Here is a 57,500-nt window from a genome sequence, read left to right on the forward strand (position 1 = left end):
TTATATATATATATATATATATATATATATATATATATATATATATATATATATATATATATATATATATATCCCTTCTTCCTCTACCACCATTACCACTACCTCGTTCCCATAGTGGTTCTCTACAGCACTTTTTTTTTTTTTTCCCTCGATTCCCCTCCGTTTTTACACGTCGTCCCAGTAACATCCATCTCGCTGAACAGGGTCTCTTCTTTTTAACCCTGGCTGACATCACTACCACCACCATTAGCGTTTCCTTGTCTATTTTTTTTTTTTTTTTTTGTCTCCTTCGCCAATGTCGTTTGATCTCCCGTCCTCCCCACATCCTTCACACTCATGAAGTGGTGTCCTACGTATTTCCTTATTACTAATCAATTTGTCGGAGTCCTTTCTGAAATATGTCCCATGTACTTACATTCTTTTACTTTTTTGTATTCCTTCCCGTTTTTTTTTTCACGCAGAGAGAGAGAGAGAGAGAGAGAGAGAGAGAGAGAGAGTTTCACAATAGTCTTTCCTTTATGTAAATGCTGGAAGTTCATGTGTTGTTATAGATATCATTTCCTTTCCAATCAAAAAATTCATGGATGTTATATAGAGGTTGAGCGAATAGCGTACCACGTGTTTCATATCCCACGCTGCCTGTAGTACAAACTGCAGACGACTGAAGGAATGGTGGGAACGTGGAATAGATGAGAAGGAAACATAGGATATAATAGACACCTAAGATATAACAAACATGTTAGTGTGGTGGGGAAAGGGTTAAATAAAGTTCCAGAGTGGGACGTGCAGCTGCACACGTGGTCTAGTGACTGGTGACGCACTCCACTATAGACGGAAAGATAGCCCACGCTACCCACTACCCACTTGTCCTCGTGCGTGTGCATGTGACGGAAAGTACGAGAAATGAATAACATGACTGCGGAGGGAAGGGTCAGGCAGGCTACGTGACTGGAATTAAACTTTTGTTATGAAAGAGAAGAACAGCATTTATGAACATTCTATGGCAGCAGCGCCCTGGAAACGAGATATAGCATATAGTAAACCAAGAAGACACTTGAGCAATGTATGATAGGAGCACTGACGTGTGGCTGCTATCACATTGTAGTATTTCTACTTAACCAGTCTTAATCTTTCATTTCCGTGTTTCTTCGGTTGCTTATTAGAAATACTGCCGTAGATCTTACATTACTACATTACTATTTTCTTGACAGTATTGAATACAAGACGGCAGTACACGCTTGCAATACACAAAAACAGTTATATTAAATCTAACTACCTAAAACCACTAACACTGCTGGAGTTGACAGGACACAGGCATCCGAAGTTTATCCTTATCAGCAGCCACTCGAAGCTATTGACATCTGTGCTGGTATTGGCTTTATGCTCGAACAGAGTTGTGTACTCTTATCATACACCTTGCTCTTGTTCCCAGGAGAGGGGTGATGGAAGCGGCGCGATCACTGCTCAATATGGCCACACACACACACACACACAGAAAGATAGGAATGTAAGTATTTTTTGTTCCTTCCACTCCCACTCCCCTAGAAGTCGTAAACAAATATCGTCAGTGGCTGTGAGCGTATGGATGGAATAAAATACGTTAGTTGTGCTCTACGCTCTTCATGCCATGTAAAAAAAAAAAAAAAAAAAATCCCAGAATAGCAAAGTCTTTGGGAGTTCATTACATAAGGATCAGGGTCAGATACGTCCGTTGAGAACCCACTGCCACTCGAATAATGCAATACCCACTAATTCTTTATCTCACAAAAGGCGTAGTGATGCCATATAACTGTGACTAACTTCTTTATCTATATGAATTTCACGGACGATACAAGTAAAATAATACGGACAGGAAAAACAGGAATGTGGAAACGTTACTAGATACAAAGGACAATGTAGTTGGGTTTCCATCGCTTCTTTTTTCTTCCTTCTATCATTCGTACTTTGAATTCCAAGTTCAAGCATACATTGCAGTTATCGTCCTTCGTTTTCTTTCAGTGGCAATGCTGTGAAAGTTTTAAGTTATCGTGCGTTACATTGGTGTGGCAACCGTGTTGTGGGAGATGGAGGGGAAGGGAGGGGCAGAGTTGTAAGTGACCACCTCTGTTGCCTTGACTCTTCACCCTCACGCTGGCCCCTGTGCTGCTGGACTCTTCCTTCCCCCCCTTCACTCCGGAACTTTCTCATCCACCTCTTGCCTCGCTTCTCCACTCATTCCTACCTCTACCCTTTCGCTTTTTTATTTCAACGGGAATTAATTGATTTTCAATATTTATTTATTATCAAGTATATAAATACTCCATTCTAATACTTGTATATTATTTTAAGAATGTTTCACAGTTTCACTTCCATACTATTCATGATGGCGTTTGAAGAAAGGTTAAGTATGTTACACTGCAGGCTTGTATAACATGATACGGGAAGAGAGAGAGAGAGAGAGAGAGAGAGAGAGAGAGAGAGAGAGAGAGAGAGAGAGAGAGAGAGAGAGAGAGAGAGAAGAATACGGTAACTGGTTGTCGAAAGTCCAGCACATGATCAAAACCGTGAATTAACTTTTTTTTTTTCAAGAACCTTGAAATCTATCGTTCGTTGAAATAAATCATTACTTACTGGATCAAGTGTGTTGCGAAAGTCACAGTACAACGACGCATAGCATGATAACAAGGCATATCTAAAAAAAAAAAAAAAAAAAAAAAAAAAAAAAAAACTTAGGCAACAGGTAGAGATGAATAATAATAAAAATAAAAATAAACAAAATTTTTGCGCCCGTGGTGTCTGTGCAAGCATAGTCGGATATACCGTCACATCAATAATTTCAAGTCTAGTCAAACATCAAAAGTGGAAAAGTGAAAAAAATGAAGTGTTGCATTATCGAGCTATATTGATGAACATAAGGTCGAGACACAAAATAACACTAATAAACAGCATGTCAACTCTACGGGTCTGGTAAGGAAAACATTAAACCTTTCTGCTGACAACTTGAACTAGGAAGTGCTGTGTGCAGGTCAGCCCTGGACAGGCGGGAATGTTTCACTTTAGTTCCTCACCTTTACATTACACTTCACATATGGCTAAAATGATGACTGATGACAAATCCTAAGGTGTGGAGGTACCTCTTGGAGCTTAGAAATGCACCTAGGTTTCCAAATGCTACTATAACAAAGCCAACCATCTTCAGTCGTTATTTGCATGCAACGAAAGTGCATTTGTTACACAATGAACGTTGCAGGTCTGGAGAGAGGGAGGGGAACACCGCACAGCAAACTACAGCGAATGTTACCCAAACCTTGGCCTGCAGACCTGACACTCTCATTCCTATTGACATACCAGAGAAAATTAACAAGATTCAAATTCAACTGGGATAGAAGAGAAAGGACGCACCATCTCCTTCAAGATTTTGTTTGCAGACTTAAATTTTATTTAAAAATCCAAAGAGCTGCAATAATGAAAATATTTACTCATCTTCTGATAGTACTCTTAAGTTGATAGCTACACAAACCTTCGTACATGCAGGAGGGGAGAGTTAAGAAAAATTGGCATTGTACTTTTCTTCTTCTCAGTTGAGAAGAGACATTAGGAGATTGAAAGCAAACTTTCACCAAGCGAAAGGTCCTTTCAGTGACAATGAGTTTACATCACATGATACTTGTGTCGCCAGCTACACATCAGGGACTATGGTCAAAGAAAGATGTGTTTAAAACCATCAGCAGTCACAATAAAATTACTAATGAATATGATGGCCAAGAATTGCATACCAAATTCCCTGTTTCTTTAATATACATACCATTTCACATTCTTCATATTACATCTTCCAAATAAAAATGGTTAACATTCAACCAAATTACACTTAAAAAGGTGGAGAACACATTAAAACACAAGTGACAACAAGAGGGAAGCTCCACACAAGGCGATGCTGTTGACATTGGTATGTGTTGAAGGCTGCCGTGCTCCCCAACATTAGTACAAAGAGGTGCAGGGAGGCAGCCTGCAAACACTGCCAATAAATACTCAAAACAGGAATTGAGGATAGGCAGAAATTATATAAACCACTACAAAAGTACAAAGTAGATGCATTACAGGAAGAACAGGAAGAACTCTTTCATAAATAAATATTACAGATTCATCAGCAAGTTACAATAACGATTAACCATATATGTATTATCAAAATCCTATAACCCTAGTACAATTTCCCATTATCCTTAAAAAAATATACAATCAAGTATAATACATACCATGTACCAAAGGAATATTCTGGCAAAACTATGGTAAGAATGTTAAATTATAGGCAAATATTAATCCTGGAACACTAAAATGTTCAGGACTCCACCGGGAATGGCATTATATGCGTTTGTGTGTGTGTGTGTGTGTGTGTGTGTGTGTGTGTGTGTGTGTGTGTGTGTGTGTGTGTGTGTGTGTGTGTGTGTGTGTATAATGCCAAGCTGCTGGCAACATAATAAATTTATCCTGAGATGCGATAGCACATGGAAGCTTTTGCATAATTCAAAGAAAACACACAACTCTATCAAGCTGAAAGCCACAATGAACATGTTAAACACATACAATAAATATGAGTAAAAAAGTCAATACATAATAAATAAATAGTAAAGTGCACCAGCTAATCTCTCAAGATGGATCCTTCTCAGAACAGAAGTAGGCTGTCTATTGCTGATCAAGATTATGCTCTCACACCACCATGCTTGAAGCTACTGTGTGTGTGTGTGTGTGTGTGTGTGTGTGTGTGTGTGTGTGTGTGTGTGTGTGTGTGTGTGTGTGTGTGTGTGTGTGTGTGTGTGTGTGTGTGTGTGTAATTCACCACAGTCTTCTGCTGGTCACCCAGCCAATCTTCCCCATTACGGAACGAGCTCAGAGCTCATAAACCGATCTTCGGGTAGGACTGAGACCACAACACACTCCACACACCGGGAAAGCGAGGCCACAACCCCTCGAGTTACATCCTGTACCTATTTACTGCTAGGTGAACAGGGGCTACACATTAAGAGGCTTGCCCATCTGCCTCGCCGCGCCGGGATCCGAACCCGGCCCTCTCAATTGTGAGTCGAGCGTGCTAACCACTACACTACGCTGTGTGTGTGTGTGTGTGTGTGTGTGTGTGTGTGTGTGTGTGTGTGTGTGTGTGTGTGTGTGTGTGTGTGTGTGTGTCACTGTTTGATCTGCTGCAGTCTCTGCCGAGACAGCCAGACGTTACCCTATGGAACAAGCTCAGAGCTCATTATTTCTGATCTTCGGATAGGCCTGAGACCAGGCACACACCACACACCAGGACAACAAGGTCACAACTCCTCGATTTACATCCCGTACCTACTCATTGCTAGGTGAACAGGGGCTACACGTGAAAGAAGACACACCCAAATATCTCCACCCGGCCGGGGAATCGAACCCCGATCCTCTGGCTTGTGAAGTGTGTGTGTGTGTGTGTGTGTGTGTGTGTGTGTGTGTGTGTGTGTGTGTGTGTGTGTGTGTGTGTGTGTGTGTGTACTTGTAGAGAAAATAGGAAACATGTATCCCCCTCTCTCTCTCTTTCTCTCTCTCATCCACACCCTAGTACACACACAATTCTTAACACCCTAGTAATACACACACACACCACACACACACACACACACACACACACACACACACACCATGAAAAGAGGCACTACTACCAAGGTCCTATACAGCAGCAAGTCTTATGAAATGTGTGAATAACTACATTCTATTTTCAAATCAAAACTTTCTATCTCTCAATGTATAAAGTGGAACAAATTTGAGGTCAACTCTTTAAGTTCAAAAATAATGGGACATTCCAACTGCATCCCAATTTGTACTCTTTTACTGACCTGCAGATGAAATAATTTTTCACAAATGATGAGAGAAGAATCCACCTGAGGGATCTGAACCCACTTTAAAAAGAGACACAATGACATCTGTAACCCAGCAGTGTTCCATCAGCTCACGTGCCTTAGTAGCGCGTACAAAATATATCTCTAACATACACTGAAGTGCACACACCTCAAGAGTGCTAGAATTGCTATATTTACTATATATTATTTATATATATACACACACATCTTTCACGCCGGCAAACTAGAATTAGCCAGGACATTTGACAGACATTGATGTAATCATGTGCCAGACTCCTGGGTCTCCTAAATCTCTGACATGCAACAAGCTCACATGATTTAAAAAAGAAATACATACATGTATATAACTAAAATTTTGAAGTAAAAATCCTGACCAGCAGATGACTAGCTCCTGAATCTGAAAACACACTGGACAGCTGACAGACAAAAAAATTTAAATAATGAAGATAGTTCAGTGAATGCAGCTGCAGACTTAGCCATTATTCCCCACAAGTGAAGCTGGCCACTCCCTCAATGACACCCACCTAACATGAGTTCACTTCTACAAATGGTATAAACAATGAGCAAATTCTTATTACACTAATAATAATAATAATATATATTTATTTATATATGTATTTATATGTGTATATCAGCCATATTTAAGTCTTCACTCTTGTACTCACTGCCCTAGTTTCCAGGGTTGATTATTAACACGGAGGGTTGCCAAAACTTAATTCCAGATAGGCTCTTGCCGACAACGAAATGTGCTGCTCCTCCATAATACGAAGAACTTAATAAATATGACTGATAATTGAGCGGAAGAGATACTGCTGCCTTAAATTACATTATGATTAGGGAGGGAGAATCAATCTGCCATCGGGTAACTCCCGTGACAAGCAAAACACACAAGAAACACTACCACCTATGTGCAAGAAGCTCATTGTCAGAGCAGAGACAGAGGCAAGCAAACGCAGGTCCAAAAGTACTCGATCTAACATGGTGCATCTTTTTTCATTTTTCTTTTTCTTGTTGTCATACAACCATAAAAATATTTCCAAAGTGTTTCTGCCGTGGCTCGCCTCTAGCACTTGAAAATGGAGAAATGTTGCCAAAAGATTTATTACATTGTACTCAAATACTTGTACCAGGTCTAACACTGCTGTCAGCTCATCAAGGATATTTCCGACATGCTGTTACGTATTTCAATGATCAGGCATCGTTCTCACAATTACAGAGCAGAATTCAGTACTCTATATGAAAACAAGTGTGACCATGTTACACACTCCTCTTTCTTAATAAAATTATAAAATACATTCTTAAATTTGGTGAAGTTGAAGGTCAGAGAATACACCAGCCTGGCCCCCCTGAGTCTGCTTGTCTCCTCCCTCACCACTACACTATCATATACACAAATTTCTTGTAGATTCTAACAGAGCTCATTCAAAAAATCCTAACATATCTGCTTCTATCAGTGACATTAAATATCACTATGTGAAATTCTTAATAGTATATATCACATAAAAAATACCTGAATGTTGGAAAACCATTCATGGTGTTCATTTATGCCACATTTATAAAATGTGTCTTTCAACAATGTGTATGCTACTGTATTTAGAAAAAATAATGTTTTCATATAATTTCTATTGAAAAGTTAAACAAGACAGCTAATCCAGTCCTAAACGTTAAATGCAGAAACCTTACAAATATTGACACTACTGGCCCAGTTTGAGCCAGCCAGCCAGGGGACAACAGGGACATGATCAATGGCAGCTTCCCTCACTCAGCGCTGGTGGACACGTCTCGCCTCAACCTTAAGTGTCCTCCTTAAGGCAACGAGGAGTGAAGCAGCTCACAACACTCCTGACAGCAAGAGTGTGCATGCTGACAGCACAGTGACAACGACCAAGACTGAGACCAACAGACACCTATCCAAGACAACCTGAGGCAACAGATGAACACTTTCTCCAACGTATCTTAAATTTAAAAACAAGAAGAATTTTACACTTCTGTCTATACTCTGGGATGTTCATCACAAGTAAAGCTAAAGTTCCTGCCATAGCAATATCAATATTTGCTGATCAAATTTTCATGCAGATATGTACTAGTTCTTGTATTTCTATCCTAATATATTCATCTATTAAGTAAAAAAATTATGTTTTAATTCACGCAGGCAATTGTAGAGATATTAATTGCTGGGAACATAGGCAATAAATATATAACCAAAACTATGAGCTTAAAACTAATATTCACCTGAAAACTTTCTTAGCATCACACTCATGCACTGATCCTACAGCTAGCCTTCTGAAGCAGCCACTTCCCTGACACTCAATAGCTGCACTACACAAGCTGCTACTCAGCTACACCTCTGCATACACAAATGATTGTCTCTAATAATCAAGAGTTCTCATCTATTTCATCTCAGGTCCCTGACTCTTCTCACAATACTGTTAGTCTATCCATCAATTTCAAGCATCTCATTATTATCATTATCTTTGCTCCTGCTTTTTTTTGAGTTTCCCTCTCTCTATAGTGCTTTTCTTTTTGCTCTCAACGTTTTGAAAAGAGCCAGTTAAAATACAATAATATAAATAAATAAATACTACACTTGTTTTTCCTCACTTCATGTTCCCAGGTTATTCATTATGATCTAAGGTGTTTTCATAAAAACAACCTGCAAGGAAGTGAACTATGAAGGTGTAATGAATGAGTTTCTGAGCATGTAATTCTTGAAAACAATGATGAGGAAAAGACACTAGAACTATGAGTGGTCCACAGAATAGATGCACTAAACATGAACTTAAACAATCCAATTAGCGTACTGAGATCAATATTCAAATCTACCTCAACTCTACCCACAAACCAAAGACACATCTCACCTAGTCTAAAGGGAATAAGTATTTTGGCAAATGATAGTCAAGAAAGCTAATATAAATGTAAGACTACTGCAACCTGAAATAAATATATCCATTGCGACCTGGTATTTTCTCCTGATTGGATAAGCCACAGACACTTTCTCAGTTAACCAAGAGAGCAGAAAAAGATAACCGTTCCCCAGCTGCCATGGAATTCAACTGACATCACTGCAAAAAATCCTGATAAATTGGCAAAACTTTACAAAACTAATGAGATCAGACAGAATTGTCCCCTGACTGGCAAGCATCACAGACCAAAATAAAAAGGAAATGAACCAGAGGAAAAAAGGAAACTAAAACACATACACACACAGAAGTATGCACACACACACATTCATGCAGGCACTCAAAAAAGAAAAAACAAAATAGAGAGAAAAGGAAGGAAACTATGTACAGACCTAGAGTGGGTCACCGGGTCACCACTGAGTAGAAAACATAACCTGCATCAAGCTCAGAACGGATCATGTGGAATCTACTACATACATATTCACCATCAACTAGAAGATCATAAAAAATTATCTCCCCGCTAGACTGTGACACAAGTGCGATTTGTAGTGACACAGTGTTACGCTTATTTTAATTATTATGAGACGCTACACTTGGACAAAGATAAGGTTTTCCACTGAGTGCTTTTTGTATATTCTTAAGGTGCTTACATATATTGATGCAATATATAGTCACCCATTTATGCTCAAAAATATCTTCTCAATCTCCCAAGTCATAAATACAATTCATTGAGCAGATTAAAAAGCCTGCCTCTCTTACTCTGCCTTCTTAACCCTGAAAATTAGCCTTTAAATACATTTAAACCAATGTGTCCCTTAACTCTTACTAAGATAATTTAGAAGTTACGGGGAAGATGCTCAAGTAAAAATAAAGAATAATAAATAAATAACAATAAGAAAAACACGTTCCACTGCTCACGTACAGATCACAAGCACTTTTAACATTCAGTGACAGGCTGCCACTGAAATGTGTTGCCTCTGCAGCTTGATGCTTTCTGGTTTGCACTGAGACATGTGAGGAAACATGCTTCCTCACCTTGTCTGGGTTGTCTGTTGTCTGGTGTGGAAAGAGCTTATAAATGCACTTAAGAATACAGACGTAAGTGCAGCAACCTTGTCGAGGGCGGTGGAACTCAGGCTGGTTCAGCTTTTTGAAACTACTCTTGTGTTTATTCCTCAGGAAATTTAGTGTTAGACTTGCCTCTTTTGAAACGTCAGATTGTGGATTTCACACACCGACATGCTAACTTATTTAAATTTCATTAAGTATTAATAAGTTAATTACCTGTCACAATTCCACTTATCTTGAGTTGCCATATTCTTATTCTGGGTGACTGCAATGTTAAGTGACCACTTCACTCAGCTCATCAAATGACACACACACGGGGAAGGTCTGTCCCTCTGTGGCTCATGCTGGCGACGCACCCCCTCGCCTCAGGGCACCATTCTCTCCACAAGACCCTAGACAAGGCTGTGGTCATACTGGTGTCGTCTGCTGCAGTGCATTTGTGATTCTGGTCCACAGCTCCTTCTTGCATGACTTAGATCTGTATCCACACCAAGAGAGATCATCAACTAAGGCTTGGCCATGCAGTCTTATACTTAAAACTAGTCTGGACATTATCTCTACACATGATCATGATCATGCCTTTGAGCTTCTGAATGGCAGCTTCCATGTTTACATGGAAAAGATTACGTTGGTTGGTGGCAGCTTGGCAGGCTGCACATCATACTTTCAGGCACCTCCCTGGTACCTCCTCCATGTCTTCCTTGTTCAATCTAATTTACTTTTTGTACCACTTTACAGTTCTTAACATGCTTCTCCAGTCTTTCCTAGCCTTTCCACATGGGCAAATCCATGCAATCTATGATTTTTCATGACATCAAACATGAAGTACTCTCTTCCATGCCTCCTACGCTGTAATTGTTCCCTTACAGAAGTATTGCACTGTTAAAAATAATATAACTAGTCTGGGGGTGTGAAGGAAGCTTGAAATGGATTATATGAATGAAGTGGTGAGACCAGTCTGACTAATCTGGTTCTAGCATTCCTGAACACTTCAATAATACATTAATTTTCAAGCTTGCCCCGTTTCACATTTGTTGGTTCCTCTTCAATCACCATGGAGGGACATGTACCACATACAAGCCAAGGCATCCGTCCCTCCCCTTGCCCTTTCAGTAATGACTACAAAGCTGACTAACTGTGCATGTACAGGAAGACATTATATGTAAAGCAACTCCAGCCTCTTCTAGCACCACACAACAAGTCTTACCTTCTGAGTGCCTGTAGCAGTTCGTTAAACTGAACCATTCCTCCAGGGGTCATCTGATACGCTGAGCGAGCAGCCAAGATGATAGAGATGAACTCATCATAATCCGTTGGTGTCACGTAGTACATCTTGAGGTGTGTGCACTGCAGGAACCTGTATTGAAAGTACACCACTACTTATTGTATCCTATTACTTACATGCCACCATCATATACTTAAGGGCAGTGCTCCCCATCTGAAGACTTACTCAGAGAGATCTTTATTACCTTAATCTTTACATTATGACTTATGCCAAAGAAATGCCTTCTTTCATGGTGGAAAAGAAGAAAAGAAAAGAAAATAGGTACACACATAGAGGCAACATTGACTGGTGCCCATCAAGCAGTGAAGGGAAGTGAAAATGTAAACTATGTTATCTATATCAAGTATCGGAGTCATTTTGAATATTTAGCAATTAAGAAAATACAGATTAAATTTTTGTAACCTTAGTGAATCTGATAATAAAAAGTATAAAGAAATGTTGGAAGTGCTCACATCTGCTGGCACTTCTGGACAAGGGGTTGGAGAATGGGTGAGCGCAGCTGCTGATGGAAGAGTGCCGGGGAGTGGCGGGCAAGGTATTGTGCTGCCTCTACAGCCAACTCCTGTAGGACAAATGGGGACACCACACTATTCACAGCACACATGCAGAACTGGTGCAGGTACTGCTGACCTGTAACCACAACAGAAGGAAAGGATGAGTTAACATTTGAAGCATTGTGTACTTATTTCTTACACAGCAAAAACAATACAAGCAAGCACTGGAAAATTGTGTGACAGTTGCTTCATTGTAAGATCTACCTTCTTTCAATTACTCTTATTTTCCAGGATTTTCTATTTGTCTTGACTATTTAAATAGTGATATTTAAAAATCCTATACACTAAGATGTGACAGAATGCCCGCAACAAGTAAGTGAATGAGTGTGCCTTGTCTTACTTGCCCTGCCATAAAGATAACTACAATGTATAGACAGACAAAAAGAAAGCATTCTCCAACACTCACCCAGCTTCTTAGCCACCCCAAGCAGCCACTTCACATCCTCGCCATACGAAGGATTCCGCGCATACTTGGCCTGGGGTCGGTCATCATGGACTTTCCTGGCCAGAGTCTCCAAGGCAAGCATGCCAACTCGATAGGAGCTGAGCAGGTAGTGCATGGAGCCTGTGTTGGTCACCTGCTGGCCCCCTACCAGGCCACTCACCTGCTGAAGAACACAACATTAAGCCCCACCCTGTACAGGACTTAAGGAGACTTGTGTGCTACTTGTTGCTTTGGTTTTGATCAAGATCTTTCCTCTCACATGATATCAACAACCTGAAGGAATTATGTTGATCAGAGGGTGGACAATTACTTATGACAAGCAAGCCCTGAAGGTCACACATTCAATTTTGATAGAAACGAACACTAATAATCAATATAATCATTTAAATATAGTTATGAGAATATAAATGAATATGCATGAGTGTTAGCATATAAAAAGAGATGGTGCTGTTAGGGCTGGCCACCATAACAATAGTTCTTTCTAGAAAAATAAATATAAAGAAAACCAAATGTGTATGTGGGTTACTTAACATATCTTCCAGCCTACATCTTGCCCACCCCTGATCTTGACAGTAAACCTTATGTCTGATCAACAACATAGAAACTGAGTAAGTGAGGTGATCTTTGCCTGTTGCTGGGGTTGTGAGGTGGGGCGGGAAGGCAGCTGGGGCTGGTGAGGTGAATGTTGTACTAAGTGGGGCCCCTGAGCCCTCACCCATGATAGGAGAGCCCCTGCCTGAGGGCCACTAATGAATCCAGCTGTGGAGACACCTCCATTTCCCACTGCTCCAGAGTATGGCAAGGAGAAGAAACCCTGTAAGGAAAGGATTCATCAAACTATTGCTGACACCACCATTCCTGCTGCAACATTATGCATATCTAACGACATAAACCAACAATGCTAGAATACAATCATGCACATCAGTAACATACAAACTGTAACCAGCAATAAAACACAGCACATGATAACAACTATGGTGGACAATTAGCTTATATTCTCCTGATCCTGGTTACCTGTGCTGGGGGAGTGTTGCCAGGCAGGAGGGCGGGCTGCTGGGACAGTGGGGGAGGCCCAACATTGAGAGGTGGAGGAGGCTGGTTACCATTTCCTGCCACTCCAGCATTTATTCCACCTGGTACTGCCCCTGCCAGACCTCCATTGCCAGCTAGTCCATTCTGAATCAACAGGTGAAGGTCTCAATTATGGATTAAGATTCTAATTTTCTGGATGCAAGGAAAGTCATTCTGATGAAGCACATGCAACACAAATGTTCAATTACTTCTTGCCTTGTGTTCCTGTGTCTTACCTGAGGGAGGGTGGAAGGTATGGACACTGGAGGATAATACTGCAAGGGTGGTGGAGGCAACAGGGGCTGGGAGACACCCTGTGTTCCACTGAATGACACTCCTGGAGGCTGAATGTACATCTGCAGGGAAATTACTTAATAAGTGAGCATGTAGCACAAGTCAGCAAAGCAATACACACTTTGTGTTGAAATAGAGCAGACCACACCTGACAAGAAAGGCAAGTGGCCATTACCTGCATGGGCATCTGTGGGTTGATACAGGAGACACTGGTGGTGAGGCCAGAGATATAGTTGTAGCCAAGTGGATACGGGATGCCCGGCAATCCATAAGGAACAGAAGGAGCTGTGGCTGCCACAGGATATCCAGTCACTCCCACCAGGGTACCAGCACTGCCATTGCCATTCACACCCACAGACACCTGTAACAGTTGTTTCCACATGATATAATAACCAGATTGAAGAAGTACTTCAGGATGTCATCCATGGCATGGCCAAACATTCATGGCTTGGCAAGACAAATCAATGAACATAAAAAAAATAGTCGTCTGATTAAAAAGAGAAAATGTTTGTCAAACATCTTGAACACAAGGACTTCAGTATATAAGAATCAGTTATTGTAAAGGTGATGTTACTGGATCTGTGTGGAAGAGTTGTTAGGTGAAGGCATTAGACAGACAGTGTCTTACTGGAGGATGGAGTGCTGGTTGGGCTTGCTGGTCTAGGGCTGCAACACCTGGCTGTGGCTGTTGAGGTGGCTGCTGCTGCTGCTGCTGCTGCTGTTGCTGCTGCTGTTGCTGTTGTTGTTGTTGCTGTTGTTGTTGCTGCTGTTGCTGTGTAGGTGGTGTAGGAGGGTTGAGGGGTGGGGGGAGTGGCAAGGGCAAGTCATGACCTGCTGCACCAGGGTCAACAAATGGGGGTTCAACAGCCACATGCTGGCTGCTGCCCGTCCTGGCCTGGTGCCGGGCCTGGTGGCGGGTGCGTGCTTCGTAGATCTCGTACCAGCGGCGTGCCACAGAGAAAAGCACCTCAGGGTACACCCCGCCACCCTTCGCTGCACCCTCCACAGCCAAGCAGGCCTTCTCCAGCATGGCATCACTCTGCTCCTTGCACTGCAGGTGGAGAACACAATTGCAATGACATAACTAGTGTTTCCTTATCTTTAGTTAATGTAATCATCAATCACTTTACTTCTCTAGTTCTTCCTCCTTGGCTGACATTACCATATCACCTTCACAAACTCTCCCCATACCACGTAAGTGATAGGACTAAGTATTTGTATTTAAAAAACAAATGCTTAAAATGAAAGCCAGCCTTTAAATGATACCTTACTCACCTCCCTTCTCACACTATTGCCTGAAATCATGCTCTGACTCGTGGTCTTTCATTTCTTCATCTTCCTTACTGTCCTCAGCACCATTTGAACTCATTAAACTTACTAATACAACTCCAAATTACCATTCAATTCATCAACCTCATCATTTCATGTGAATACATACAAACACTGACATACCTGAATAATAGCCCTTTGTATCTCATTGGGGTTGAGGGCATGTGAGTGTGGAAGGCAGGAGAGAGCCAGCTTGGCCGCCTCCCTGATGGTGAGAGCATCTCGGCCTCTGGAGGCTCGGTCTGATATGGAAGCTGCCTCTTGGGGCGTCAGATGGCCCTCCCAGGTATCAATGAGGAAGGAAACAGCTGAGGAGCCAATCTCAACTGCCTGGCCTGAGGATGCAAGGATGAGGACACAAGTGAGATGGAGAACAGATTCTGCCCACCCAAATCACTTTCAACAGTGTTTAAACAATCAGTAACACCAAAAATAACACTGCTAATATTTTAGCTGCACAAAATACAGCCTTACTTGTGATCCAGGACACATGTGACGAGTAAGTTCTTGACAGCCAGTTAGGACTGACACAGTTGTGGAGACCCAGTGCATACAAGCCAATCTGGAATGCACACATGTGGAGGGGTCTGTGGGGGCCCCTGTGATTCTGGGAGCTGCTTGCCTGTAAGATTGAAAGAAATGTGTCATTGTCTTCCAATAGTAGGGCAGATACAGCATGCACAAAGCTTTAAATTTAGTCTTCAAAAGAATCTTACATCTGCAAACCATGTATCTGTGCACCAAGCCAACATTCCTGCAGAGAGGGAATACCAAGCCTCTTTTTTCCATCATCACTGACTTTTTCTCCTGAAGAGTGCCTGCCTTCTAAACAAATCCTCTAGAGTCTAGAGCAATGCACTCACTTGTGTGAAGAGGGAGGTGCTGCTATTGCCACCAGCTCTGTTGAGGACAGTCTTGGCCAGCTCAAACATGAAGTAAGCGCTGGCTTCTGAGGGCTGGTTGGGCACAGTTGGATAAGCTCGCTTTCCCTTAAAGCGGACACCCTTTCCATAAGTGGGCTGAGGCCTGGGCTGGGCAGCGGTGCTCTCTGGGGTGGGCTGAGGCACTGGCCGCACCAATGGGAATCCCAGGGGAGGAGACTCAACTGGCTTGTTGACCTGGAAAGGAACAAGGCACCAGTATAGGAAAAGCCTGCTTATGGTCAAGTAAGAATATACAGGAATTAAGTAAAATTTCTATACTGCAGTCTATCAACCATGGTACAATAACTTTTTGATAGGTAGACGCACGAGAACATTATTGGAACCACCAGCTGATTCAGTGACGTCATCCAGTCGTGTAAACAACACCATATCTTTGAGTGAGTGTACACGTGTGGCAGAATTTGATCTTGGATTGAATGTTTCATGTGCCTTAATATTAATTTCTTATTGTTAGTATGGGCAAAGCTAGACCTTGTGCAATGTATGGTTGCACACCTGCCAAGTCTAGTAATTTTAAATATTATAAATTCCCCAAGAACAAGACCACCGCAAGACAGTGGTTCCAAAAATGCTATTGTGCTGACACAGTAAACGTAAATAATGCCATGATTTGAGCAACATTTTAGTTCCGCCCAAATTAAGCGCAATTTGAAATATGAGTTATTAGGTTCCAAGTTCCAAGGAGTTGGAGGGATCCAAAAACTGAGGCAGTCCCTGATCAAAATCTGCCATTTCGTGGACACGATAATGGAAGTGGCCTTTCTGCAGAAAATACAGGTAAGGAAACTTAGATTTACTGGCTAAATCTGATCAGTTTCAACACTCCAAATTAGAAATTGTATAATCTGCTTATGCCTAATGAACGAAATTAGTTCTACTAGTAGCCTAGACCTAGTCCATAATTTACAGGCTATGCCAGCCTTACAGGCTACTGACTGTACCATGGTACAATAACTTTTGATGTCTCTCGTTATTGTACCATGGGTTTACACTCAAGAATAAAGTACCTATATGAAGTGTGAATAGTTTAGGGCCGATGCAAGCTAAAGGAATGGATTGCCACGTTTAAATAGCGGTATGCACTCACGGTCCATTCATATTACATGCATTTCAATGGCTTACGGTCCCCACTGAAATGCATTTAGTATGTGACAGCACCGTAAACAGAGCGTGACCGTCCCTGTATAGTGTGGATCGCCTTTAGACTCATACGTGCATTAGCCTTTAGCCTCTTGTAGTTTTATATGTAGAGAGAACAGTGAGGTGCTGAGGAAGACGACGAAGGTACATGAAGGCGAAGAGGATCAGAGGAAATCAATGTGCATTATGCAATTAAGCATAAAGTATATGGCTTGAAAAATCCACTAACAATGTTTTTGAGCCACATCTACTAGGCTATCTGACATGTCTTTATCCGTACAATATCTTGTCTATCGCTATGAAATATCATCAACATTCAATCACTAATGTGTATCATATTTAATTTTCGACTGCATAACTAATGGATCATGAAAAGAAAAAAGTTTTATATTAATTATTCATGATTTAATGAGTAGCAGACTATCGCGATCAGAGCTGGCTAGGCAAGTGGATGACGTCACAGAAACAGCGTTTCAGAAGACTTACTAGTAGGGCTGTGAGTTCAAGACTCTCGTGCGTCTACCTGTCTTGTTATTGTATCATGCTATCAACAATGTCCAAAGTGAGCATCTGTGCTCCTGCATAAACAATATCAGTCCTAATAAAAAATAAGAAAGGTGTCTTACACTGGGAGAGGTCCTCACCTCCAGGCCAGCAATCTTGTCACCACTGGAGAAGGATCCAATACTGTCTGAGGAATTCCCAGAGGATCCTGAATCTGAGCCGGGGCCTGTTGACTTGATCCAGGCTGTTAAGTAAAGAAAGTGTTGTATTCACAAGATTCTGAAAATACTGATCTCAAAAGAAACATGTTTTAGGTGAAACTAAACAATAAATCACTCAATGTGATTTAGTCCTTTTAGTTTTTCACTTTTATACAATCATACAATGCACACCTCTAGCCAGTCTTCAGATATCTTAAAAGGCATTAATCACAGTTAACCTGATATTCTACAGTAACACAGACTGTAACACTCAGAGCAGTACAGCTGCATACTTTCCTCATCAAACAGCAAAGTGGCAGACTCATGAGTACATCTCCACTCACCTTCCACACCTGATGAGGTAGTTTCCAGGCCACAGGCTGGAGCTCTCTTCTTGCGCTGCTTCCCTGCCACACACTTCTCCTCCCATGCCTTGTAGTCCTCCTCCCAGCTGGGGCTCTCCCCTTCCTCTCCTTCCAGAAACCTTGGGGTGGGTCCATCCTTAGCCCGGGCTCCTCCAAGTGGCTGGGAGGGGGAGAGGCTGAGTCGGGCCATGGAGGGCTCCACCTCTACCCCAGAAGTCACTAAAAAGACAAGTGACAACGTTTGGCTGAAGACAGACAGACAGACAGGCAGAGCATAAACAGCTCACAGCGTAAATAGAAACACTGATATTTTTGGAAATGCTTCAAGCATGTTAATGGTGACCATCAACTGTTAAGTAACATAGCGTTCATGCACACAAGCCACACACCTGCAGGGTGAGGCCGTGGTGCATTCTGCTGAGCCAGCTGTTGGTGGGCCCCGGCCGACTGGTTAGGGTGCCCCACAGGTGGTCCTAGATGGACTCCTTGCAGGGAAGCCAGAGGGGTCACGCTGACCACCGTCCCACCAGTCACAGTGCCACCACCTGGGGAGTCAGCCACCCTCAGGCTGCTGGTGGGCTCACAGTCAGCCACACTGCTGCTGGTCTGTGGGGCACAAAAGGAGGGGGCGTGAGACCTGGCAAGACAGCAAGATTACTAGCCTTTCATTCCTGACTCACCAAATTACATGGATGGACTGATCATTCAATTTACTCCTGTTGGGGAATAATATTTTAATCCCTAATGGACCGGAGGCAGTTATAACCAATTTCCTATTTTCTACTATGTTTAGCTAGTTTTCCCGTTACATTCAATGACAACATTGCCCAAAAGCATTTATCACTGCTCATTCAGTCTCTGCCATGCTCTTACCATGGAAAAAACCGATAACAGTGATTTTGATGTGCCTGATTCCGTGACTGCTCCCCACAGTCTGGCCACCTCAACGCCACGAGTAATACAAGATTCAGAGGAATGTGCACATGCTTTGACATCCTCTGTATGTTCAACATTTTTGTATACATTGTTCTTCTAATTATTAGTTGTGCTTTGTCCTTGATAACAAATACAGAAAAATTAAATAAAATACTAGATTGTAATAAATGTACTTATCATTTTCAACATATCTACAACACAAATTAGGCTATAATGTCCCTCACACTTCACTGCAGAAAAAAAAAAAAAAAAAAAAAAAAAAAAATGAAAAGGTCCGCTAGCTACACATATGAGAAGTTATATAGTGTGGAAAAGCATTTATTATAGTTTATCTTGCATAAAAAGACTGTTGAGCACCCATTTTCCTTACTCCATAGACAAAGACAATGAGAGAAATCAGACACTTCAAGGACAAACATCAAAAGTTTCTCATATTCAACTCACTGCATCTCCATAACCACGGCACATAGACAGTTCTGTATGGTGTCAGTGGAAAGAGGAAGACTTGATGACTAGTACAAAGTATATTTAAATCACTCCTATAATGTAGGTTAAGCATAGAGAGTGGGTGAATACAAGCAATTTCTGGGTCTTAGCGCAAGACAGCCGGTCCCCGCAGACAGAAAATATAACCACCTCCAGTCCTTTAGGGGTTAAGGCGTCTTCCACCTGAGATGTAGCATCTGATAGAGAGACTGGCTCACCTGAGATGGGGCATTGTTGATATAGTAGGTGGGAAGGGAGGGAGCTTTGTACATCTGGTGAACCTCCTTGTCTAGCAGCTTGTCCATGATGCGTGCAAGGCGGTCCTGGTCGTCCTTGTAGTGAGTCAGCAGCGTCAGTGCCAGCTCACCTCTCTGCCAGGGACAAAACACACCCATCAACGGATCGTTCCAGCTAAGAGCCTCCCTTCTGGGCAGACAGCCTAGACAACAAAACCACATTTTACAGATTTATGCACAGAACATTACATTACACACTTGTCATAAAAGAGTGGACAACATAACAGGATCACAATTAACCTGTCTTCTGGTGGCTTCACAGAGCAGTGGGTGGTCGGCTTCACACACATTGGCCTTCATGCCGATGGCAGCCACAGCCGCATCAAAGCCAAGAGTTTCATCCTGGGGCTGGCGGTAACTCTGGCCCCCCACTGCACTCTTGGTTGTTCCTATGGGTGACAAGAGGCTTGTAAAGTAATGCCATCAGCATTTCATGCCTCTTTCCTTCATAAACTAAATAAACTACATAATCTGGAAAGAATTTAGTAGCATTAACATTGTAACAGATAAAATGGTAGACAAGTTCTCACCAGCAATAACAAGTGCATCAAACAGGAAGGATGCCAACATGAGGGGCAACAGGGCCTCTCCACGACTCTTGAGGGTTCCCAGGCGCATCTTCTCAGCCTTGTCCCTGATGACGCCCAGCTCCATGGGGCCAAGGGGCAGGCGCTTCAGCAGGGCCACAAGGTCACTCTCCTGATTGGCCAGCTTCACCTCCAATGGCTTAGAAGAAATGGGATGTAAAGGTAACTTTAGGACCAAAGAACAAACACAAATGAATCATTGTGATAATCATAATAACAATGGAAGATTTTCTATTCAAACAATGACAAGGGTGTGAGTGTACCTTGGTGGAGGCTGGAGGACGAGCCATCTCCAGGCCAAACATGGCCACCTGGAAGGCCAGGTGAGTGTGTTCTGGGTTCTCTGCCAGCACAGTGCAGAGGAAGGCACATTTACCCAAGGTGGCAGAGGCCAGGCAGGTCAGATGGTGGGAGGCTGGATTGACCTTTTTGCGCTTGCCCTTGCTTGGGGGTGGAGGGAGGTCCACCATCAGGTTGGGGGGGTTGGCCAGTAACTCATGGGACAGCTGCACAGCCAGCCCGGACGCCTCCTGTAGATGGCCGTGGGCGTGCAGGCCCTCGGCTCGGGCAAACAAGATCTCCAGCGGATCTTCCAGCTTCTTCAGGTTGCCAAAAATCTCAGCTGCACGACAGCCGGGGCCATCTCCACCCGCCCCGCCCCCCTCCACCTGGCTGGCATTGTAAAGGTACAGGTCATACTCATCAGAGCCGTGCACGTCCCTGGCCCGCTGGCCCCGGCCAGACCCACGACTCCTCTGGGGCCGCGCCGGCTCAGCCACGCCGGACCAGTCAGACTCAACACCACCATCATCAGGGGAGGACTTGTCTCTGTCCTCCCTGGCCCGGCCCAGCGTGGCTGCCAGGCCAGGTACTGGCACTGCTCTCTCTTCCCGGGAGCTCTGGCGGGACACCTGGCCGGAGTCTGCCTCAGGGGAACGCTCTGGGGGAGAGTCGCTGTCCCGGCCAGCATCGTGGTCACAGAACCCCTCGCTGCTGACACTGCTGCTGCGGTGGCCGCTGTGCCGCGCCCCAGCCATGGACGCCCCCACCGCCGCTCCCTCGGGGTCTCCAGGATGGCCCGGGCTGATCAGCACCCGCCGCTCAGTGGGCCTCTTAGGCCCTGCGTGGGACGCAGGATTGCGAGGGTGTGGAGCAGAGATGGGAGCAGCCTGGGACTCATGGCGAGAGTCATGACGGAAACACATGACAGGGCAGTAATAGCGTGAGGCAGTGCGGGAATAGGTGACACCTGGCAGGGGGTAGTCACTCCAGTCGAGCTGACAGGCCTCTAGGGAAGGCTTGAACCCCGGGAACACGTCCCCGTCCGTCACCCGCTTGGTGCTGCCACCACCACTGCTGCTGCTGCTGGCCTCTGTGTTCAGGAACACCACATCATGTAAGACAAGGAGTATAACACACACTCAACCTGGAACCTTAGATATGTACCAAAATCTAGACAAATATCATGAGACTGTAGCTCATCTCACTAGCACTATAATTAGGTAAGTACACACACACACACACACACACACACACACACACACACACACACACACACACACACACACACACACACATTAGAAGAGAGAAGAACAAGAGGAGACATGATAACTATGTATAAATTGGTGAACAAGATTGACATACTGGATAGAGAGTTGATAAAGGTGACCACAAGTAATTATCTCCGAGGACATGGAAAAAAGCTAATAAAGGACATCTGTCTAAATGACGTGAGAAAATACAGTTTCCCGCATCATAGCATTGATAAGTGGAATAAACTGAGTAGTCATGTCGTTGATGCAGTGTGTGTCAATCAGATGAAAGAGAGATATGACAGGAATGGACAAGGAGACAGGACACAGAGAGCTTAGCTCGGGCCCTGTAATACACAAATAGGTAAATACAAATAGGTAAATACACACAAACACACCACACACACACCCACACACACCTTTACTCTTAGCTACTTTCTCCAAGACTTTGAGGTGCCAGGTCTTGAACTGCACTTTGAGCTGCTCTCGCTCCTGGGGAGACAAGGCTGGATTGAGTGCTGCCAGCCGCCACAGCACCACTATTTCATCACAAAGTGAGGAGCAGGCGTACTGACTCCCATGACTGTTGGAGTTCATGTTGTTCTTCCCACCATGGCCAGAGCTGCCCATATGGAGGGCAACCTTGGTGTTGACCCACCACACCAGGATCTGGGGACACCACCATCACTACGATCAGTCTTACACCACCACCACCACCACACACCACCTTAACACTACAGTGACAGGGCAATGATATGAATATAAACAATGAGTAACACTTGAGGTCACTATGGAAGAGTACAAGTCAGTGCAGAGGAAACACTAATACACTGCCAGACTGCCCACCTTCTCTGTGGCCAGGCACTCCTCGGTGATGATCTCCAGCAGTGGGATGGAGTTGCGGTCGTTCCTCTTGAACATTTCCCGGACAATGGAGAGAAGGTTCCACATCCCCTCAGGCTCCCTGCCCCTCAGAGGACGCAGAAGGGAGGCCCACTCTGCTGCCACAGGGGGAGCAGTGGAGCTCAGGTAGTTCACATCACTGAGGCAAAGCAAGGCAGGCAGGTGAGCACTGACACTGACACATAATTAGCAAGTGATCTCAACCCATGTCAGCACAGGGGAGCCTCTTAAAATAAATGATGAGTGAATTACATGGTAAATACTTTCATGCTAGTTTTCCTGAGAAAGAACAATTGAAAACTGCTACCCAAAGAGAAGTGACGCTTGCAAGTTACCTGAAGACAATGGGTGATGGGACACAAAACTTGACCAGAATCTTGTGTATGTTTTCATGGAGGTTACTCTCGTCCAGCCACCAAGCCATCTGCTCATTGGCCGAGCCACCTGCTGTGGGGTCTGGGGCTCCTGACACCTAAGCAGAGAATAAAAGGGTCACCAGTCTGTTCCAGTCTATAACTTCTCATCTTCCTTCCTTTATCAACACTAAATGAGGCAGGTCTAACTGATATGAGCCTGACATCAACTGTTTAGCATTTCCTCACCGTGTTAATGTCAGATGTTTGACTAGAGAGGATCTCATCAATGAGCCGCTGGGCCGTGGGCAAGATCTGCTGCGGCAATTCACTGATGAGGTACTGGGCAAACTTCTGCAGCTGGTCCCTCTGGAGGCGTGACAGCGACTCACTGACGGGGGCCCGCAGCTTCACCTGGCTCGGCTGCAGCATAGAAACAGTGAAAGGTGAAGGAATGAGCCGTGGAAAAGCTTGGAATGATTGAAGCACAGGGAAATATTAAGTGAGAAGGCGAGGTTAAGGGAAGACTTCAAGAGGAAGTGGCGACCACACACCTGGTGTATTCTGTGCAGGCAGACGGCCACCACGTGAGAGCACCAGGAGGCGTTGGCAGAGCAGGTGCAGTTGCAGGTGGTGATGCGTCCCCGATCAAAGGTGACGGCCACATTGAACTGACCCTTGGTGCCCGAGGAAGACACCACCACCGTGGCACTCAGGTGGAACCCTGTAATACATTACATGAGTACCACACACCTTTCACAACTCACTACCGCTCTATTGCTTCAACTGCTACACTTGCTGAACAACTCCCACCTACATGTGTGTAATACTAAAGACCTTCAGCAGAGCTTTTATAAAGCTGGTATACAAAATGAGGCAATAGTGCAGTGACTCACCAATCTGTAGTGGGTCATGCACACTCTTGTGCTTGTAGTGGTTCTCCCCGCGGAGGAACTCGTCAGCGTTGCCGTTGGCCAGGCAGCTGTACAGGCGGATGTCTTCCTCATTCTCAGGGAAGCTCCAGAAGGCAATGAGAAGCTGTAGTTGCTCAGGAACAGGTGGCATCATCTGTTCCACCACCTCAAAGGGGATGTGTGCCGCCACCGTGCGGGCACACATCTCAGTGAGGGTCTGCACACCCCCATCTGCACACCAAACCAAACAATGGATCAGCCTCTTCTCACCACTACAAACTACTCTCTCTAACAATACACTGCCTTTATATAATTGGCTAACTTCTCGACCAACACTTAGAGGATGATAAAAAAATTAATGTGAAGTCAAGAAGAATTTTAACAACAAGATCAGCAAATACAGTAATACTCCGCTTAACGAACAGGATAGGGGGTATCAAAGCTGTTCGTAGAGCGGAAATTCGTTAAGCGGTCGTAATTTTCCCATAGGAAATAATGGAAATAAGGGGGATGCGTTCTGGGCTGGTCCCCAACATACCACATGGTTAAAAAAAAATAAATAAATAAATAAAAATAAATAAATAAATAAATAAATAAAAAAAAAAAAAAAAAAAAAAAAAAAATATATATATATATATATATATATATATATATATATATATATATATATATATATATTTCTATTAGCTTTTTACAAGTCTTGCCCCCAAGAAAGGATTGTTTTGTAATGCATAAGTGAAGTCTTACATGGAATACCAAAAAATAAAGCAGAGATGACGAGATCGGCCACAGATGGCGAAGACTCCAGCGACTTGGCCGCTTCTTCTTCTTCATGTGACCTTTTTAGCTTGGCGTGTTGTCTTTCACTCCTCTATTGCCTGCTATAATGGATATAATTTCTTAGTATTTATATACGCTCATGCCATGAGGATAACCTGGACTCTGTGGCAGTGAGTGATAGTGAATTACTAATGAAATACTGCGGTATTTCATTAGTAATTCACTATCACTCACTGCCACGGAGTCCAGGTTATCCTCATGGCATGAGCGTATATAAATACTAAGAAATTATATCCATTATAGCAGGCAATAGAGGAGTGAAAGACAACACGCCAAGCTAAAAAGATCACAAGAAGAAGAAGAAGCGGCCAAGTCGCTGGAGTCTTCGCCATCTGTGGCCGATCTCATCATCTCTGCTTTATTTTTTGGTATTCCATGTAAGACTTCACTTTATGCATTACAAAACAATCCTTTCTTGGGGGCAAGGTTTGTAAAAAGCTAATAGAAATGTTGTTTTGTGAACATATATGCATATATAAGACAGTAACACCACCTCCAGAGGTGGTGTTCCCAGCAACCTCAGAGCAACCTCGTCACCATCCCTCCAAGCGTTCAAGGAAGCCATTTCGCGGCAGGAGGTTGCTCTGAGGTTGTTAAAGAATCTTGGATCCAGCTCCAGGAGTGCTTGAGACAGGCGGGGAGCCAGATAATCACAGCGAAGCTGCCGCGTTCAGTCCCTCACCCAGCAAATTCAAACCCAGAAAATTTGCTAAAACGTATGTGGTTGTACGTTATGCAGACTTTTTGGTCTAACTTTATATAGTACGTTAAACCGGAAATTTGTTAGATGAACGTTTGTTAAGCGGAGTATTACTGTATTCTAAAAGAAAAAAAGTACCCATGCATTCAACTCCATTTCTCTCACAGACAAACTGAGTATCTGACACAACACAACAATATAGAACAGTAATATCTCTTCAGTGCCAGCCCTGGCCATCTAAGGAGGTTCCCACAGCTAATACACTGACAGACAGCCACGGGACACACCCAACACACAAAGCACCCGAAACAGTCCCCGTGCCTCACACCAGCCTCACCTTGGTCTCTGGCTCGGCCATAGAGGAGGGAGGCAATCTTCTCTGAGCGCTTCCACCCCCTCCAGTTGTTGCAGAGGGACTCCGGCTCACTGATCCAGCTACATAGTGAGTCCTCTTCAAAGCGCTCAGAGTCCTCGAAAGAAAACCGGTCCCCTTCCTCCCATTCAAACATTTGTTGGGCTGTAAGGGAGCAGCGTGGAGGGAGCCAGGGCTTGGAGGAGGAGGAAACACAGGAGGAGGAAGAGGAGGAAGAGGAGGAGGAGGAAGAGGAGGCAGAAAAGAGACACGAAGAGTGAGAGGAGGAGAGGCAGGTGGGTGGGGATGAGGCGTTTGAAGAGGAGGAGGAGCTAGTGCAAGAGAAAGGGGAAGAAGATGAGGACAAGGAGAAGGAAGAGGAGTAGGATGGGAGCGTTGGGTTGGCTGCCACACTGCACCAACACTTCAGGCAAAGACTCGGCACTGCTGGCTGAACAGGTCTTGCACAGTCTCCTGGCAGAAAACTTTCTTCTTCTGCAGGTGGCTGATGACACAACTGTTTGGCACTCTAGTCATATTTTCTACTTTCCAACAGAGAGAGAATATCAGCGCTGCACATCATTTCTTCCCTGGCCCCTTGGCACCGACCCTAAGTCATTTTAGTGATATGGTGTTCTCTGAGCGTCAGTCGTGTGAGAGATGCCTTGCCACAAGTCATTCTCTGAGCCACGAGGGAGAGAGCATTTCCAATCTTTCTCAGTGATAATCAACAGCTACTTTTCAACATTGCACTTGAGATTGGTCATAGTTCAAGATCACATTTTCTTCTCCCATACAGAGCAAAGACAGACACCCTTCTACACACATTCCTTTGGGGGGGAGAGGAATAGAATATTATAGATTAGAGTATTAGATCCACACTTATTCTACTGCACTTACTCAATTAACAAGAATATTTACCAGAGAGAGAGAGAGAGAGAGAGAGAGAGAGAGAGAGAGAGAGAGAGAGAGAGAGAGAGAGAGAGAGAGAGAGAGAGTTATTACGTCTTGAAATTCTACCCTATAAAAAGTAAAAATAAGCAATCTTTATAAAAAAAAATATATTGAATTTCCAGGTGACCATCTATATAAATATCAGATTACGAGAGAGAGAGAGAGAGAGAGAGAGAGAGAGAGAGAGAGAGAGAGAGAGAGAGAGAGAGAGAGAAAATTCCCATCACCATTTTATCCTTTTTCTGTTGCTTTTTTACATAGAACACCATTCTTCAAGGGGTCATATCTCAGCCTGATGCACCACACTGCCTCACCATGTTATCACTGCCAGCTATCACCAACCCTCCTCCCACCTACTACTGGCTCCCTGATAACCTACTTGGCTCCTAATACACCAGGGAAGCAGGATACTGAAGTGGCATTAGCATTTCAAAGATTAGGTTAAGTTAAATTGATTCAGTGTATATACTTCAATGTTAGCCATACTTTGCCAGGATATATGCATTAGTGTCTGGGAATTAATAGATGTGAGTGAGTGAGTGAGTGAGTGAGTGAGTGAGTGAGTGAGTGAGTGAGTGAGTGAATGAATGAATGAATGAATGAATGAATGAATGAATGAATGAATGAGTTAGTGAGTGAGTAAGTGCCTAAGTGAGCAAGTGAACGAGTGAGGAAGTTTCTATTCCTATTTATACAATCTTCACACATGGACTCATAATATTCTTGTTGAGGCAAAGAGAGAGAAATTAAGATTGGCTGAAATATATACAACTAGTACGATTCATATACACAGGAACACGGTCTGAACACTGTACTAAAGAAGAAATACAAAACCGTCAATATTATGAAGGAACAGCGACTTCTAGCAGTAAAAATTCACTTCTGCCTGTGATAATGAGGTTAATTCAATCACTAAGCTAGAAAATAAATAAATACCCTTATAAATGAGTCTGGGAAAGATAAAAGTGAGGAAAATTAAAAGAAACACAAATACACAAAACAAATTAAGATTTTCTAAGTATTATTCAAAGATATATATACGATTTATTGCAGTTTCCACCACACGTCAATATACACATTCTCACGGTCTAGAAGATCACACTTCTACGAGCATTTCTAACTCCATTTTACCCTATCGGAAATTAATAATAACCTCAGGGCAGAATTGAGGTTGGGTTGGGTCTCCGAGCATTTCTAACCCCATTTTATCCTATTAAAAATTAATAATAACCTCAGGAGAGAATTTAGGTTAAGTTTAGTTTCCCCACCTATAAAAACCCCGCATTCCCAGGAGGTCCTCAAGCTAGTTAGACATAGGGAAAAAGAAATATAAGAAAGGGTACATTGGCTGAAACTGCAAATTTACCAGGATATCATTCAAATACATGTAAACACAAATCTTAATAGCCAAACTCGAATTAAATCACTGAATAATTTTACAGGAAGCCAAACAACAAATTAGAGGTCAGTGATGCTCCTCATTAGCCTAAGTCAGATCAAAAGGTCATACTAATTAATATATCAGAGTTTTCACACATACGAGAGAGAGAGAGAGAGAGAGAGAGAGAGAGAGAGAGAGAGAGAGAGAGAGAGAGAGAATAAAGTACGAGGAGGGAATAAAGAGTAAACAGAGAGAGAGAGAGAGAGAGAGAGAGAGAGAGAGAGAGAGAGAGAGAGAGAGAGAGAGAGAGAGAGAGAATAAAAAGTACGAAGCGAGGGAATAAAGAGTAAACAGGAGAGAGAGAGAGAGAGAGAGAGAGAGAGAGAGAGAGAGAGAGAGAGAGAGAGAGAGAGAGAGAGAGAGTACGAAGGAGGGAATAAAGAGTAAACAGGAGAGAGAGAGAGAGAGAGAGAGAGAGAGAGAGAGAGAGAGAGAGAGAGAGAGAGAGAGAGGACAAAAACAAAGGCAAGGAATAACAGGACGAGAACAGAGAACAGAGTGAGAGAGATAGAGATAGAGAGAGAGGAATAAAATGAGAAAGAGGAAGAGGGAGAGGACAAAAGGAGTGAGAGCGAGGGGAATGCACCACACAGGGTCATGGGCCACACACACACACATACACACGCACACACACACACACTCAGCTGATCCTTCAAGACAAAAGACCTTAGCTATGTTCCACTTTTCCACCTTCCACTGGCTTTCCACCTCCACCTCCTCCACCTCAGGCACCTTCACTCCACCCACTCCTTCCCTGCACACTTCCACGGCACTCCAGCACGAGATAAAGCACGAAAAAGGGAGAGAAATTACCAAGCGATATAATGTTCTCTCTTTCTCTCTCTCGATAAACAAATCTTGTGGTTCCAATATTATTTTCCGCCAGACGCTTTACTTTATTTTCTCGTCCTTCCTTTGTTCCCTCTAATTCCGGGCATTTATTTTGGTTCCACGGTTAATTTATCCTTGTTTCTTTGTATTTATGGGGTGTTTTTTGTGGGTTTATCAGTGGGTTTTGGAGATAATAGGGTAATGGCTGTGTATTTCTTTTTTCGCCCATGTTTTTAGGTGGGAGGCATTAGCGTGAGTGGGAATGTCTGTGGTAATTAGACGTGGTTTTAGTCAAGAGATGGACTGCTGGTCAAGGATACAAGCCAGGTCATAAAAGGGCAATTGGTACTCAAATTTACAAAGAAAAACTACCATTACAGAAAGCCCCTTCAGGGATTTAACCTCCTAACTCACCACGACCTCTTAGATAATATAAAGCTAGAAGGATAAATACCAGATAAATACGACTGATGGTATGGAAATTAATGGAGGGTTTATGGTATTATGTGGTATATGTCCATTATTATTTCCAGAAAGGCCCTTTTAACCTCTCACCTCACCACGACCCCTTAGATAATATAAATCAATAAAGATAAATACCAGATAAATACAACTAATGGTATGGAAATCAATGGGAGGTACAGGGTATTATGTGGTATATGCCCATTATTTTTCACAAGTACATGAGGAGAGTCCCAGCGAGTACAAGCCGATCTAAACAATTCCAATATTTCTTCTACAAGTCTCCAGAGGGCCGTAAGCCGCACCGTGAGTGATCCGCCTTATAAATCACCAAATATGCACGTCATCCGTCATCCATTTCACCATTACTCCACACTAGCACGTAGCCAATAGAACAAACAATGGTAGCCTGGGGGAAATTACGCTTCAAAATTAAGGAAACGAGAGAAATAAGCCGAGACATTTGGGTGTATTGCCGCTGTGGTGGACGTGTATGTGAAGGCCTTGTCCTGTGGGTCTGTGTGGCGAGTTTGTTATTATTTACTCATAATCAGGTGTGTAGGTCGTCAGGTGTGTTATTTAGTGCATGTGTGTGTTATTGGAGTGTGTGGGAGGTAAAATAGTGATGGTAGAGACAAGGTAAGGACATTTAAACATCATGTCTTTTTAATACGTGTACCTCGAGGCGCATATTTATTAAACTTATTTACTTATTTTTATCATTATTTTCTTTATTAACTGGTTTATTTTGGTGTAAGCGTGGACTTTTTTTTTTTTTTTTTTTTGGTGTTGGTGGATTGGTGTTGTGGTGGTGGTGGTGGCCTCGTGTGGTGTAGTAGTGGTGATGGTGTGAGTCCCGAGCAGGTGGTGGTGGTGGCGGCGGCGGCTTGGGTTAGGTTAGGTTAGGTTTGGGTTTTTGTTTGTGGGGTTGGTTTGATTTGGTATGGTTAGGTTAAGTTAGTTTAGGCTATGTTAGGTTAGGTAAAGTTAATTATTGTCCAGGTTCAATCAGGTTAAGTTAATTCTAGTTTGCATTAGGTTAGGTCAAATTAATTGTTTTCCAGGTTCAATCAGGTTAAGTTAATTATTGTCTCCGATAGGTTAGGTTAGGGTAATTCTAGTCTGTTAGGTAAAGTTAGTGGCACTGTCCCCGAGAAACCGTCCCGCGCGCTCGCCTCGATTCCCGGCTCCTCTTTCGCAGCTTTTCCACCCAGCTGATTTGACGTTTTGTTTATGGGGTTGGTTTGATTTGGTATGGTTAGGTTAAGTTTGATTCAGTTCAGGTTAGGTCAAGTTAGTTTAATTCTAGTCATTGTTAGGTCAAGTTAGTATAGTGTAGTCTGCATTAGGGTAAGTTTTGATTAGGTAAGGTTAAGGTAGTTAGTCCTCCACTCACAGCCTCCAGGTAACGAGTGGTGGTTGTCAGTCCACCAGGAGGGAACTGTGTGCTTGTTGCTAACGTACATAATAGCACAGATCAAAATGGAATTAGATGAAGAGTGGATTGGTGAAAATATAGTGTTAATACCTTGCTGTTGTGTGTGGTTGGCATCTCACCACGACTGGTTTGGTGTGCTATACATGTGTCACGGCTTCACTTCACCTCTTCTTCTTCTTCTTCTTCTTGTGGCCTTCTATGCTTTGTACCACTTTGTAGGTCCTGTTCCCTGTAGTGTTCCAATCTCAGTCCCTCAGCAGCCTGCAGAAGGAGAGAATGGAGAGCAACAGGCAGGGAACACATCCATTTCCACTATCGTTTTCTCTATGCCTGCTCTAAAAACCTGTCCAGTTCAGCCCAGTAGTAGGCATGGGTTTATTTAAATTTACGTGAGTTTTTACGGTTCTAGAGGCAGAGCGATAAGATTTCTATACTATTAACTGGAGAAACACGTGAAAACCACACTAATCATCTCTGTGGCTTTGGAAAATAGTCGTGGTGAGAAATAATAGCATTTTCTAAGGTGTTTTTTATGGTTCTATAGGCAGTGACAAAATTTGTACATTATTAACTTGAGAAATATTCATGAAAACCCTTTGAAAATAGCTGTGGTGAGAGGGAATAGCATTTCTTAAGGTGTTTTTATGGTTCTAAAGTAACAAGATATCTACATTATTAACTAGAAAAACACTTGAAAATTACGCTAATCACCTCTGTGGCCTTGGAAAATAATCGTGGTGAGAAAATAGCATTTTTAAGGTGTTTTTATGGTTCTATAGGCAGTGACAAAATTTCTACATTATTAAGTGGAGAAACACTTAAAAACCCTTGGAAAATAGTCTTAGTGAGAGACAGTAACGTTTTTTAAGGTGTTTTATGGTTCTAGAGACAAAGTAACAAGATTTAACTAAAGGAATGCTTGAAAATCACACTAATCATCTCTGTGGCCTTAGAAAATAGTCCTGGTGAGAGAGTAAAGCTTTTCTGAATACTGACACCATTTTCTGAAGTGACTTGAGTTTTTAAGGATGTTTTTTATGGATTTAGTGCAAGAGCAATAAGATTTCTACATTATTAAAAGGAGAAACACAATGAGAACCCAGCTAATTGTCCATGTGGCCTCTGAAACTAGTCGTGGTGAGGGAGCACAGCATTTCTAAATACAGGCCTTAGACATCAGTTAAGAGTCTACTCAAAAATGGCTCCTGGTTTCATAACATGGTGTAGCTTATTGATGATATTGATTTTAGGTGAATAATACTTGCTTTCTGTTGATCCACGCACTTATCACGAGGACAGACTACAGTTTTCCTCAAGATCTGACAACCACGCACTCCCTGGGGCACTATTCGGAGTAAGACCAAGGAGCCACTTCAGAGTAGACTATAGCCATTTAGCATCATATGTGTCGCTGTTCCACTTAGACACCTTTTAGACACCAGTTAATCAGTGAACAGCATAGGTGTCACTGTTCCACTTTGACACCTGTTAGCCATCGAGCAGCATATGTGTCACTGTTCCACTTAGACACCAGTTAGCCATTGAACAGCATAAGTCACTGTTCCACCAGTTAGGCATTGAGCAGCACATATTGTACCATTCCACTTGTTCCGCAGCTAAATCATGGCTCCACGTAAGGGAAAGACCCAGAAGGAGGAGGTGCAAGTCCAGCTGGGACCACAGGTGCTGGATGGAGAGAAGGTGTTCGCTGTGTGCCACATTTACGCCAGCTACAACGACACCTTCGTGCACGTCACTGATCTGTCTGGCAGGGAGACCATCGTGCGCATCACCGGTGGCCAGAAGGTGAAGGCTGACCGTGACGAGTCCTCCCCCTACGCTGCTATGTTGGCCGCGCAGGTAACTATAACGGGAAGAAAGCTTGTCTGGAGTGTTGTCTCGGAAACACTATTCTCCGATGTATCCCTTTTTCATTGTCATTTGTTATTTTTTATATTTATTTTATTTATTTGTTGATTGATTTTTATTTATTTATGTATTTATTTATTTTTATTTTTATTTTTTTTGTTAGAGGGGCTAAGAGCAACAACAAAAAAATATTAGACAAAAAAAGTCCCACTTAGATGCCAGTCCCCAAGCTGGTCAGTGAGAGTTAGCCACAGGAATGGGATAAATACCATGAAACCTCCCTCTTGTATGAATTCAGATTGTAGGAAGATGAAAATACAGAAGCAGGCAGAGTTCACTTTTCGTTCTTTATCTGTTCTTTATGCACTTTTTTTTTTATGATATTTGTTTTTGTCTTTTATTCGGAGGCAGGTAGCTTAGCCAAAAGAAATGTGTTAGTATGTTTAGAGGCAATGCAAGTAGATCCAGGAAAATCATTTGACTGGCAATTAAGAGTAGTGATAGTGATATGAATGCTTTGATGGAATGCTAAGAATGAGAGGAAAGGGAACTAGAGAGAAAGTATAATTTTTCTTTCTCCCTCCTTACTCATCCTTTGCACTTGGTTCTGTTTCTTCCCTTTATTAATTTTTCTGTGTCTAGTCCTCAGTTTGATTATCTTCCTTCTTTTGGCTAAACTTATTATTCCATTCCTTTTAAGTCTCCAAGTCTACTGAGATTATTTTGTTGATTTTAGGGGCAACCATGATAGATAATCATTGGGAGAGACAGGAGCAGCTGGCAGAGTAGTGTGATGCCATGCCGTTATAGTCTGACCAGCCTTAATTTACGGCAATGGGGGCGAGCGTCTCTGTACAGTGTTGCCACGTTTTCACTACTGTTCTGTTAATCTCTCTCTCTCTCTCTCTCTCTCTCTCTCTCTCTCTCTCTCTCTCTCTCTCTCTCTCTCTCTCTCTCTCTCTCTCTCTCTTACTAAAGAATCAAAGGTAAGCAGAGAGCATTTATAATATATATATATATATATATATATATATATATATATATATATATATATATATATATATATAGTATATACGAGGTCAGTCACGTCGCCACCACAATGTGTCAAGGCCACCAGCTGGGTGTGGAAGAGTTGCCGCTCACAAGTGAAAAATGCTTCTTTTTTTTTTTTCACTTAGGTATTGGCATATACCTACTATTTTGTAAAAATAGAAACTACACATTAGCTTGGCTTACGAATTATGAATGCGATTATGCCTCACCCTTGAAATTACTGTAAAAGCCAGTAAATGTGAGCATTTTATCTTATAATTATAGCAACATCTGGTACTACAAGGTGAGGCTATTCGGCCTGGCCAGGCTGGGTTCCTTTTTTTTTTTTTTTTTTTTTTTTATATATAATAGATTATTTCTTTTTTCCATGCTCATTATCTTATATCTGTAACGCTGATATTATTACACACCCTAAACATACGCTAAGTACCATTATAAGTTACTACAGTTGATATCAGCAACACTGTTGAATATGTATGCCATGTTTGTATGGTACTATATAGTTTTTTATGCATATGATGGTTACTGTTGATTCAGCCATCTATATACACAAGTCGAAATTTTATACATCTGAATTGATGGTATTTGCGATGCCTTGTACACCAATAACTTCCATTTCACATCGCATTTTTTGGAAACGTGGCAGAACTGTAGAGTTCCCCTCGCCCCCCCATAGCAGTAAATTAAGGTCGGTCAGACTATAGCTCATATTATCCCCTTCTTAAAAGGCACTGGTACATCCTCCATTGTGCTCAGTGTAACTCAAGAAGGGAGAGGAACCCAAGGCCTCCATGTGACCTCAGGGCATTTCTCTGGTCTAGGAGGAACCTTGGAACATGTGTGGTTGATTGGTGCAGCTTCTGGTCCAGGGGATGCTACAATACTGTGTTGTCCCTTTAGATGCTTGCACTTGTGATTGAACCTGTCAAGTGTATTGCACATACTATTGGATATATCAAGCTGAGAGATGAACTGCATAAAAGTATATAGAAGAACAGCAGAGCACTAAGATTTCATCACTGTTGCAGGATGTTGCTGAGAAGTGCAAGACTCTGGGCATCACCTGCCTGCACATCAAGATCCGTGCCACAGGCGGCAACAAGACCAAGACCCCAGGACCCGGTGGCCAGTCCGCCCTGCGAGCCCTGGCCCGTGCCGGCATGAAGATTGGACGTATTGAGGTGAGTGTTGCGCTCATTTTGTTCCTGCTATGCGTGCTACTTTTTCCTCATTGAATATTTTAATGTATTAGTTGCTGCCTGATAATTATTTTTATCTCAATATTTTTTCCTTTGTCATTGTTTTATTCATGTATTGCATGTAATTCCATGTTATATTTTGATTTTTTGTTTGCCTTCATTTACATTGTTTCCTCTTGTTGTAATTCTTCCCTTTTTATCTATTTTTTATGTTTATATCTGGCCAAGGGTCTTGATGCCCTGTGTGACTGTTGACATTTCCTGCACCAACACATTTCACTCAGGTGTTTCCTTCTCCAAAGACACCTGTACATCCATTGTGCTCGGTGTAACTCAAGAAGGGAGAATAAACCACAGCTTCTCTGAAATGGCTACAGACTTCTTGTGGTCGTGGTCCTTCATGAAACTTTGGAACATTAATTACCAGATGAATTATGTATTTTATCAAATTCCTGTGCTGAACAATGTATTAGTAAATGTATATCAGGACATACATAATCTGATATTACATTTCGTTGAAGCTGTATTTGTCAGTTTCTTAAGATTAACATTGGTAGATCATTATTAGCTTTCTTGAGCCTTTGTTTAGGGTACAAGCCTAATAAAATATTTCAGGATATCTAATGGAAGTGTTGCTTTGAGTCAGAGGCTGTCATGGCATAGTATTCATTGCTAAATAGTTCTGATGATGCAGCTGATGATTGATTTTTGGTATATAACTTTTTTATTAGTTTTAATTAGTCACATTGCCACTGCACAATCCTTTCAAACAAAAATTCAAGCCAAGGTCACAGTGATTGGAGACCTGCCTGCATGACTGCTTGTCTGGTGTGTGCAGAGACCAGACTAGGAGAAACATTTTTTATTTTGAGATTGGTTACGTTGGGCTTTGTTTCTTTGCAGTGGCCATCATTATTTGTTGTTTGTATGTTTAGCTTTGGTTCTTTGTAGTGACCATCATCGCTTTGCTTATGGGATTCGTTGATATTTGATTGTGTGCCAGTTGTATTTTGGTTGTAGAATGTTCCATTACCTGTCTCCCACATTCCATCTCCAGGTTTTCTTGGGTCTCTTTTGGTCCTGGTTTCGTCTTCCTGCAACCTTTCAGGAATGTTATCTTGGTATACATGGGGATGTTGATTTTTTAGATAAAAGCTTTAAGGTTTCCATTCCTTTATTGATAATTGAAGGGATTAAGCTGATGGTGAGGGGAATAGTGTTTGAAGTGTTTGTTTGTTTTCAGGATGTGACGCCAGTGCCCTCAGACAGCACACGCAGGAAGGGTGGCCGCAGGGGCAGGCGCCTGTAATTGTCTGGCTCTAATTATAGTGATCCGTTAACTGCTTGTTTTCCTCTTGAGATTATATTCCAAGATTTCCTAATGAGTGGATGGATTAGTGGGAAGATCAGTTATGTGTGTGTGTGGCATTTAGTTCTCCATCTGAGCTGAGACAGTGATTGACATTCCTTTAAAATACATGTCATAAACTTGTGTTTTTACTGTAATTTGATAGTTACATGTAGTTAGCTTTTGGTGAAGACATGAGAGGAGTCTTGGCACAGGACATGTCAGTCTTGTACAAAAACAACCACAGAATGGAGGGTGGTGAATGGCTTGCGTTCTCATAATCCTAGATGATGTCACTGTGATCATGTTTACAGTATTGCAGGATCCCTTCCTACATGAGACCTTTGTGGTCTCATTTATACAATTGAGCAGCTGCAGCCTGCCCTCTAAAGACACCTTCTACTACTTCCTACACTACACTACAACACCTTACACTTCTACACTCTCTTCAAATCAAAATTTAATAATGGCTTCACCACGCCCTGCCTCGGAGTCCCCCTCTGGGGAGGGGACCATAAATGTCCCCAGGTCGGACTGCCCCTCTGCTGTCGACCTTGGGTGTCTTGACACTTCATCTAATACTTTCACTATCAATTTCTGCAACATTCGTGGCCTTCGTTCTAATTTTCAATCTGTGGAACACCACCTCTCCTCTACTAAACCTCATCTTCTCTTCCTAACCGAAACACAGTTGTCTGTGACTACTGACAGCAGCCCTTTTCTGTTCCCTCCTACTTGCTCTATCCTCATTTTCAATCCAAAGCTGGATGTTGCGCATACGTGCGTAACGACACCACTTGCTCTCGTGCCCACAATCTTGAATCTTCAGAATTTTCTACCATCTGGCTAAGACTTCAATGTCACTCTCTAACTAAATTCATCTGTGCTGTATACCTCTCACCTAATTCCTCTGACTATGTAAAATTCTTTGACTATTTGACTTCCAAGGTGGAGCACATCTTATCTCACTTTCCTTTTGCTGAGATCTCCATTTTAGGGATTTCAATGTTCACCACCAGCTTTGGCTTTCATCTTCTTTCACTGACCAACCTGGTGAACAAACCTTCAACTTTGCTATCCTTCATGACCTAGAGCAGCTAGTGCAGTTCCCTACCCGTATTCCTGACCGCCTTGGAGACACGCCCAACATTCTTGATCTTTTCCTAACCTCCAACCCTTCTGCTTACTCTGTTAAACTTTCCTCTCCGTTGGGCTCCTCCGACCACAATCTAATTTCCGTTACCTGTTCTATCACTCCAGTGCAGCCTCAGGACCCGCCTAAGCGGAGGTGCTTCTGGCATTTTAACTCTGCTAAGTGGGAGGAACTAAGGCAGTACTATTCTGATTTCCTTGGGATGATTATTGTTTTCATGTCAGAGATCCTTCTCTTTGTGCCGAGCGCATAACAGAGGTGATTATCTCTGGCATGGAGCTATACATTCCTCATACTTTCTCTAACCCTAAAGCTAAAAAGCCTTGGTTTAACTCTGCTTGTTCTCGTGCTGTCAATGATAGAGAGGCGGCTCACAAACGGTTCCGTAGCCATCCAACTGCTGAAACTCATGCCCTATATATTTCTGCCCGTAATCATGCCAAATCTATTCTCCAACTTACTAAAAACTCTTTCATCAATAGAAAATGTCAAAGTCTTTCCAATTCTAACTCCTCTCGAGATTTCTGGCATCTAGCCAATAATATCTCTAACAACTTTACTTCTTCGTCTTTCCCTCCTTTACTTCATCCAGATGGCTCTACAGCTGTCTCTTCTTTTCTAAAGCTGAACTCTTCGCTCAAACCTTTGCTACCAACTCAACTTTGGATGATTCTGGGCATATTCCTCCTACTCCTCCACCCTCTGACTACTTCATCCCTAAAATTAAAATTCTTTATAAAGACGTTTTCCTGGCCCTCTCTGGCCTTGATTCTCGGAAGGCTTACGGTCCGGATGGAGTCCCTCCTGTTGTTCTCAAAAACTGTGCTTCCGAACTCGCTCACTGCCTGGTCAAACTCTTTCATCTGTGTCTCTCTACTTCTATTTATCCTTCTTGCTGGAAGTTTGCTCACATTCAACCTGTCCCTAAAAAGGTGACCACTCCAATCCTTCTAACTACCGCCCTATAGCTTTGATTTCCTGCCTTTCTAAAGCCTTTGAGTCTATCCTTAATAGGAAGATAATGAGGCATCTATCAGCTCACAACCTTCTCTCTGATTGCCAGTATGGTTTCCGTAAAGGCAGATCTACTGGTGATCTTCTTACTTTCCTAACTGAATCTTGGTCATCCTCTTTTAGGGACTTCGGTGAAACCTTTGCTGTCGGCCTTGACATATCGAAAGCCTTCGATAGAGTCTGGCACAAATCTTTAATTTCTAAACTACCCTCCTACGGATTCTATCCTTCTCTCTGTACCTTCATCTCCAGTTTCCTTTCCGATCGTTCTATTGCTGCTGTAGTAGACGGTCACTGTTCTTCCCTAAAACTATCAACAGTGGTGTTCCACAGGGTTCTGTCCTATCACCCACTCTCTTTCTATTATTCATCAATGATCTCCTAAATCTGACTCAATGCCCTATCCACTCCTATGCTGATGATACCACCTTGCATTATTCAACAGCGTTCAACAGACGCCCAACCCAACAACAATTAAATGACTCAAGGCGAGATGCTATAGGACGCCTAACTTCTGATCTTTCACTTGTTTCTGATTGGGGCAGAGAAAACCTGGTTTTGTTCAATGCCTCAAAAACTCAATTTCTACAACTATCTACTCGACATAACCTTCCAGACAACTATCCTCTCTTCTTCAATAACACTCAACTTCCCTCTCCTCTACATTAAACACACTCGGTCTATCCTTCACTAAAAATCTAAACTGGAAATTTCACATCTCTACTCTTGCTAAATCAGCTTCCAAGAAGTTAGGTGTCCTGTGGCGTCTTCGTCCATTTTCTCTCCCTCCCAGCTGCTTGCTCTGTACAGGGCCTTATCCGCCCGTGTATGGAGTATGGCTCTCATGTCTGGGGGATCCACACACAGCTTTACTAAACAAGGTGGAATCTAAAGCTTTTCGTCTTATCAACTCTTCTCCTCTAACTGACTGTCTTGATTCTTTAAGTCACCGCCGCAATGTTGCATCTTTATCTGTCTTCTACCGCTGTTTTCATGCTGTCTGCTCTTCTGAACTTGCTAACTGCATGCCTTCCCCCTCCTGCGGCCTCGCTGCACAAGACTCTCTACTTCTTCTCATCCCTATTCTGTCCATCTTCCTAATGCAAGAGTTAACCAGTATCTTCACTCCTTCATTCCCTACACTGGTAAACTCTGGAACTCTCTACCTGTGTCTGTATTTCCACCTGCCTATGACTTAAACTCTTTCAAAAGAGGAGTGTCAAGACACCTCTTACGTTAACTGGACCCTCCTTTTAGATTTTTTTGTTTTTTCTTTCTCCTACTTTCCTCTCAACAGGGCCTGGCAACCAGCGGGATTTTTTTTTTTCCAACACTGTTTTCCCTTGGCCAGTGCCCTTCTAATGTAAAAAAAAAAAAAAAAAATGCTCTTAAATTCATACTTTTATCTCTAGAGTTCTTGAGGATCAGGTGAATCAGTCTCTGTAGGCTGAGAGCTGAAGGATGGCAAATTTTTGTCATTGCTGAAGTTGTCTTAGTTGGCAACCCTAGCAAGAAACAGATTACTACTTTGTTACACTTTTTGTTATACTTTTGTGTTGTTCTAAGTTATGTTGGGTATTGCAGTTATATATATATATATATATATATATATATATATATATATATATATATATATATATATATATATATATATATATATATCAACCTGTTAAGGATGAATGGTAAATGGTACTATGGTAGGAAGAAAAGGATGTACACAGCCTGCAACTAATGACAACAAAAAACTATACAAGTGGTAATTAACATGGTAAGATAAGTAAAGCATGATAATGAAATGCTTACAAATGGGATGGGAAGGGAAAGTTAAGTATTGTTAAAAACCAAAAAAAAAAAGCTTTAAAGCATGTCTGTTGTAGGTTATGTATCAAAATGTTAAGTTTCTAACGTTCATCTTTATAAACAAGAATTAGCAGTTTTCATGGAATCTGATATGTTTTAGTTTATCTTGTAGTATTAGAATGTTGAATATGGAAGCATGGAGCTGGAGCAGTGGGTACATCCCACGTGTTGATGCCCCCAGCTGACTTATTTTTCGCTTGTGTATCCAACATTCCACTAGAGCATTTGAATGACATGTGGTAAGTTGAACTGAAGCATTGTGTTAGTTTCATGTCATTTGTAATCATGGGAATTGTATAAGACTGGTTACAGATGTAACATGAGAAGGAAAGTGAAAAGATTATTACTTTTTTTTAACATTTCGATTGATAATTAATCCAGTTCTCTATAATGCAGAAACTGTTCAATTATTACTAGATCTTTTGATATATGTTAATGTCTTCTGTCAAGTGACTTCATAAGTAATCTATGACAGATTACGCTGATGATACTATCCTACACCTTTCCACGTCTTTTCAGAGACGACCAACCCTTCAGGAAGTCAACAGATCACGTAGGGATGCCACAGAATGCCTGACTTATAATCATTCTAAGATTTCTGATTGGGGCAGAGAAAACTTAGTAGTGTTCAATGCCTCAAAAACACTATTCCTTAATCTATCAACTCAACACAACATTCCAGACAACTATCCCCTCTTCTTCTGTGACACTCGGTTATCCCCCTCTTTTACACTGAATATCCTCGGTCTGGCCTTTACTTATAATCAAAACTGGAAACTTTACATATCTCTTGCTAAAACAGCGTTTTTGAAGTTAGGCGTTCTGAGGCATCTCGGCTATATAGTTTTTCTCACCCCTCCAACTGCTAACTCTGTACAAAGGCTTTCCTTTTCCGTCCTTGTATGGAATAGGTACTCTGCACGTTTGGGGATGGAGGGGGGTTTCCACTCACACAGTTTTATTAGATAGGGTGGAATTAAAAGCCTTTTGGCTCATTAACACTCCTCCGACTTACTGTCTTCAGCCTTCTGGATTGTTTTATCTTGCTATCTTCTGGTATTTTCATGCTAACTGCATGCCTCCCCTCCTGTGGCCTCTGCACAAGGCTTTCCTCTTCTCATCCCTATTTTGTCCAACTCTCTAATGCAAGAGTTAACCAGTACTCATTCATTTCTTTCTCTGGTAAACTGGAACTCTATACCTGTGTTTGTATTTCGATCTTCTTACGACTTGACTTCTTTCAAGAGGGAGGTTTCAAGATATTTGTCCCTTTCTTTCAGTTGACTTTATTGACCTGCAAGGCAATCAAGTAGGTTTTTTTTTTTTTCCTTGGCCAGTTTCCCTTCTCATAAAGAAAAGAAAAAGTAGTCATGCCTTTTGTCTCGTCATTACAGAGACACCTCAATATTATGTACAAAACTTTAATCTCTGGATGTCAAATGAGGTTGGTCGACAAAGCCTGGATGTCAGATAAATCAAGGCAACAGTCTTAAGATGTTGGATATGACATGCAGAGTCTCTGGATGTCAGGGAAGACTGACTGGTTGTGTATTTGGAAAAGGCGTGTTGTAGTGATGGGCAGGCGGGTTTGACCTGGACAAAGGTTCACTTCATGGCAGCGAATTTGCTTTGCCCTTAGATAAGATTTCCAATATTTCAATGACATCTTTAAACAATATGACACCAGTGGCAGTGAAGGAATTCCAGTTGTTTGTGGCTTGTAAGTCGTGCCACATGTTGGTAAGATACGGTCTGCTTCACGAAAGCGCGGGATTCCTCCTCGTATTACTTGACAAGCAAGGTTCACTACCCAGTACCCACAAACGGTGACTAATCCCCACCTGTGCGATGCTTCTCCTTGGAGCATCAGGGTGACAATAAGAAACAGCTTTAGCAAAGAGATCTGCCCGCGCCCAGGTAAGAAGTAAGAGCCTGTATGAGGACAACCACAGCAGGATTATTCTTCAGGTCATTTTTTTTTTTTTTTTTTTTTTTTTTTCTGTTGTACTATATTGGTGTCCAGATTACATCTTCCTTTGGCAAAGCATGGACATCGGTGGGAAGGGGGAATTTCAAGGGACACGCCGACTTTGCTTTCTTATTTCCTGTTCTGTCAGCTGCTATCTAAGGTTCGTGTACGTACCAGAACTAGCAGGGAAAACGTTTTGAGGATGCTTTATGGCGGTTGCCACATCTCAAATTTTTACATATACCATGATGATATCCAAGCCACCTCATGATTACTTCTTCATGCATGCTTTTCCTTCGTGTAATTTGTAACAAATTAAGGAGAATGGGTTGGCTACCAGGTAGGGTCAAGGGTCTTCTCGAGCTGAACGCACACTGCCACTACTTTACTTTCTCGTGCAGTTAAGTGGCCAGAGTGACGAGACGACGTAGGGAGGGTTGTGAAGCAGCCAAGTGTTCTGGTTGCCACGCTTGGAACTCGTGCTGCACTTGACTTTTTTTTTTTTTTCTTATTTGTTTGAATCAATTTGAAATGAAATGATTTAAGACGCATTTATAAACCTAGATGATGGGTAGATATTTTTAATCTAATTTATTTATAATGAATTACCTCCCTTGGGGAACTGTCCGAACTGATAGCTTCATGCAACCTCCCCCAAGTTCTCGTCAGTGTGGTAAAGCAGGACGTGTGCCTCCCCCGCAACATGAATCATGATGTCGCAATCTCGTGTCCATGCCCACATAAGGAAAACTTTCTCTGGCAAATTTTATAAACTTCTTTTAACGGGATTTTCATCACCCATTGTGCTGTCCTGAAAAGTAACTCAAGCTTCTACAGATCCAACAGGTTTAGAGGCAGACCCCGTAACGTACGTTCACACTACATACATGGCTGTTGATACCTACCACCTGCCACTCGGGACAGTGATAGTGCAGCTTTCGCACACCAAGACGCTCTTTGTCCCCACAGCCAAGTCGAATGAAGTACCCGCGCTGTAGATTGTGGCAGTAGACAGCATGCGTCGTTACAGACTATCCGCTGTGATCAAAGAGAGGTTATCAAGGCTGTCAAACACGTAACCTTGAGTTAGCTCACTCTTTGAACCTCTCCTTCATGAGCCTGCTAAACAAAGAGACACTGTCCAGTGCGGCCTCAATTTGATTTGTTTCTGCTTCAGCCACACTGGCATCGATAGGCTGTGCTGAAGGGACTTTCTCTGCCCGTAACAGCATCAGACAGAGCTGTGATGGGCCGATGGCCAGAGGGAAGGACAGGGAGTGGTCAAAATGCCACCTTCCGCGTTTTGCACGAAAGATGCCGCGCCCGTTTGCCATCTGGTATTGTGTTAATCAAGGCCTTGGTGCTAATCACGGAGACACTGGTCTAGGGAGGTCGCCGTCTGCACACTTGGCCCACGGCATTAATATTGGTTAGCATTCTCTCTTTTTTTTTTCGCCTTGTTATTCCCACCACTTTGATCAGGCCGTAGTGGAAGCATTAGCAGGATGTGTCAATGTTTCATGTAGGAAATAATGATTTAACAAGGATTCTGCATTAATAATGGGGAAACACCACTCATGAAAACCCGTTTGATGGGAAAAGCACTCAGGAAAACCTGAATGATCAGTGGCCTTTGAACAAAATGTTTAAAGATAATGGCTAAAGCAATATAACTCAATGTATGGCAATTAAGAACAGACTATTGGTGATAGGTTATTAGAAATACATTAGTAAAATAGAAAAAAAATAGAGGCAGGTAAAGATAAATCATCTGAAATTACCTATATCACACTTTAATGGTGATGTATTTTTGACTCTCCATAGGGTTAGTTACCACAAAGTGTGTGTGTGTGTGAGTGTGTGTGTGTGTGATGGAGGGTGGTAGGCTATCAAGGGAGGAACGGGAGGCCTGAAGGGGAGTGTGAAGCAGCTGCCGGCGAGGTGGGAGGGATTCACTGCCTGCTTTGCCCTCTGCTATTTTTATGAGCCTTAGCCTCTACACGGCCTCCCGCATCCTGCACCAGTCACACAGCCTACTGGTGCACGATGTAAAGGCATCACACGTATTATTAGCCCTCGGAGAACAAATGTACCAGGAAAATGTGATTAGTCAACTTGAACAAAGCGGCAGTTGGCGGGAGGAGGCTGATGGGGAGGCGAAGGACAGGGGAACACAAATTTACTGTCGGCGCCACATAATGTAACTTTTTTTTTCTTTCTCTATGGGTTTCTTGCGTCAAACGTGTCTACGTAAGTGTGGTGCGATGGGAGGTGAAATGTAGTTTGAGGAAATAGGCATGTGGTGAGTTACAATGAGTTAGTGCTAAAAAGGGAGTCACTCGTCTTGTAAAAGGGAATGTGGTGTGTCGTGCGTCATACCATTGTATACGTGTGTAAGATTTTTCCTGCTTTCTATCTCTGTCACTATCACGACAAACACGATATAACTGTGATAGGGCTGCTTCTGTCACTTACTACTACTACTACTACTACTACTACAAATGATGGTAATATGAGGGGTAACATAACCAGGTGCAGGACAAAGAGCAGGACAATAACTGATATTATTTTCAGTAAGTAATGGATGCAGGGGAAGCGATCAGAGCCAGGGAGACCATCTGTCGATCACTGCCAGCCACATTCCGGAGTCTCTATATACTGTACCATCACCCACCATTACTTACAGCAGCCGCTCACCACCTCAAGTCTGCCAGGAAAGAAAATGTAGTTAGATTGCGTGCATATCAGACATCTCAATCTTTATGGAGTAGTTAGGTCAGGGTAGCTTAAATCGTTAGGTTTTGATTATGTTTGGTTAGAATGTATTATGTTAGGTTAGGATAAAACTTAGTATATTTCAGATAATCCATTCTCAAAAATTCGAAGTACAAAGCCACAATATACTAAACTAATTTAAAAGGGAAGTTTCAAGGCATTTATCCATATTTGGTTAATTCTCTCAACATTATTCGGGACTGGCATCTCAGTGGGCCTTTTTAACTTTTTTTTGTTGTTGTTGTTGTCCTTGGAAAAAAAAAACACACACACATACTTCACAACAGGATAAAGCTTAGGATATATTATTATAGGGCGGGGTACTCAAAAATTTCAAAGTGCAAAACCCACAATGATAATCGCACGCAGCTGGGGACTGAAAGGTAATGATCCTGTGTGTGTGTGTGCGTGTATGTGTAGCCCTTAACCATCTGCCCCGGCGCTGGACGTGATATCGAACTCCATCCGCCTATTGGACCCGCACGTGTCCCATTTATACAGGCCACGTGTCGCCAGCCAATAGCAGCATGGCCTGTCCGTACTCACTGTGACGTCACTGCCCGGACAAAAGCTTCTGTGGGAGGGGTACAAGCGGCGGGATTTTGATGTGTGTGTGTGTGTGTGTGTGTGTGTGTCCTCACGCCTCTACTCTGCCTCACGTGATGAAATAAATACTTTCAACTCAATATTCACTCTGCTTTAATTCAATTCATTAGGGAAATAAAAGAGACTACAATGCACAGATACCGTGTAATTCTGGAGCCAGAAGGGCATGCCCTGGACATATCTACAGTAAAGAGTTAAAAGATAAAAGTGATGTAGTGATGTATCGTATGTCTGCATCCGTATCACCATCATCAGTCTTCTTCGCCAATTAGAGTAATGAAAGGTAAAATTACTGAAGAGGAAGGATAGAGATTGAAAGTTAAAACAAAGAGTAGTGAAAGAAACGAACTTTTGCAAAAAAAAAAAAAAAAATCGATTTCGTAGTTCAAAATAAAAAGAAGATAATAATAATAATGATAATAGTAATAATAATAATAATAATAATAATGATAATAATAAAAACATCGAGCTTGAAGACAGCATAATTTTTTTATATCGTGTACATAACTCTGTTCTTCATACTACCTTATTCCCACTGTGCAGTAGGGTCAGCCGCTCGAGTTAACTTCCAACTATATCCATTCATTGCGTCCTCTTCTTATGGTCAAGTTTAAAAACCAACTGTAGCTAAAAATAATGAAAGGTGCTCACTCTACAGTTTTTCCTTCGCGTCTCCATGGTGGCGGAAGGTGAACACCCAGAATAGCGTGGGAGACTGGGAGCCTGAGGGAGGAGGACGCTGATGACAAGCATGAAGCCGGTGCTGGGGAGGTGCCAGGAAGAGGGGAGAAGGGACGAGGTGAGGCAGCAAGCACTCCTCGTCATCTCATCGTCATTAGTGTTATCATTGATGTTATTGTGGTTGTTATTGTTATTGATATTGGCATCGTTATTTTTGTTGCTGTTGTTATCAATGTGATATTGCTATTGTTGGCTCATTACTACTACTACTGCTACTGTTACTGATACTGCTGCTACTATTACTACCACTACTACTACTACTAATAATAATAATAATGATAAAATAATACAAATCGTTTCAAAATTTAGTGTTAGAACATAAATATATGACGAAATACTTAGAAACAAAATAAAATAAACAAAACAATGATGATATTAGTAAACAGTAATGAAATCAAAGAAATTCCAAGGTTTTAGAGTCAAATCTTTCTTATCCTCTGGCGAACTAAATTGAATTGATACCTTAGTGACCAGAATGAGGAGGGAAGGTGCCAATGAAAGCCCTATTCTGTCATGGGGGCGGAGGTGAGTGAGAGGACGCTGCCTGTGGGTGTGGAAGTATACCTGTGTCTAGACTAAGCCTCACCTGGCACCTGGCTTGGCTTGGGAACCTTTACTAATCTTTTCCGGGTCTTGATATTGCGCTGCGCCGAGTAAGGTTGACGTTCACTTTCCTCTCTCTCTCTCTCTCTCTCTCTCTCTCTCTCTCTCTCTCTCTCATAATCTGTCATAGAAGGACGTTTTGTAAGTGATGCGGATAAAAGGAGGAGGAGGAGGAGGAGGAGAAAGAAGGAAAATAATGATAAAAGATTCTAGGAAAACACTCATAACTCCAGAGAGAGAGAGAGAGAGAGATGGGGGGGATAGGGAAGGGCCTTCATCCTTTATTATCTCCCTATCCTACCAGCATCTTTTCAGTTCACCGTATTACGGAAGACCACAGACAGCTGTTTGTTCTTCTTCCTTTGTATTCCTTCGTGTTCCTTGGGATGAGGACATGGAGCCAGCCTTCTTTTCCCCTTTTATGAAGCAATGCACCGTGAATGTTTCTTTGTCTTACTCTGGGGTTTCATTTCCACGTCTCGTCCGTTTCTACTTAGATAAATAAATTGACCTTAAGAAAACTAGCATAGAGTAGGAGGGGGAAGAAGAAGAAGAAGAAGAAGAAAACACGAAAGAGATAGTTGGCAGGAACATGGAATATGAGGAGGAAGAGAAGGAGCAGGAAAAGGGAAAGGAGGAATAGAAGGATGAAGAAGAGGAAGAAAAGATAGTGGAAATGAAATTAGAGATGGATGAGGAGGAGAAGGAGGAAGAAGACGAGAGGAGAGAGGAGAGAAGGATAAACGAGAAGAACAGGAAAGACGAAAGGAGGATGATAGGAAGAGGAGAGAGGAGGAGGAAGAGAAACATGAATCAAAACACACACACACACACACACACACACACACACATACCAGAGCGGTCGCCAGGTGAGGGGATGATGACAAGGGTGTATATATGTAACCCAAAAGATGTAATTCGTGGCCAAGACAGGTTTGAGAAGATTCACATACTTTAAACACACATTTATACACTTTCTCCACCTATAAGTCTACTTACCTTCCTTCATCGTGCTTAAATGCCGTATGTTTTATCTTCTTCTAACGTTCAAATACTGTTCTGAATGTCATTGCCATATCTAAAAAAATGAGATTATGTGGTACTCATATATTTTCTTTTACTCGTGTTTCAATAGAGGTCATTTACTTCCCGTCGGGCGCTAGAGTGAAACAGAAGGAAAGGAAAGGCTGAGGTGACGGAGGAAGGGAGCGAGCGTGGAGGGGAAAACAGGAAGGGAGGAATGAGCAGATAATAACTAGCTGGTGTAAAAACCGTAGGGGATGAAAAATAGCATGTGCTGAAATCTATTGCAAAGAGAGGGAGGGCGGGAAAAAAAGATTAGCGGAAGTTACGGTGTACATTAGAGAGAGAGAGAGAGAGAGAGAGAGAGAGAGAGAGAGAGAGAGAGAGAGAGATGTGAGTGTTTTTATCTGTTTTCCTGTCTTTCTCTGTGTATCTACTTGTTTTTTTTTTTTTATCTTTGTCTGTTTGTCTGTCTATCTGCATGTGGTATTATGGTTGCTGATAAGTAGAAGCAGCAACAATAGTAGTTGTAGTAGTAGTAGTAGTAAGGTTGTTGTCGCTTCTACTTTTAAGCCAAATAATAGTCGTATATAGTAGCATCACGTTACGGTTACAACAACACGGCACTGTTATGTATTGGGTGTTGATTAGTCAGTGAGGTAAACTGCTGTGTTGATCACTGAGAGGAACTCGCGATTCCACCTCATTCAGTACAGTTGTGGCATCAAAAACTGTTCCGCCGCCCTTCAGCACTTCACTTTTCAAGCTGACATGACACGATGCATTCAAGTTAATCCCTTTCACTCATTCACAACTTAGAAAAAAAAGTAAATAAATGTATTGGATTCAAGTTTCCTCACGCAAAGAATCCTTTGACTCATTCACAAACACTACAGTGTCAATAAATATATTGGATTCAAGTTTCCCCCAATTCAATTCTCTAAAGACGAAGAAAACACGCTGAATATATATCGCTATTCAAGTCCCGTAATGATTAAACTCTCGAAAGACAAAGAGCTTATGTTCATCGTTTTAACTCAATCACGAAACACTGACATGAAAAATTATATTGGTATCCTTAACTTAGTTAACATTTCCGACAATCAGAGGGAAAGAACGCATCGGGATCGTTATTTACTAGTTCACAAATACCATATGGTACTAGAAACTGCATTGGTTTTCTTGTTGCTTCAGTTCTTTTTATATCTTGTCTAGCAACACTCTTCTATAAGGTTTCCGTATCTACAATAATGTCCTTACCGTCACAACACTATTATATAAGGGTTTTAAGGATCGCGTGTTTCCTCTTCCTTTGTTTGGGGCCCATGCATTATTTGTTAGGGTAGAAGTTTTGTCAATTTCTCTTTTGTGTGTGTAGCTTTCTGACCTTTATAGCGCGCCGGAGAAGTCACGATATTCACTTGTTTCTCCTCGCCTGGTTTAAAAGCGCAGGGAGTGTAGAGAAGAAAAGAAACTCCATGAAATATCGATATCATTCAATTGATGCTTAAATTCCTGTTCCTATGTGTACAGCTCAAGTCTAAACGATATTCACTTATTTGTCGTAATTTTGGGAGTATAGAAAAAATAAGAGAGGAAAGCTAAGAAAGATCAAGAAATATCGATAACTAACTCTGTAACATGTAGCTGAAGTGTTGCATTCCAGACAGCGATATTCATTTGTTCTTCGTTCAGGTTTTTGAAAGTATAGAAAAATTAGAAAAGGAAATATTAGAAACAGGAAATAACGATAACTTTTTAAATGCCTAATCCTGTAATGTGTAGCTGAAATGTTGCATGACAGACTTAGCGACATTCATATGTTTTTCATATGGAGAGAACTAACAAAAAAAAAAAAAATAGATACTGTTTTAACTATGCATGACTTCCACACACACAGCACACATTGATGCAGGCAGGCTGCGTAACTCCTGGTTTATTCATGCAAGCATTAGCTGAGTGAAGCACCAACTTCAGCCTTTCAAATAACAAGTAGGCAAGAGGCAAATCTAGCATAACGGTTTTGATAATTTTAGGCAAGCAAGTTATTTTCTTTGTAACCGGTGCGCACTTATCTTTATCTCCATTATCACACACACACACACACACACACACACACACACACACACACGAGAGCAACAATGTTATCTCAAGGACGCATGGCAGACGGAAAGAGTGAGTGGCTGCGTGCGCATCATCAATGTTGGTATTAACAGAAGGTGGCGCGGTGAAATTTATGGTAGAGGGAGGTGTGTGTGTGTGTGTGTGTGTGTGTGTAGGCTTAAGCTGCACGCGGAATTGATCGATAAAGGGATGTCTGATACGTACGAGAGAGAGAGAGAGAGAGAGAGAGAGAGAGAGAGAGAGAGCAATCGTACATATTACACAAGATCACTTTTTGACAGTAATTTACAAAGAGACTTTAATGAACACACACACACACACACACACACACACACACACACACACACACACACACACTTTATCTCGACACAGGAAGTATCTATGATAACGTGGTGCCCTTCACACACACACACATACACACACACACACACACACACACACACACACACACACACACACACACACACACACACACCAAAATAATCATCTGTATGTGCCCCAGATGTCACTCAATGCAAACAAGTCTCTCTCTCTCAGCTGGTTTGCAATTTTAGATATAAGCGTCTTTTCAAACGTCACACATCGTAAAGAGTTTGTTTCGTGTGTAGAGTTAGAATAGATGGACTTGTAAGTTATGTTTTAATAAGGATCCCGAACGAAAGAAGTGAGTTAGCGGCATGAATTTATTTATTTATTTTGTTTCGTTTTGTTTATTTACTTATTTATTTGTTAGGGACATTTAGTCTATATATGACGTGACTTGTTTTTTTTCCTTCGCCTTCGGTTATTTTACTTGTTTATTCATGGTTTTATCTGTATATGTCCTCTTCTTTACGTTTTATCGAGTGTCTCTTGTTGCCAATCCCTAAAAAATAATTAATCCTTATTTTAACATTCTTTTACATAAACACGGACAAGAATAGCAGTGATGGCATCGTATACATAACGAAGAGTGACCTAATAATCCCCATCCTGATTACTGAGAATATTCAAATTGTATAAAAATGAAACTATCTATCGTATATCATCTTTTCCTTAAGTTGTGTTTGTCATTGTGATTATTTTTACTGTTATTATTGTTTTTGTCATTATTGTTATTATTGTTATTATTATTATTATTATTATTATTATTATTAGTAGTAGTAGTAGTAGTAGTAGTAGTAGTATTAGGATTAGTATTCTTATTGGATGTTTTATTACGTGTTGTGTATCATGCATTGTTCTTGTTGTTGTACTTCTTTTTTTCGTCCTCGTCCTTCTCGTTCTCCTTTTCCTATTCCTTCTTCTTCTTCTTCTTATTATTATTATTATTATTATTATTATTATTATTATTATTATTATTATTATTATTATTATTATTATCATCATCATCATCGTCCTTATCATCATCACCATTACCACCACCACCATGTATAAATACGAGTCCACTTCATCATCACTTTTGGCCCGCCCACAAACTTTTATCTTATACTTTCCTTCATGTTTCTCACTTTTTTCTCCTGTCAAACCTCTTCCCTTTCATTCACCTAACTCATAAAAAATAAATAAATAAATAAAAATAACATAACATCGTCTGCTCAGGGCCAGACAAATGTATTCGTAGCTCCCGCCAGGCGTCACCAAGGAAGAGCCTCACGGGGAGGGGGGGAAACATGAAGTCAATATACGTATGACGCTTCTTGTCTGGATTTTCTGACTTTCCCAGGTTGCCACATATATCTCAGTGTGAAGGGAAAAAAACAAGATAAATTAGGAGCCTCATTTAGTCGTGGTCAGAATGTGAGTAACGTGGGAGACTTTTTCTTAAATGTTCCACGTCTTGGCTACTTTTTTTTTTTTTTATCAGGTTCTGGCCCTGTGGAAGTTAATGAGATTTTGGATTGTCTTTACGTGTTTCTAGTGATTGTTTGATAGGGATTCTGCCTCATCAATACATAAAATATCAATTAGAAAACTTATTGTTGTTCATTTCAAGTGGATTTCGTTTTGTGAAAGTCATGGTTTTCATGTTTCCGTGGTTTTAGTGACTGTTCAATCAGGATTCTGCATGATTAATAGAAAACACTTATAAAAACTCGACTAATCATCTCTGTGGGATTTGAAAATAATTGCGAGAGACCTAAACGTTTCAAAATACTTGCCTTGCTATATTAATCTTACTTTGCTGTGTGTGTGTGTGTGTGTGTGTGTGTGTGTGTGTGTGTGTGTGTGTAATAATAATAATGATAATAATAATAATAATAATAATAATAATAATAATAATATACGGTTTATTAAGAATTGCAATACATACATACTGAAAATATACATATGGGTATTGGGGGAGGCTTAAGGTTATAGTATATTAGCTTAGTAGTTTATGGCTCTCACCATGATGTGTGTGTGTGTGTGTGTGTGTGTGTGTGTGTGTGTGTGTGTGTGTGTGTGTGTGTGTGTGTGTGATCAAGCTTAATTTCTATGTCCTGCTGATAATCTTACAGAAATAAAAGATAGACTTGTCGCTGATTAGACTTATGCTCGACATAACGTGAGGAAAAAGTGCGTGCGTGCGTGTGTGTGTGTGTGTGTATGTGTGTGTGTGTGTGTGTATGTGTGTGTGTGTGTGTGTGTGTGTGTGTGTGTGTGTGTGTGTGTGTGTGTGTGTGTGTGTGTGTGTGTGTGTGTATGTGTGTGCGCGTGCGCGCTTACGTGTGTGCTGGAAACCCACTCACCGCAAAAGACAAGGAAGTGATCCATGGTACAGCAAAATGACAATCTTCGCACTGTTTCTTCGTATCAACTCGTTCTTAGACAGCAAAACATTGTCCCATAGTAAATATTTACCTATACATCCGATTACTGCATAAAAACAAATAGCTCTGTAGTGTATTTCAGCAGTTGTTATGTTTAATGCGCATTATGTACAGACATTTCTATATTAAACACGGAAATGCGGTTATAATAATTTCAACGTCCTCTGAAACCAGTATATCGCGCGAGACAGGTGTGAGGTGCGTGTGTGGGGCAGGTTGGTACACGTATAACTTACCCCCATTAGTTTGTTTCTTTCTGTTATTTACTTCTCATTATATAACTTCCTGCGTCGCGGAAAAAATCCGGAAGGAGGAGAGCGTGGGGCCGTGTGAGGTCTGGCGTTGAGGTGGTGGTGGCGCCAGAAATGGTAGAGGTATAATAGCGGTGATGGTGCTGGTGGTGGTAGTGATTGGAGCCGCCCTGATAACGCCTTGACATGAGACTTAGAGGTGTAGACTTACCTTCTGCTGCGGCGGCCTTGATCTGTCCCCCAGTGCATCACCCCTAGTCCGCCTTTCCCATTCCCGGTGTAGTGTATCTTAGCTCCGGTTCTCGTTTAGCCAACTTCTCAAGTCTGCGTAGTTGTGTCCAGTTTTGTTCTGCTCTGATCAGCCCAGCCTACCACCATGAGGGGTGTAGCAAGGGACGCGTGAGGAATACAAGGGAGATTGCTCAAAATCCTTAGGGGTTGTAGTCATGACAGGGTAAAAAGTAACAAGTTCACTCTTAATACACTTAGATTTTAAAAGAATAGAATAAAGTATTAGTAGTAATTGCGGTTGTACTGTACATGGAAAATTACTCAAAATGCTTAGGGGTTGTGATCATGATAGGGTAAGAAGTAACAGATTCACTCTCAATAAAATTGGATTTTAAAGTATAGAAGAAAGAAGTAGTAGTAGTAGTAGTAGTAGTAGTAGTAGTAGTAGTAGTAGTAGTAGTAGTAGTAGTAGTAATAATAGTAGTAGTAGTAGTAGTAGTAGTAGTAGTAGTAGTAGTAGTAGTAGTAGTTGCTGTTGTAGTAGTAGTAGCATTAGTAGTAATTGTTATTGTAAAGTCGTTATTGTTATGCTTAGTGCTGTTAAAACATAATTTTCCTTTCTGTCCTCCTTTCCCTCCTTCACTTCATCATCATGATCACCACAACCACCACTACCACCACCACCACCATCACTGCCAACAAATAGCCGCTACAGGACAAGAACTTTCCAACTTTCTCAACACTCGATATTTTCTGATTATTTCATTTCGCTTTAACTCTCTCTCTCTCTCTCTCTCTCTCTCTCTCTCTCTCTCTCTCTCTGTGTGTTTACTTTTTTTGCAGACCGCATTCTCTCTAACGGTACACGTATAGTTCAACGTACCACCCTTATCATCCTTACTTGAGAGCTGCTCCACCATACGGGTTAGGGGGGAAGGTGACAGGCAGCAGCAGGCACTAGTTGTCACCTGGAGACCGTTTGTTTATCACCTCTCCCACCCTCATACACGTTAACTTCAGTATCTGCATTCTGCATGTATAAGTAAATGAATAATGTTAAGATTTATGGATTAGGAATTGTAATACCACGTTTCCTTCCACCTACCACCTTGTTCTGATTTCTCATGTTCTTCCTCCACTGTTTGCAATATCCAACTTATTTTCTATATTCATGTTCCTCCTTTTTGCTCTTTTGTTTGTCTTTCTGTACATTGTATTCTGAATTATAATAACAATGGTGATAATAGTACATGATAATATGAACACTTCTTTCTTTACTGCTTGCAATATCAACCTCATTTTTGTCCGTCGATCTTATTTTCCTTCTTTCTGTCCTCTGTTCCGAATCACAACAACAACGGTAATAATACTAATACATAATAACATCAATACAAGAGAAGCATACCCTGTTTTCTCTATAAAAAAAATAAAAAAAATACCCTGACCTATAACACGACCCAGATAAACAACTTGCACTTACACCAAGAATCCATCCTAGCAGGGTTCGAATCCACTATCCGAGGCGGAGGATCGGATCGCATTCTTCGGTACGGGGAGGAGACAGAACGTCGCGCTGTCAGGAAAGGGGTAGGAGATATGCCGAAAAAGTGAAGGGCGGGAAGTTCAGCGATCAGGGAACAGGAAACACAGAACAGGTCCCAATAGTAGCCTGACGAGGTATGGAACACGTCAAGCAGGGTAAAAATTAGGTTACTCTCACTCAAAACTCCGCCGTAGTTAGCCCTCCCTTCCCGCCACCTTCGTAAACCCGCCTGCCTTGTGTGGGTGGCTGCGGGAAGGGGCGGTCGAGGGGCGGTGATGGGGAGGAGAGGGTGCGGCAGGGGAGATGGCGTGGGAAAGGTGGTGGTCTGCCCTCTCTTTCCTACGATTCTCTCTCTCTCTCTCTCTCTCTCCAGTACTTGCTCTTCTCAGCGTGCAATGGAAGATGACTTTTTTGATAATAAGGACTGCGTGGGAGTAATTATAGATAAATAGATAGATAGATAGTATTACCAGTGGTGGTGATGGTGGTTGTATGGCGGTAAAATCAGTGCGTTCTACATTATTGTAATCATTCAGTTTCATAATGCATCTTATTTAGATCAAACAATCATTAGCGTAAATATGTAAATTGTGTGTGTGTGTGTGTGTGTGTGTGTGTGTGTGTGTGTGTGTGTGTGTGTGTGTGTGTGTGTGTGTGTTAACATGGTTTATGCATATAGTGTTTCTTTTAATCCACAGGTTTAATCCAACCACCTTGTCTCTTCAAACACACACACACACACACACACACACACACACACACACACTGAGCCAGCTACTACTGTTACGCTTTTATTTCCACCACACTACAACGTTTCAAAATTCCCAAAAAAATATGGAACAAAATGCTGTCTTGACTCATCACCTTTATTACTGAAATATCCAAATGTTTAAATGCTTTTGTTTTCCTTCCTGTAGTTATAAAGGTCAGTGGGTCCGTGATTGGAGAGAGAGAGAGAGAGAGAGAGAGAGAGAGAGAGCAGGCGGCAGGCCACCCCTTCAATCTCACTTTTCGGTTGCCAGGTATATAATAAAACATTGTGTTATTCCTCACGAGTGTTGCCTGCCACGGTTGCCTCCTTCATTATTCCCACATTCATTAAATCATCACCACTTTCAATAGCCTGCAAGGACCCTTTAATTCACCTCTTAAATGTCCTAAAACAATGACGACGAGAACAAGTTTCCCTTCACTTTTTCTCTTCTGTCTGTGTGCCAAATTTTTTTTTCTTTCTTTTTACTCTCCATTCTTTGAAGAGTTTTTGTTTGTTCAGCTTCCACAATACCCACTCACGTGTCCATCCCAACACATGCGAGAATATTGCTGGAGCCACGAGGTAGGAAAGAAAGAGGAAACTTGAGTAATTGTGAGGTGTGGAGGCAAGGAAGGAATGGGAGGGGGGGAAGGCAGGCAGGAAGACGGGGAGGGATGGAGGCAGGCGAGACGTGGCGTTTATTGGCGGGAACACTCATGCACTGAGATGAAAACTCTTCCTCTTCCCACCAACTCTTACATTGGCTGGAAAAGTTGAACTAGTGTAAGCAAAACATCAATTACACTATAAAAAGCGCTACTATCTGCGTGTTTATCTGTATATCGTAAGTTTATCATGTAAGTTTACGACCACCTCTCTGACCTTGAAAAAGCCATGGGTGATAAACTGACAGATCGCAACGTTCATAAAATTGCCTTTATTACGTATTTTCTTATCACATGAAGCCATCTTCAAGTTAAGAAAATCTATGGAGTGTACTCTGGGCGGCTAGGTACTTGAGGGAAGACCTATACCAAGAGAGTTAAGTTGGGATAGGAGCAATAGGCGGGCGGGTGAGTGTGTGGGAGGGTTGGTACAACTGCCATTCCTCACCACTGTAACGCACAAGCACACAAGTGTTACAACGCCGCCTGATCCATCTACACCTTGAACACGGCATCCACCACTGCAAGCCAAAGTATAACACGCCTTCCCTCGCTCTTTTCCCTCTGCAGACGTTGACATTTCTCTCCTCACTTTCTCGTCTTTGCCAGAAAAAAAAAAACTATGTAGGAAATTATATCGTTCATCTCGAAACACAGAAACCCTTTGATCAATAAAGCTCTGGTGTCTGAGAATTATGTGAAACTCATAGTGGAAATGGGGAATACAAATCAGCTTTCCTTTCGTGACGATCTGAAACAAGTGTTGAGAGCAGAATTATTGAACTTTACCCGAGGCAGAGTGGTAGGTGGAGGGTCCCTCTGTCTCTCTTAGCCACTCCCTCCATGCCTCTATCCCCCTTCCCTTCCTCCTCTCCCCCACCGCTCCTTCCTCTCCCTAGTGACTGCCCTCCTAAGGACTGAGTTACACACACACACACACAC

General features: G+C 42.0%; 2 protein-coding genes across 6 annotated transcripts; one reads left to right on the plus strand and one right to left on the minus strand.

The window, feature by feature from the left end:
- Positions 1-6,857: 6,857 nt before the first annotated feature.
- On the minus strand, positions 6,858-31,100 carry LOC123510814 (zinc finger SWIM domain-containing protein 8 homolog). 5 transcript variants are annotated; one of them, XM_045266209.1, is made up of 27 exons: positions 31,076-31,100; positions 25,845-26,689; positions 23,950-24,198; positions 23,608-23,777; positions 23,303-23,476; positions 23,036-23,172; positions 22,644-22,839; positions 22,217-22,466; positions 20,529-21,637; positions 20,209-20,404; positions 19,919-20,067; positions 19,601-19,753; positions 18,350-18,566; positions 17,940-18,179; positions 17,518-17,639; positions 15,671-15,925; positions 15,282-15,429; positions 14,931-15,142; positions 14,107-14,529; positions 13,654-13,839; positions 13,421-13,540; positions 13,128-13,289; positions 12,742-12,927; positions 12,075-12,276; positions 11,567-11,744; positions 11,037-11,186; positions 6,858-10,307 (listed from the first exon to the last, which is right to left on the minus strand). In XM_045266209.1, exons 2-27 carry the CDS (start codon positions 26,014-26,016, stop codon positions 10,238-10,240), a joined length of 5,826 nt encoding a protein of 1,941 aa, XP_045122144.1. In that variant the 5' UTR covers positions 26,017-26,689; positions 31,076-31,100; the 3' UTR covers positions 6,858-10,237. The 5 variants fall into 5 exon arrangements, with proteins under 5 accessions (XP_045122144.1, XP_045122148.1, XP_045122146.1 ...); XM_045266213.1 differs by lacking the exon at positions 31,076-31,100 and adding an exon at positions 29,068-29,133 and having other exon boundaries at positions 12,075-12,273; positions 17,536-17,639; XM_045266211.1 differs by lacking the exon at positions 31,076-31,100 and adding an exon at positions 29,068-29,133 and having other exon boundaries at positions 17,536-17,639.
- LOC123510822 (40S ribosomal protein S14) lies at positions 29,789-36,446 on the plus strand. The gene is made up of 4 exons (XM_045266246.1): positions 29,789-29,853; positions 32,602-32,845; positions 34,936-35,088; positions 36,350-36,446. The coding sequence occupies exons 2-4, from the start codon at positions 32,609-32,611 to the stop codon at positions 36,413-36,415; spliced, it is 456 nt and encodes a 151-aa protein (XP_045122181.1). The 5' UTR covers positions 29,789-29,853; positions 32,602-32,608; the 3' UTR covers positions 36,416-36,446.
- Positions 36,447-57,500: the final 21,054 nt, after the last annotated feature.

This window comes from Portunus trituberculatus, chromosome 30, assembly GCF_017591435.1.
Source record: "Portunus trituberculatus isolate SZX2019 chromosome 30, ASM1759143v1, whole genome shotgun sequence".
NCBI lineage: Eukaryota > Metazoa > Arthropoda > Malacostraca > Decapoda > Portunidae > Portunus > Portunus trituberculatus.

Excerpts from the sequence above, each read along its gene's own strand:
- LOC123510822 (XM_045266246.1), top strand. The coding sequence starts at position 32,609 with ATGGCTCCACGTAAGGGAAAGACCCAGAAGGAGGAGGTGCAAGTCCAG. Across the intron at positions 32,846-34,935 it reads CTGCTATGTTGGCCGCGCAG|GATGTTGCTGAGAAGTGCAA; the intron begins GTAACTATAACG and ends TCACTGTTGCAG. Across the intron at positions 35,089-36,349 it reads TGAAGATTGGACGTATTGAG|GATGTGACGCCAGTGCCCTC; the intron begins GTGAGTGTTGCG and ends GTTTGTTTTCAG.
- LOC123510814 (XM_045266209.1), bottom strand. The coding sequence starts at position 26,016 with ATGTTTGAATGGGAGGAAGGGGACCGGTTTTCTTTCGAGGACTCTGAG. Across the intron at positions 18,567-19,600 it reads TCAACAATGCCCCATCTCAG|ACCAGCAGCAGTGTGGCTGA; the intron begins GTGAGCCAGTCT and ends TGTGCCCCACAG. Across the intron at positions 17,640-17,939 it reads TACCTCATCAGGTGTGGAAG|CCTGGATCAAGTCAACAGGC; the intron begins GTGAGTGGAGAT and ends TTTACTTAACAG.